Source organism: Pygocentrus nattereri, chromosome 1, assembly GCF_015220715.1.
Source record: "Pygocentrus nattereri isolate fPygNat1 chromosome 1, fPygNat1.pri, whole genome shotgun sequence".
Taxonomy (NCBI): domain Eukaryota; kingdom Metazoa; phylum Chordata; class Actinopteri; order Characiformes; family Serrasalmidae; genus Pygocentrus; species Pygocentrus nattereri.
In genome coordinates this window covers 25933153-26003336 of record NC_051211.1, presented here as the reverse complement: position 1 = coordinate 26003336, position 70184 = coordinate 25933153, and the positions used below count along the sequence as shown (strand labels likewise).

Sequence of the window (70184 nt, the reverse complement as noted above, 5' to 3'; positions counted from 1 at the left end):
TTGAAGGACAGCAATAATTATGTCTTAAATTGCTTACATTTTTTTAGTTTAACATTTATGCACGTTTGCTTTTCCTTCAGTTTGGTGATTACTACTTCTACTTGCTGATTAGGATTTCCACCTGTTGAGTAGGTCTCCCCTTATGGTATAATGCCCTGAGGCCTTCCTCCCCTCAAACTCCCAACTGAGATAATTGTGGCATGACTGGGATTTAAATGCATGAGCACTATGAGGATCAGTCAGTGACAGTTAAAACACCCAGATGCCACACAGTTGCTTAAATTTGTAAATGAAAGTTAAATTAACTTCTAGCAATGTGACCTTGGATAAATAGTGTTTATCCAAGGTCCAAACATTTTGGACTGTTTTTTTACTCAGTCTTTCTGTAATTGTATGGTTCCCAAATGCCCAGTCATCAGAAGATCATGAATTTTAATCCCAGTGATGCCTCTGGCCTCTGTCTTGTCATTTTAAATCGAACTGTCTTTAATTTCTTACAGCATGGACGGCATTTAAAGGTCATGAAACAGCATCTTACTCATCCAAGCTTATGTTCAAAAGTACAACATTCAAGTTCTATTTTTGTGGACACTTTAGCTGAACCTTTCAATCTTTTTTTCATTACCTCTATGGTAAAGACGCAGCATGGTAAGATTTCTAAATATGTTTTAGAGCTAAATGAGCTCATTCTGAATGAGAGCCTGAAAGTTGAGGAAATGGAAATTTATCTAATGTTCTACTATTTGATTTGTTACTATTTATGTGAAGATTATTGGGTGAAAAGAAAGAATAAAGTAAGAGTAAAAGGAAAATGCATCATTGAAGAAATTATGCCTTCTTATGAAGTCTCACAATTCCATTTGGAAAGAAGGAAAACCAATCCGTTTTATTTAATTTAGAACACACGATGATTTTAAAGAATATGGGATAAAAAACATAATAATGGAGAAGTAGGAGAGTTCATAAAATGGAAGGCAGCATTGTCTCAGTAAATAAACAACCAGTTTCACCTTAAAAACTGTAGAACAGATGCAGTTGGAGATACAGTGCTGCTAGTGGAGTTTCAGTAGGGGAAATAGTACTGATAGTGGGCCTGCAAAGAGGGGAGAAATAATGCTGCTAGCAGGGCTGCAGTGGGAGAAAAGCATTTATCTGATTGGTTAATTGCATGAACCTATATACTCACCAGCCACTCAATTAGGAGCACCTGAACACCTGCTCACAAATGAAATTAACCATTCAGCCAAACATGTGGCAGCAGCACAAAGCTTAAAATCGACAGACAAGGGTCAAGAGCTTCAGTTAATATTGACATCATCATCAGAATCAGAAAGTCAGAAGTGACTTCCAGCCAGAAGTGGCTGTGGTATAGCTGTTAGTATCAGTTTGAATATTTCAGAAATGGCTGATTTTGATGCAAAAGAAAGAAAATATCCAGGATGTGCTACAACAGCAGACGGCTGGGTTTCACTTCTGTCAGCCGAGAACAAGAGGCCACAGTGGGCACAGGGTCACTCAAACTGTATAGTTGAAGACAAAAAAAGTCATTCAGTCTGATAAATATCATATGATATGCTGATGTTAGGGCCAGAATTTGGCTTAAATCTATGGATCCAACCTGCCTTGAGTCAGCAGTTCTAGCTATTGGTGGTACAATAGTGTTTTCTTGGCACACATAACACCCAATAATACCTAATACCAATCAAGCATTGTTTGGATACCATAGCCTATCTGATTATTGTTGCTGACCATGTGCATCGCTTTATTGCCACAATTTACATGACATTGAGTGGCCTTAACAATCATGGCTTCTTCCAACAGAGCACCTTTGGGATGCAGTAGAATGGAAGATCGGCATCATGAATGTAGCTTTCAAGGTGCACTTTGGATGCTCTATAAAGGTTTTGTCTGCTTGTTTGATTATTTGTGTGTGTGTGTGTGTGTGTGTGTGTGTGTGTGTGTGTGTGTGTGTGTGTGTGTGTGTGTGTGTGTGTGTGTGTGTATACATGCTCTTTAATCTCCACTTCCCAAGCTTCTCTAACAGGCTTTACCTGCACGAATCTCAGCTTGCACCCAACCTCCACAAGAGAGAAGAGAAAAAGACAGGGCAGAATAAAGCTGAACTGCAGTTTTACTGAAATGAAACTTTAATATAAACCAGGTTTAACATGAAGCTAATCAGTTCAAAGTCAGCTTACTGTAATCTCCCTCATTTCAAATTGTATATAGCCAGTGGAGTGTTGATCCAAGCTTTTCATAAATGGTGTTGCACTAAACCTAAACATGCAATATTTATCTGTTGACCATGCATCATCATGATAGGAATTTTCATCACTTCATTGAATGACATTTTTATTTTGTCTACTGTGTTATGACTAACGTGTACTCTGAAATTGGCCATCACATATTTACACGATTGAGCAAAAGTTTATCTTAGAAAATGCTTTAACATTAACACCTAACATTAGCAAAAGAAATACAGCACAAAAGTGATTGTCAACATGTTAGCATAAATCAATAAGAATTGAAAGGCTGTACTTTACAGTGATTTTATCATGGATAAGATGATGTTTGGCATGACAAAATTATTATTAAGTTGCAAATGAACCTTTGTCACATAATCACAAACATATACCCAGTACTAGTTTTAATACATGCCTCATAAATAGCGTTTTCTTTTCGAATCATCACTGCATCCGTGCAATAGTAGTGCTGATTTCCTGTATGGTGTTACCACCAAACTAAGACTGCCATGCATTCCATGCTTTCAGCAGATCTACAAAAACACAGATATTTGTAATCTGTAAGACGAATGTCAGGTGACAGATTCTTTACTTTGTAATTCTGTGGGTCATCGTTCAATATCCTTCAGCAAATCTTAGCTCTGAATATTGCTGCTAGTATGTTAGCTACCTGTTGATCAGCCAAATTCACATTGTCAAGAAAACGTGTTTGATGGGTTTCATTTAGGCTGTATTATGTAGCACAACTATTTCCAAAGATCTACTGGATGATCCCAGTATTCACACTTTCACTGAGCATCTGTTTGAGCTAATCAGCCCTTCAATAACTTAAATTAAGTGTGCTGCTGGTGGAATCAAATACATCCAATGCACACACCCCTAATGCCGAGTTCAATGAGGATCAAAAATCCTTCCCCACTCATATGACAGACATTTTCAGTTTAGCCTTAAAGCACCCCTAGCTTGATGTTTCATTCCAGCAAACTTAAGCTGCAGCTAACATGAAACAGTAATTTAGAGGGATCCTCTTGGACTTGATTGAAAACCCTTAAATGTTTAATTGAGTATTTATGTAAATATAAAATAGGAGTCACAGTACTGTAGAAGTTTCTACAAAGATCTTTCCAATTCACAAGGGTTCATTTGGCTTCTCAAGTCCTTTTCTGATACTTTCCAACAACCAGCTTTGGATTATCTCAGGCACTTGTGGTAATAAACATAGTTTTGTTAAAAATGTAATTTACCTTGTATTCTCCTGTCTGTATGATTGTCCAGTTTTGTCTCTTTAAATACATTACCCTCATAGGTCCAATGCAAAACTAAAGAAGCAATTTCAGACATCAAACATGACTTGGCTGATTAACTACATTTGGGATAATGAAAGAAATTTGACATTTTGCCGAACTTTCTATTTAGAGTGATGTGAAAACTGGGAGCATAACACCGTGAACTACAGACAAGCTCACATGGCTGGGGAATGAAACATATACACACACACTCCTGGAGCTAAAGTGAGCCTAATGAAAATCTGATTTACCTTCTCAGGTAGAGAGAACAGAACCGTATGTGGGTGGTGGTGGGGAGGGGTGGTGTTGGCTGACCTTGGTTGGGAACACGTGATAGGAAAAGAAGGGACGAAGGATGGAGAGATTAGGAGATGGGTATAAAAGACACGAACATCGCTCCACGCACACATACATATACATTGCTGCTCTCCACAAACACGCTGAGACCTCTCAGAGGAAAGCCTCGGACAGGTAAGACCATTCACACCATACCTGAGGTAAACAACTGTAAAGACATTGATGAGAATTTCCCTTTTGTGATTACAAAGTTCTCCCAGATTCAAAGAGGCTTAGCATTTCTTCAGAATCTACTGCATGTAAATGATTATATTATAGTACATTATAATTAAAATGATTATATTATATTCATTATTATAAAGTATTAAGCAGTGTTCTATATGCACGAAATTGGAATTCTGAAATGAATGTTTAGTTATCAGAAAATTGTTCTGTGAAATCGAGTTTGGTGGTAGTTATAAGAATTTCTCTGTTGTGGGACTTATAAAGGATTGTCTTATGCTATCTCAGCTTATCTTATTTCCAACATTTTCAGTCATAATGCATGAATGGCACGAATGTAAAGGGTAGATAGATAACTTTAGATAACTAAAGATTTTCAGATTTTAAAAAGTGGTAAAGTAGAATGTACTATTGTCTATTATCTGTGGAAACACTTAGCAAACATGTATAAACTGCTAAATGGTCTTTAGATAGCACAATAGTGTTCACTACAATACACAGTCTGGCATCCCTGTCTGTTATTACTGAATCCAATGCAGTTTGATGTTGGGCTTTTGAGGAACTGTTTGTCAGTGTGAAAGTGGAATCATTTCACTCATGTGAATGAGAAATACACTGAAGTTATGTGTGTGAACATGTATGTGCTGTAGATCAGACTTGAGGTTAAGTCCAGTAAGATGGCGAGACGGCAAAGTGTGTTAAAGATTACACTTGCGTAACACAGGATGAACTCTGACAGGCCAAAGATGTTAATAAGCTTCAATAAGCTTTAATGAGATTGCAGAGTGGGGTGGGATGGGGTTGGCTGTTAAGCGGATAGAGGGAGCAGAGGGAAGTATATGCGGGGGAAATTGGGAGAGAGAAATTGTGGTCAAATAGATAAATATTGTTGTTGTTGGTGTTGCCTGAATGTAATGGATCCTTGCTCACTTGGTGGCATTGTGCAGTATAGGTGAAACTGGTTTGTTTACTAATTAGTGATAAAACAATTAGTCAATAAATAACTTTTTTATCAGTAATTAGCCATATATACAAACCAATGTCGATCATGTATATCAGCAAAATCAGCTTTGAAGCAGATTCTGGTAAAATTATTGCTGCTATTACTAACACTAGACAAACAGCCATAGATATGCATCTGCTCGTTAGGGACAGAACCTCCAACATGGATGTTGTAGCTAATTTTTGCTATGTTAACCATTAACTTTACCTCATTATGTTAATTTTAAAAGGGATTGCAAAGTGTTTTAGTAAGAATATGGTACCAACTGCTGCTGTGCTCTGTAGTGTTTACTAGATATTAAGAGTACATTGTTGGAAATTGTAGTGTGCTCAAAATCACTCAAAAAAATTGCATTCAAACAGTAAAAGAAGCAATGTATAGTGTCCTAAAATACAAATAGAAATCTATTTCAATGCATTTAGCGTCAGTGCTAGTGTTAATCCCTGAACCCTGATTTCCTCAATCCTGTAAAGCAACATCTGCTGCCTCCTCCAGCCAGCATGGCCTTATTCAACTCTTTATTTAGATCCTATAAAAAGCTTCACAATCTTTGAACCTAAAGTAGAACAATTAATCTGAGTGTCAATTAGCGGGGCTCATCTGCAACATCAGAGATTAGCCTCCTTGCTAATCCAGATTAGTTCCAGGCACAGCCACTGAGGTTAAACTCACATTGACCACTGTGGGGCAGCAGAGAGAGCAACAACCAACTGAAGTCACACATTTTTCTGTTTGTTTTTTTCTCCTGCAGGTGAAGGCAGGTGCAGTCCGAGATGAACTCGGCTCCTCCCGCAGGCAGTGCCCTGGCGGCTCCAGCAAGCGGAGCTGGACCGACCACACCCAAAAAGGGCCCACCCAAATTCAAGCAGAGGCAGACCCGCACATTCAAAAGCAAAGCCCCTAAACCTGGCCAGAAAGGGTGGGTCACATACACAAACATGAAAAAGCACACACGCAAATATGGGTGGATGGGCATTACCATTCCTGTAGTGGTTTAAAATGTACTTTTACACCATTTATAACTCTAAAATGTTCCCAAATGTGGCAAACTGCATGCATATTTGTCTTCCTCTCACTGTCCTGCAATACAATAATTGAAATGCCTCATGAAAAGGTACCAATTAGATATAGCTTTGCACAGATATAAATCAAACCTTATACTCCACAACACAGCTGGGATTGATATACTCTATAGCAAAGAAATGTGTTTTGTTCTATTGGAACAAAGAGAAGTCTCCACCATTTGACTTAATAAACAACCTGTGATTTTTATTTTTATTTTTTATCATCAAAGAGGCCTTAAAATTCATCTCAGGCTTTTCTATAAACTCCTTGTAATACAGAACAAACCCACATATAGCCTGTAACTATAATCTGTAACGTTTGTACTAACCATCTACATATTGCTTGCCTACATTTCTTTTTTAATTTAAAACCATCATGTCATTTACTATGTCTCAGCAATTTTTCTACATTTTTCTTCTTTTTCTTTACTTTTTTATTGCTTAAATAGTAAGAGAACCAATAAATAATAAGAAAAGGAATAATTTTTAAAATTATTTTTGTAGGCTTTTAAGTATTTTAAACATTTTAAACACATTCTAAACACCTAGTAGATTTGATAAAGCTATTAAAGACAATATAATTTAATGATAAACCCCTAAATCCTACAGATTAGGATAAGGTTGTGCCTTAATTACAGTGTCTGTCTCTATAATTAAATTAGCTTCTCGCTACTTCTTTCAGGTTTGGTGATGACATCCCTGGAATGGAGGGCCTTGGCACAGGTGAGTGTTCTCTTATTTGAAGAAGCAGTGAGCCCCTTGTACCCTCCACCCCCACCCCACCTCCCCGCCCCCAAAACTCCTGCCTAAGTGTTAAAATAATAATAGATGTTTCCTTTCTTTCTATTCTTTCAGACTTCACGGTTGTGTGCCCCTGGGAGGCCTTTGGGGACATGGAGCTTAGCGACCTGGCAAAATACGGCATCATTTAAAACTCTGCCTCCTATTCCTCCCCGCCTTCAACTCTGCCCTATCCTCTCAGAGTCCACCCACTCAGCCCTCCACCTGTCGCGCGGTTATGCCACGCTGCGTGTGCCACAGCATGGCCTGATATAAGGGACTGACATAACTGCACACATATAATACATATTTTTATGATTGTTATTATTATTATTATATAATATTTTATACTGACTTCTATCCGTTGCGATAAGATGACCCCTTAATTTCCTCGTCCCCCACCACCACCATCACCACTATTTTTCCTACCTCGACTCCGCTCATTACAGTAACAGTGCTAACTGGTAATCAGCATCGCCCCCTGGGGTGACTCTGCCACTAAATATGCTGTTTTTGATGTGGTGTTTTAGCCTAAATGATGTAGCATAAATATTAAATGTTAATGAGAACATTCTGTCCTGCCGGTCTCCTCTGCACTCTAAAGTTTGTGTTAGTGGTGTTTTGGGCTTCTGCAGTAACTTATCAGTGACCATAAATATGGTGATTTTGGTCCACATTATAATGCAGTAAAAATTAATTCATTACATTCATTTATTAGAACCCTTCCCCACCCCAGATCACCCTCTTCACTCCTTCTTTCCTCTGGTCTCAAAAAAGCCTGTCCTAAAAACACATTTAATTTATTAAATGGAAATGTTCGTTTGTTTGTCGTCTAGAATTCAGTAAACTGTATATTTTCAATAAAATTGTCCTTGTTTTATTATAAAAACTGAAATATCATAAGTACAATAAAGTATAATACAAATATACAAAATAAAAAAAACCTCTAAACAAATCCAGACGTGCTTTTTTTAATGATGCCAAATGAAAACGGTCAGATTTTCAAAGATACTCATTTTCTAGTACCAGGACAAAAGCCTTCCATGCCTGAATGCTTTTATAAGACCACTCACACACTACTAGCACTTGGACTTTCATTTAAAGCAGAAGAATCAACTGTAACTAGCATATAGACTAGCAACATTTTTAACTTCAATACCATTAAACAAAAAAATTCTCAGAAACATGATTCTTATTATATGCACTGATCAAACATTTGCAGGCTTTTGTGACTGTATTCACTGACTGATTATATCATTTTGATTTAAATAATATAATCCACACACCAAAAATTTTAGAACTTAATTCTAAATGATATTTCAGAGAGCTCTGAATCATCTACAGCTCCATCACATATCATTGATGTGTGGGTGAAAACTGGGTGTGGGAAATAGGTCATTCTCAAAAATATATCATCAAAAAAATACACTATGTTCCTTTTCTGAGATAAACATCCTGAGGCTTCCCAAATTTATCTTAATCTCAAAAAGAGACATTTATTTCTTATGAATTAAGTATGAAGTCATAGCAACTGAACTTATGTAAACATTTATAAAGACTTATTCCAATAAGCATTCTCTATCAAGAAGATCACACTTATCACCTCATTCCTCAATACATTTCCACGTAAATTCCTTTACCTGAAAAAATGCTCTAAGCTAAGGCTCCTTGATTGATTCCTAAAGCTCCTTTATGTCTTGGTCTAGCTGCTTAAATGTCTTTGCGCTGTTTGAGTATATTATTTTGCAGTCCTTTTCCTGTAATGAAGTGTTTCTGGAGAGAAAGCTCTGTCGTTAAATCTGATACTACTTCTAAATGAACTGCCCTCTTAACAGCACAAGTGAAGAATGTAATGTAGGCTTTTTTGGCCTGCAACGAGACTTTACATTAAGTAAGCCTTCACATTAAGTTGGCCCACTTTACATTAAGTGCTTGTTGAATTGATCTTTAGCGTCCTGCAGATGTTACACCTTGACATAATCTTTTTATAAGTTGCCTGTCTTGAAAAACCCAATACCTTTCTCTCACTTGTACTAATATATCCCTTACTCCAGAATGCATTATATCCTTATGACATTGCTGGGTCAGCAGCTCTGAGTACCTATTTACCTACACTCTCAGAAAACAAAGTACAACACTATCAATGTGGTGGTACCCTCAGGGTTACATCTCAATACCTTTAGTCAGGGAACATAACTGTATTATAACTGTATTACAATTCAATTCAAGTTGTATTGACTCCACACATCCTGTCTCATCTCCAGGCTTTTATTTTATTGTTCTGTTTTAAAACATTATTTTATCAGAAGATACAAACATCTACTTTTCCACTAAGAACAATTTATTTAAGGTACACAATTGGACCTTATAAAGACCCATATATGCCTCACTGCTGAAGTCTACCCCCAAAACTGAGTAAGTCATGTTCATCAAAAAGGATTTCATTTCCTGTGACTTTAAGTCCTTATTAATGGCTTGTCCTGATTTCAGAAGACTGATATTTTTACTGATGTTTTGCAGCTGTGTGATTCATATTCAGTCTGTTTCAGCTGCAAACAACTCCTCAGCAGTACACTCTCCACTGTTCTTTGTTTTGGTGAGGCATTGGCAATGAACCTCAAAGTCCAGGCTGTTACTCTGAGCACTGTCTTCATCTTGCAGTACTTGTCTAGGTAACACTTTACAATACTGTTCCATAGTTAATAGGTAATTACGTAGGAGCTAATGAATAATGCTGCATTAACACCTACATCACTACTACTAACTACTAACTAAGAAGTACAGGTTAATTACTCAGTAGATAATAATGAACTAATGAGTATGTTTGTTCACTGTTAACTAAACAATATTTACTCAGTCTTACATAGCTCCTGAAGAACTACGTACTAATTATGACTACTTCATCACTGGTCATAACTACATTAGCTCAGCTGAAAACTCTTATGTGCCACATACAGAACTAGTTATTAATCAACCTACCTATCTATTCAATGTCATAAATTATTACAGCAGTGCTAATACAAAAGGCATCCTTGAAGGACACTATAATGTGTACAGTTTTGAGCAGCTACCTTAAATATTTAACCTACAGCATGAGGCAAACAGTACCGAAACATTTGCAAAAATACAATGTCTAGTAGTCTGCTTACCTGCCATTTTTAGAATAGAAAACTTCATTCTTTTCTGTCAGCACATTAGTGCTGTTTATTCATAAACAGTTCTCCTTTGAAGTCCAACCAATGATGTGGTCAAAGAGATGCTTCACAAAAATATATGGCTCACTGTATGTTGTATCCTACCTCTTTATTCTTAAGAAATGTGTGGCCCTCGTTTAAGCATTTAATAAACCCAGTAGCTCGACTACGCCACCTAGGGAATTTCACCCCAGGAAATGTGCTCTATGCAACCCCAAAAGCCCAAAGATTTGTACAGAAATGCATTATGACGTGAGACGCAGTTCAGTGTACAACATTTCCATCCATCCATCCATTTTCTAAGCCGCTTCTCCGTCAGGGTCGCGGGGGGGTGCTGGAGCCTATCCCAGCAGTCTTCAGGCGAAAGGCAGGATACACCCTGGACAGGTTGCCAGTCCATCGCAGGGCAGACAGACAGACACAGACAGTCACTTACACACTCACACACTCACACGTAGGGGCAATTTGGCATGTCCAGTTGGCCTGACTGCATGTCTTTGGACTGTGGGAGGAAACCGGAGAACCCGGAGGAAACCCACGCAGACACGGGGAGAACATGCAAACTCCACACAGAGAAGACCATGATCACCCGGCCGGGGAATCAAACCAAGGCCCTCCTTGCTGTGAGGCGACAGTGCTACCCACCACGCCACCATGCTACCCCTTTACAACCTTTACTTAAACATTTTAATGGCAATACAATACATCATAAAATACATAAGTTATTTTAAAAAACAAACAAAAAGAACAAAACAGAAACAATGTGGGGCATTGCCCCCTCCAACACCTAAGTGATAAAGAAAAAACACAAAGGTTTCTGGCTGTGCAGGTTTCTTAATATGGTATGATCATATCACATCTATAGCCATAACTGGCTTCCGGCACACTTGCACTGGGACCCACACACTGGAGATTACACAAACCACTACCACACATACACACAAATTACCAAACCTCAAGGATAGTGACTTCACACACAACAAGCCAAGTGCAAAAGAAAAGGGGAAAAGAGAAACCTCCAAGAGGGTGACCAGTCAGCCAAATTGACACCACATGCACCAAGTTGCTCTGGGAGAACAGGAAAAGACACAAATGATTAATACCAGGCCAGTCATATACCACTCAAAACCGGCAATTAACCAAATAAATATATACAGCCAATATACCCAATAAAGAAACAAGACAAATAATCTAACCAAAAACAAGAAAAATAACAACTCCCTGGGAAGGGGATAATTCAATAAAAACACTAACTGCTCATTATAACACCAAATACATATAAAGACAAAAACGGGCATAATACCAAAAAAATAAAAAATTAAAATACACGACTTTAATGACAATTAAACAATAAGGCAAAACAAACAAAAATATTTTTTTAAAAAAAGACTTGAACCCACAAAACATCTGTATAGACAAAACAGCAGCGGCTTTATAGAAGGCTCCCACTTGATGCCGCCTAGGCTGGCCCCATGGCGACAGTCCAGGGGAGAACCTAATTAAAAAGAACACACTTTTGAATCAATATTAAAGCCAAATCCTGCATGGGAACTTGGAATGAGGAAAACTTTAGCCCCACCGCTAATCAGCGGATGTACCTGAAAGCTTGTTTTACCAGTAACAAGGGATAACTTGCTCTAACTACGATGCTCTTACTGCCTGGGGTAGTAAGTGCCCAAACTTCATGCCTAAAGCTAAAAAAAAAAATCACAATGTTTAGGCCTCATTCTAAATATTAAACATGCACTGCATACACTCAAGAAAGCAAATGAAGGCAATACCTGACGACACAGATTCCCAAACCCATTCATTATCAGGCACACCAACATGTACACCTAAATGAGACAAATCTGCCATTAATCTCAATTATATGATTAAAATCAGAACACAGTAAGTGTAAAGTAGCACCAAAAGCATACCTTACAGCCAATACTGCCCACAATGACATGAAAGAGCAGCTTTAAGCCCGATATACCGGGTTTATGCTGATGCTAATGGCCATCAGCTAATGGTGTGGTAAATTCGAGGAAGGGAGGGATGGACACCCGTTTTTGGACAGAACCCCTTCAGACAAAGACGTTTTAGCAGTTATCGTATAGGCCCAGCAAACAAGACAGGCAAACGTCTCTACAGAGCGTGCTATGTTTTTATATATATCTGTAATTGGGTCCTGGACTTCCTGACTAACAGGCCGCAGTCTGTGAGGATCCACAACATCTCCTCCTCCACCATCATGTTCAGCACCGGCTCCCCTCAGGGCTGTGTGCTGAGCCCCCTCCTGTTTACACTGCTTACATATGACTGTTCAGCCGTCCATCAGCTGTCATACTGTAAAGTTTGCGGACGATACGACAGTGGTTGGATGCATCACAAATAGTGATGAGTCTGGTTATAGGCAGGAGGTGGAACACCTGGAGAGTTGGTGTAGTGAGAACAATCTCTGCATCAATGTGAAGAAGACAAAGGAGATGATTGTGGATTTCAGAAGGAGCAATACCATCCCCCCACCCCCTACACATTGGAGGTTCTGCAGTGGAAGTGTTCTCTCCAGTTATAGGTATTTGGGCGTACACCTAAGTAACAATCTCACCTGGAGTAATAACACTTCCAGCCTGATCAGGAAGGCACATTAGCGCCTCTATTTCCTCAGAAGGCTGAGGTGTGCTGGACTCGGGAGCTCAGTCCTCACCTCATTTTACTGATGTGTGGTGGAGAGCGTTCTGTGCTCCAGCATCACTGTGTGGCACGGAAGCTGCTCTGTGGCAGAGAGGAAAGCTCTGCAGAGGGTGGTGAAGGCGGCACAGAGGACTGTTGGAGTCAGCCTTCCCACCACCATTTACACCTCTAGATGCAGGAAAAGGGCAACTGGCATCATGAAGGACCCCACTTTTTGTTCTGCTCCCCTCAGGTAGGAGGTTGCGAAGCATTAAGAGCAAAACTACCAGACTGAGGAACAGCTTCTTCCCTGAAGCTGTAAGACTCTCAAATTCCAACTGAATAATCACTGCAATGGCACTTCATGTCCACTTATTTATTGCTGCTGTACTGAATCAATGCCTCCACTATATCATGCCTACACATGTCACTTTACATCTTATCTTATCTTATATATATATACTGTATATATACATATATATGGAGGCTACCCTGTAAGCCTTGGCCTGGACTGAAGGTGTTCTCAACTCGAAGCAAAAGGTGAAGTTCCAGCCGAAAATATCCCTTTGAGCTTGTTCCCCGTTTAAATGAGATATTTGACCTCTTCGACACGTGAACTGCCGGATGGCGTGGATGCATGAATCAGTGTCAAGAACATAGGCTACCTCAAGGTGGACTGCCCTACTTGCTAGACATGTAAATAAAACGCCATAACGCTTCATTCTTCCCTGGCCTTTCTTCACTTCCACTGACCCGAAATAATCCACGCCCACGTTGGTAAAGACGGGCAGATCTGGCACAACCCGTTACTCTGTGAGGTCCGCCATCTTCTGCTGCCCCATGTTTCCCTGGAAGTGTCGGCATTCTGTACACTCTGAAATGACCTTCCTGCAAGCAGAATTTGCATGAGTTATCCAGTATTTCTTTCTGAGAAAGGACAACATATGATTACAACCTGCAAGGCCAAGACACTGGTGTATATGTTTCAGGATGAGTTTGGATACATTTTGATCTTTAGTCAGAATAACAGGATGCTTCTCCTCTTCGGGCACTGCTGCCCTACTGAGCCTACCTCCAACTCTCAGCATTCCATCTTGCAATACTGGGTCGAGCTTGTGGAGATCACTGCTGCACATTACAGGCTTTCCTTCTTCTTTCCTTTGGAAATTTCTCTTGCTGATAGAAGCGAATAATGGCTTCTTCTGCCCTCTGCAGGTCAACTGGTGTCAATGGTTTGCCAGTGACCTTTATTCTTTCCTTCTGCAGCTCAGGTTTAAGAAGCTTTCTCTTTTGTGACAATGTTTGTGACAAAAGCATGCCTCTAAATTTGAGAATCCATGCAACAGATCTCTTTAATCGTTTAAAATCAGAAAAGTAGTTTAAAAACATTTGTATTGCATTCAGTGGTGTCTGTATTACGAGGTCACTCACCAGTGGTTCCCTTTTCACTTCAGGGTCATCAACAAAGACCAGAGGCTGATCCGGGATGGTAGTAGGCCACTCCTCTTCTTCATTCAAGAGAAATTGGGGTCCCTTCAGCTACCTCTCACAGGCCAGGAACTCTTCAGCGCTCAGCCCTCTGGATGCCTCATCTGCCGGGTTCAGCTTTGTGCCAACGTATCTCCACTGTGCAACACTGGTCAATTCTCTAATGACTGCTACCCTATTGGCTACAAATGTATGAAACCTTCTGGTCTCATTGGTAATGTACTTTAAAACAGTGGTGGTGTCTGTCCAGAACACTGATGGCTGCAAGTCAAGCTGCAATTCCCTTCTCAGCATCTTGTCAAGGCGGGCAGCTAGGACAGCAGCAGTCATTTCAAGACGGGGAATGGTTGTTTGCTTTAAAGGGGCTACTCTGGCTTTTCCCAAGATGAAGGCAAGACTCACTTGATTCTTCTTGTTCTCCATTCTGAGGTAAGTAGCAGTCCCATAGCCGTACTCACTGGCATCTGAGAAGTGGTGTAGCTGCATGCAGGTAGTTTCCCCAAAGTTGTCGGGTTTCATGCAGCGGTTCACTTTGAGCTCAGCCACATGATGCAGATTTGTAAGCCAGTTGGACCACTGCTGAGAGAAGACCTGGGGTATTTGGACATCCCATCCGATGTTCAGCCTGCACATCTCCTTCAGCATTCTCTTCACTGGCAGTGTGAATGGTGCAAGAAACCCTAATGGGTCAAACAGAGAGGACACAACAGACAATATGCTACGTCGTGTGTGGGGCGCTCTTCTAAGGCTAACCTGAAAGTCAGGACCTCAGTATCAATGCACCAGTGCAGGCCAAGAGCAGTTTCAACAGCTTTTGCCCTTTGATCTAGGTCAAGCCCCCTGGTGGCCTTTGATCTCTGGGCATCCGGAATGCTGGCCTAGACTTCACTGCTATTGCTTGTCCACTTCAACAGGCGGAACCCCCCTTTAGCGCATGCTGCGGTCAGCTCGCTGTCACGGTTGGCCCCTCCCAGTCCTGTCCATGTGTTTCTGTTTTGGTTTTGTAACTCCGCCCCTGATTGTTTTCACCTGTCTCTCATTGTCCCGTGTATTTAAGCCCTGTGTTTGCCCCTTGTGTTTGCCAGTCTTTGTATCATTTTATCTTTGTATCTGGTCTTTGTTTGATGTGTTGGTTCTGGTCTTTGTCATGTCATACCCTCAATCTGTACGTATCGGCTCATTGACCCTGGACTGTTTTGACCACGGCCCTGGATTTGCCCATAATAAATCTCGCTTATCTCAGCGTGTGCATCCGCCTCCTCGCTCCCCCTTACAGAAAGACTGGCCACCACAGGACGCAGCAGGTAAGCGAGACGCCGGCATGTGGTTGTTCTGTTGGGACGAAACTCCGGCTGTTTCAAAGCAGCCCGAGTTCGACGTGTCCCAATGCCACCAAGCCGGAGACAGCAAATCCCCTGGCGCTGAGGGAACACGAGCGTCTCGTCGGTCCCGCATCGTCGGGCGATGAGAGCTCAGGTAAGCGCCTTGGGTCTGCCCGTCTTGAGCGCCACTGCAGGGAGGAGCGACCTGCAGTGCAAGACGGGGTCAGACGGATGGAGCAGTCAGATAACCCGTGCTATGGTATTCGGCTCGCTTTCAAGCACCACTGCGAGCAGCCAATTGCTCGAGTGAGCCTTGGGAGCAGCCGAGTGGGTCCTGTGTCTGTCTGTTCCTCCAGGTTGGAGCAGGGGTCCCCAGCCCGAAAGCCTGATCCCGTGGCCGCACCCCGCGGCACTTCTGATCTCGTGGCCGCACCCGGCGGCACTTCTGATCCCGTGGCCGCACCCCGCGGCAAGCCCTCCGCCGCGCCTCCGGACCCGCCTTTCATGCATCAGAGCAGTCTCACACTACAAGAGACTCTCCTCCTGATGCGTAGATTTCGTTTTGTTTTGTCTGTTCCTGTGTCTGATGTGTCTCCATCTGTGTCTGTTCCTGTTTCCTGTTCTGCCTCTCGTGTTTCTGCCTCTCGTGTTTCTGCCTCTGTGCCCGTTTCTGCTTCTGCGCCCGTTTCTGCCTCTGTACCCGTTTCTGCCTCTGCTCTGGCTTTGGTGTCTGTGCCTGTCCTTGTCTAGTCTGGTTTTGTCTTTTTCTGGGTTTTGCTTTCTTGTTGGTTTGTTTTCGGTTCTGTGTGGCACGCCTCGGTGTGCGTGCCTTTGGGGGGGGGGTACTGTCAAGGTTGGCCCCTCCCAGTCCTGTCCAGGTGTTCCTGTTTTCACCTGTCTCTCATTGTCCCGTGTATTTAAGCCCTGTGTTTGCCCCTTGTGTTTGCCAGTCTTTGTATCTTTGTATCTGGTCTTTGTTTGATGTGTTGGTTCTGGTCTTTGTCATGTCATACCCTCAATCTGTACGTATCGGCTCATTAGAGTCAAAGTCAAAGACCACCCTAAGAGTTTTCTTTTTAGGATGGTATACCACATGATGAGGTAAAAACCAAAGCCTGCCATCGGACCTATTCAGCTGTTGACATGGCACAGGCTCAGCATAACCATTCGCAATGACTTCAGACATGAACTCAGTGTATTCTTGATGGAATTCTTTGTTCCTTTTGAACTTTCCTTGGAGACTAAAAAGACACTGCTCTACGACACAACGATTGTCTGGAAGCATGACCTCAGCAGCCTTGAAGGGCAAGTCGTAGTAACAGCAGTAGTGACCCTCATCCTGATGGATGGATGACTCAACAATTTGCATAAACCTATGATCTTCCCTGGACATAGAGGAATCATCTGCTGTGGCTTCATTGAAATCCTGATCGTATTGGGCAATCAACAGATCTTGTAGCTTAGTGACTGAGATCCTGTTGGCAGTAACAGCTGGACAGTCATACCTGCCCTTATCTTCCCTGCCTCTCAATGGACCACTCACGACCCACCCCAACAGGGTCCTGATTGCATATGCCCCCTCCCCATGGCTATTGATCACTTCCCAGGGTTCCATAAGCTTCTGTGCATTGGTACCTATAAGCAATTCAACATCTGCCTCCAAACTGGGAATGTTAATGTCCTTGAGATAAGCCCACTCTTCCAGATCTTCTTGAATAAGAATGTTATTTCTGCTTACCGGCATGGTTTTTTAAGTGAACACTTCAGGCAAATCCAGGAATGTTTCTTCGGTCAGGCCAGAAATCTGGAGGCCTTTGAATGAAAAGGTGCTGACTGTTCTTTCTTGGCCTAGGGTGCGAAGCAGAATGTTAGTTTTAGCACCTGCAAGATTCAGCTTCCTCATGAGTGTCTCAGTGCAGAAAGAGGCTGAGCTCCCAGGGTCAAGGAAGGCATCGGTGTTGATGATGTGACTGCCAGACTTTGCCTTCACCTGCACAGGCACAATGGAAAGGACACATTCATCTTTCCCGGCCCATGTATGGGTGCATGTCTGCAATGACACAAGAGCATTACTAACTGAAACATCTGGTGTTTTAGATTCAACATGTAAAATAGTCGGATGGCTCTTCGCACACACAGCACAGGTTATAGGCTTATCGCATGCCTTACTCATGTGACCTGGCATGAGGCAGCGAAAGCAGAGTCGATTTTCTTTTACAGCATCAAGTTTTTCTCTATGTGTCATTTGCTCAAGAGCAGAACATTTTAGCACTGAATGTTGGCCTTTACACACAAAGCATGCTCCCTGGTCTTACCTCTGTACAGGTGGACCCTTACACTGATGTCGAGGTGCAGAGGAATTTGATGGTCGGACAGCATCGACAGCAGCAACTGTAACATGCCCTCTTCCTGAAGGCCTGGCCTTGGACTTAAAGGAGGGGTGGTGTGATGGTGTGCCCTGCAAATCTCCAAAGAGAGGGTCAGACATAATTTTCACCTGGCGCTCAATGAAGATCAAAAAATCAGCAAACATGGCCCTTGTGCCACGCCTCTCCTGAAGTTCACATGCAACATCCCTCTATCTCTCCCTCATCTTGTACGGCAACTTCAGCATCACCCAGCGCAGATTGGATGGCATGTTCATCTCCTCCAGGTACTGCAGATCTTCCATTACATTACAGCAGTCTCTTAGGAAGACAGAAAAAGACTGCAAGGCATTAACATCATCAGGTTTCACCATAGGCCATTGCACAGCCCTGTCAATATAAGCTGCCGCGATCTTCATTTCATTACCAAAGTACTTCTTTAATAAATATTTCGCTCTGGCATAGCCTTGACCAGGTGCCATGTTAAAGCAGCTCCTAACGAGCTCTCTTGGCTGCCCTCTTGTGTACTGATCAAGGTAGTACAGACACTCTTCTTTGTCAGAAGTTTTCTTTTCAATTGCCTGTTCGAAAGCTCTGATAAAGGCAGCATACTTCAGTGGGTGTCCATCAAACTCTGTAATAACTCTAGGTGGATGGGAGGCTAGAGCTTGATTATTAACCAGCTTAGCCGTGATGTTATTCTGACGCTGCATAAGATCTTACACTGTGGGTAGATGGTTATGGGGGGGCTGATGGTTACCGGAAGACACAGCATAGCTTGCCTGTGTCTGGGTAGATGGATTCCTACGTGCAGGTGGCGGTAGCTGATGCTGCATCGGAGCTGGATTGTTGCTCCTGGGTCCACAGTTATCGCTCGGTGCGGGTACGTGATGGTATCTGCACTGAGGGTAGAGGGTTATTGGGCCCATGTGAAATGCATTTGTCTTTAGGCCTCACCACCAGTGGAGCTGCATTATCCTGGTGGAGCACAACAGGCTTGGGGTGAGAAACAGAAACATTAGATAACTGTAACTGTGCATGAAGATAGGCGTTCATAGCATTCCCTCCCTCCCCCTCATCTTCATCATCATCAGCAGCACCACCACCACCATCATCATCACCACAACCACCACCTCCATCATTTTCTAGGACATACAACTTGGCCGTGTTAGCTTCCAACTTTGCCTCCATTTCCAACCGTTCCTTTTTCCTCCTCAGTCTTGCCCTTTCAATTTGCAGAGCTTCTTCCTCTGCGTCCAAATCATGCACCTTTTTTAAGACGGCAGCAGACTTTAACAGAGCAGCCCTTTCAGCCTTTGTTTTTATACGCTTTGAAGAGATGCTGGAGGATTTTGAACATGCAGACAGTTGGCTTTTGTGTCTGGAGCCTTTACTTGAAACATTTGAAATGCTGTCCTCTGGCCTTACTTCTGACTCTACATTGCCATTCTCCGTTTCAGTCACAGGAACTGCATCGCTGCATTGACACATCGCTTTCAAATTTTTCAATTTCCTTAGTTTTTTCTATTAGCCAGCTTCGTTGTGTTTCGTATTCAGAGTCAGGCATTGGCATTTCCAACAGAGTGGTCTGTGTTTCTATAGCTTCCTTGCACAGAGCAGTAAATTCACTCAAATATTTCTTGACCTGGCTGATTGTGTGAGAAGTAACCTTTACCGAAAGCAGCTCATTTATCTTTCGTTTTGTTTTGCCTGCTTGCATAAGCTTTAATTTCCGATTCTTCTGTAGGTTTTCGCCACCATTAAAATTATAACCCTTTGTAGTTAACGTTCTCACACGTTTTTCTGGTTCTTCTTCTGCTGAACTATTTGGTGCGTCGGCGCGCTCTGATATGAGAGCAGCGGCCTCCGCCTCGCCAGACTTTTCTGCCATGTTGCGCAAAGCGCACGCCAAGCACCAAAAACCTAAAAAATAAAAAATAAATAAAATAATAATAATAATAATGCAGCGCGGCAGCCAGTAGTACGGGCAGTCTTATACCCTTTTTTTTAAACCTTTCAGACCTTTGTTTTAAGGTGGCACACACAATAGTTAAGGTCTATACAGCACAGCACTTTTACGCAACAGCACGATGAATAAAATGAAATATGACAATGCCGCTACGCTTTTTCTCTTAGCAAAGTCCACATCGAACATCCTCAGATAAAAAGGATAAAGTTTCACCCACTGGACTAAAGGGAGAGGCTTCGTCTTTCATAGACATGAGTCTATGAAACAGCAGTCATGAGTCACTCACAGCAGTTCATCAACGCCTGTAGGCACCGCAACAAGCAAGTAATCCTGGCTTCCTATCAGGGTTACAAACTTCCAATTCATGCGGGCGTAGGTCTTGGCAGATCCTCAACTTTTCCAATAGATGTGAATTCGTTTAATGAGCCACAGCGGTTCTTACGGTATGGAGGCTACCCTGTAAGCCTCGGCCTGGACTGAAGGTGTTCTCAACTCGAAGCAAAAGGTGAAGTTCCAGCCGAAAATATCCCTTTGAGGTTGTTCCCCGTTTATTGCAAAAAATGAAGTTTAATACAAAGGCTAGGTCACCTCGGTGCTGTTCAGTGCGTTAAGATGTGCTGTCTTGGCTGGTTCCACGCGGCTACGGTAAGAACCGTAATCACAGGCACCTGCATTTATACCTGTGACCTACGTGACCTAAGCTAAAGTGAAGTGCTCCCCCAAATGGCTCCTACAATATATATATATATATATATATATATATATATATATATATATATATATATATATATATATACCCAAGCTAATTGGCTAACAACCAGCAAGACAGAGAGGGGAGAGGAGGTGCTGCTTCTCTGAACTTTAGTGGCTGCCCAAGCCCACAAATAACAGACAGTGCTGTGACAGCTCTGCCTGTTACAAATGTTTCCAAATGAATAAGTAATTTTTGTTAGACAATGAATGAGGTGTTACTGTGTTCTCCTTTGGGAGTTAAGAGTGACACATGGTAAATGTTTACTAATGAACAAAGAGTAACTGTGTTCTTCATCAGTAATTAATGATGATCAGGAATATTATTATAAAGTGAAACATATTGTACCTCATTAATAATGAACTAGGAGTTAATGATGATCTGGATCAGTATAATAAAGCAAAATACATGGTAACTCATTAATAATGAACTATGAGTACATGATGATCTGGATCAGTATTATAAATTAAAATGCATGGTACCTCATTAATAATGAACTAGGAGTTAATGATGGCCTAGAACAGTATTATAAAGTTAAACACATGGTAACTCAACATTAAAGACTAAAAAATAATCAATTATGATGTAACAGAAATCCCATTAAACATTAAACATTTATTTGACTTACTAGGTTTTAACGTTTTGGTTAAGTTGTCTACTTCACCTGTACAATCAAAAGAAACAATTTATTTCAGTTAATGTTAACAGCAATTAAAACTTTGCATAACCCTTGTACGTAGTCACATTTTTAATTCAACAGCTTAAATAAACCTGAACCTGTAGCAGTAATTTCTTCATTAACATAATCACCAACATTAACAACAGCCAAACAAATATATTAACACTTCACAGTGATAATTTACAGTGTGCCACCACTGGTACAATCTGACCTACAACTGAGGCATAAGAATCTTCCTCACATACAGACTTACACACGCACAGCATCACACACAGTCAGATAACTTAGCTACACTAAGAAAAAGAGCCTAAAAAGTAAGATAAATAAATCAACAAAAATTTCAATATTTAATTTTTTCATCCAGCAGTTTCAAAATGACCCAAAATGTTTTCTTTCAAGATTATCCACACAAGAACACAAGAGCACATGCTTTTTATATGAATTCTCAGAATATTCTGAATAAATTGAAAATGGAAACTGAAAACCACTTAGGAAAATAAAAAGACTGGACATTATGAACACTCTGGAAAAATTCCAAATCAATGTTTCCACAACTTAAAATAAACTTTAGCAGAATGTTCTCAGAATTTTTTCTCTCAGAAACATTTTTTGGCTGGAGCAAGTATACCTCAACCTTTGTTGGTGTTCTTATCACATAAAATATTTTATACTACAACCCCGATTCCAATGAATTTGGGACATTGTGTAAAACATAAATAAAAACAGAACACGATGATTTGCAAATCCTTTTCAACCTATACTTAATTGAATACACTACATAGACAAGATATTTAATGTTCAAACAGATAAACTTTATTGTTTTTTGCAAATATTCACTCATTTTGAATTTGATGCCTGCAACACATTCCAAAGAAGTTGGGACAGGGGCATGTTTACCACTGTGTTACATCACCTTTCCTTTTAACAACACTCAATAAGCATTTGGGAACTGAGGACACTAATTGTTGAAGCTTTGTAGGTGGAATTCTTTCCCATTCTTGCTTGATGTACAACTTCAGTAGCTCAACAGTCCGGGGTCTCCGTTGTCGTATTTTGCGCTTCATAATATGCCACACATTTTCAATGGAAGACAGGTCTGGACTGCAGGCAGGCCAGTCTAGTACCCGCACTCTTTTACTACGAAGCCACGCTGTTGTAACACGTGCAGAATGTGGCTTGGCATTGTCTTGCTGAAATAAGCAGGACGTCCCTGAAAAAGACGTTGCTTGGGTGGCAGCATATGTTGCTCCAAAACCTGTATGTACCTTTCAGCATTAATGGTGCCTTCACAGATGTGCAAGTTACCCATGCCATGGGCACTAACACACCCCCACACCATCAGAGATGCTGGCTTTTGAACTTTGCACTGATAAAAATCCGGACAGTCCTTTTCCTCTTTGGCCCGGAGAACACGACCTCCATGATTTCCAAAAACAATTTGAAATGTGGACTCGTCAGACCACAGGATACTTTTCCACTTTGCGTCAGTCCATCTCAGATGAGCTCGGGCCCAGAGAAGTAGGCAGCATTTCTGGGTGTTGTTGATACATGGCTTTTGCTTTGCATGGCAGAGTTTTAACATGTAGATGGAGCAATGAACTGTGTTCACTGACAGTGGTTTTCTGAAGTGTTCCTGAGCCCATGTGGTAAAATCCGTTACAGAATGATGTTGGTTTTTAATGCAGTGCCACCTGAAGGATCGAAGGTCACGGGCATTCAATGTTGGTTTTCTGCCTTGACGCTTACTTGCAGAGATTTCTCCAGATTCTCTGAATCTTTTGATCATATTATGGACTGTATATGATGAAATCCCTAAATTCCTTGCAATTGCACGTTGAGATACGTTGTTCTTAAACTGTTGGACTAGTTGCTCACGTAGTTGTACACAAAGTGATAAACCTTGCCCCATCCTTGCTTGTGAATGACTGAGCCTTTCAGGGATGCTCCCTGAATGTTTCCAATTAACCTGTTCACCTGTGGAATGTTCCAAAGAGGTGTTTTTTTGAGCATTCCACAACTTTCCCAGTCTTTTGTTGCCCCTGTCCCAACTTCTTTGGAACATGTTGCAGGCATCAAATTCAAAATGAGTGAATATTTGCAAAAAACAATAAAGTTTATCTGTTTGAACATTGAATATCTTGTCCTTGTAGTGTATTCAATTGAATATAGGTTGAAAAGGATTTGCAAATCATCATATTCTATTTTTATTTATGTTTTACACATGTTTTTATTTATGTCCCAACTTAATTGGAATTGGGGTTGTAATATTGTGAGAGTAAGCCCATGTTAAAATGTTACATTAATGTTACTTAGAGAATGTGCTCTTAACATTTAGAGGACCTTTAAAAAGCACTTTGATGCTAACTTTAAAGTTCTTTCTGAACTGATTTCTGTGATTACAATCTGTAGTACATTAGAAGACAGACACAAAGCGAATATATGAATGTTAGATTTTTTTTTTTGGCTATTGTTATAATGCTTTTGTTATTCTTATAGTGCTAGCAATAGGGAAAGCAGCACCTGGACGAAGCACTCAGGCACACATCAGTGGTAACTGCGTAATTTGAATTATGATAACTTGGTATTGGTGGTTATAAGTTGTTTTTCCCATTTATTTGCATAACATAGCTAGTTCACTAACTGGATAACGTAGCTAGCGTTAACTTATCTAGTTAGCTAACCTAAGTTACCTAGCTAACTAAATTAACTAGCTAGTTAGCTATGTTTGCAAAATATTTCATGTTAGCCAGAACAACAGCCTATGTTTTCTTCATATTAGCTAGCTACAGGTTTCCTAACGCTACTTACCAGTAGAGTTTTCATCGATGGCTTTTCATTTCCGTTCGTCAATTCTTTTGCTTTTTCGCTCGCCCTCCATGCTACACTCTCCTTCAGACTCCAGAGGAAAACTGCACAGGACAACAGCCACCTACATAGGCTTGTTTACAGGCTCAGTCACTTCTAAAAAGTGTGCTTAATTTGTATTAAGAATGTTATCGAATGTTACCACAGAGGCCAAGATGGGAGCTACTCCAATCAACTGTACATCTCAAAGCACTTATGTTTTGGTTTCTCTCTCAAGCGATGAAGCCTTTCTGTCTCTGGTAGATGTGTTCTACCTAATTCCATGGGTTCAGCTTCAGGGGTCATGGCTGGGGCGACTGGAGTGGTTATAGATGGTCGTTGCAGGTTGCTCCTCTAACGCACCTACCCATCTAAAGCAATTAAGGTTTGAATAAAGTGATCTAGAATCAGTTGCTTGCCTCGATAGACCATTTCAGCCTTGAGATCCTTCCTCAAACCTCTCTTGTAGACTCTGAGCAGGGCGACCTCACTCCAGCCACTACACGCTGCCAAGGTCTAGAACTCCAATGCATATTCTGCTGCAGAGCGTTTTCCCTGACGAATGTCACACAGGGAATTTCCCACATCGCGTAAGTCAAAGGGTGATTAAAAACCACCTTAAAAACAGTCCAAAAAGCATGCCTCTATTTTGGGTCCAGAGACACATGCCTTAGCTTTCCCAGTTAGCAAGGAGATTACAAAATTAATCTTGTCGATCTCCGTCAGAAAGTATTCGGAGTGATGTTCAATGAACATACTGCACTGCATTAAGAAACCTTGACAGAGATCGGGAGAGCCATCATACCTTTCCAGGAGGGCAATGGAGACAGGAGGACGCTGAGGGTTAGAAATCCAGAAAAGCAAGCCACAAATAACAAACAAATCCAAAGAGGGCAAATCCAAAAGAGTAGTCAAGGACAAACCAAGTAAAAGGTCAAAATACGAGTAAAACCTAATCAGAAATACAAAGGCTCAGAATTGCAGGTAGACTGAACAAGACTTTACAAAGACTATGTGCAAACACAGGGTGTGTGTGTGTATATTTATATATATATATATATCCATCCATCCATCCATCCATCATCTTCCGCTTCTCCGGGGTTCGGGTCGCGGGGGCAGCATCCTGAGCAATGAAGCCCAGACCTCCCTTTCCCCAGCCACTTCCACTAGCTCCCTGGGAGGGATTCCGAGGCGCTCCCAGGCCAGCTGGGCAATATAGTCACGCCAGCGTGTCCTGGGTCTTCCCCGGGGTCTCCTCCCCGGTGGACTTGCCTGTGACCCCTCCCAAGGGAGGCGTCCAGGAGGCATCCTAACAAGATGCCCGAACCACCTCAGCTGGCTCCTCTCGACGTGAAGAAGCAGCGGCTCTACTCCGAGTCCCTCCCGGATGACCGAACTTCTCACCCTATCTCTAAGGGAGAGTCCAGCCACCCTGCGGAGGAAACTCATTTCGGCCGCTTGTATTCGTGATCTCGTTCTTTCGGTCATTACCCAAAGCTCATGACCATAGGTGAGGGTGGGAACGTAGATCGACCAGTAAATCGAGAGCCTTGCATTATGGCTCAGCTCTTTCTTTACCACAACAGACCGGTAAAGAGCCCGCATCACTGCTGACCCAGCACCAATCCGCCTGTCAATCTCCCGCTCCCTTGTACCATCACTCGTGAACAAGACCCCGAGATACTTAAACTCCTCCACTCCCCGACCCAGAGAGGGCTCTCCACCCTTTCCCGCGTGAGAACCATGGCCTCGGATTTGGAGGTACTGATCCTCATCCCGGCCGCTTCACACTTGGCTGCAAACCGATCCAGTGAAAGCTGAAGTTCACGGCCTGATGTCCCCAATGAGGTCACCAAACCGGACACCCTCCATCCCCTGACTGCGCCTAGAAATTCTATCCATAAAAATTATGAATAGAATCGATGACAAAGGGCAGCCCTGACGGAGTCCAACTCTCACTGGGAAAAAGTCTGACTTACTGCCTGCCATGCGAACCAAACTCCTGCTTTGTTTGTACAGGGCCTGAATGGCTCGTAGCAAAGAGCCATGTACCCCATACTCCCGAAGCACCTCCCACAGAATACCCCGGGGAACACAGTCGAATGCCTTCTCCAAATCCACAAAGCACATGTGGACTGGTTGGGCAAACTCCCATGAACCCTCCAGAATCCTGGAGAGGGTAAAGAGTTGGTCCAGTGTTCCACGACCAGGGCGGAACCCGCACTGCTCCTCCTGAATCCGAGGTTCGACTATAAGCCGGACTCTCTTCTCCAGTACCCTTGCATAGACCTTACCAGGAAGGCTGAGGAGTGTGATTCCCCTGTAGTTGGAACACACCCTCCGGTCCCCCTTTTTAAAAAGAGGCACCACCACCCCAGTCTGCCAATCCAGTGGCACCACCCCCGATGTCCACGCAATGTTGAAAAGGCGTGTCAGCCAAGACAGCCCCACAACATCCAGAGCCTTGAGGAACTCGGGACGGATCTCATCCACCCCTGCAGCCCTGCCGCCAAGGAGCTTTTTAACTACCTTAGCGACTTCGGCCTCAGTAATGGACAAGCCTATTCCCGTGTCCCCAGACTCTGCCTCCTCACTGGAGAACGTGTTGGTGGGATTGAGAAGGTCCTCAAAGTATTCCTTCCACCGCCCAATGACGTCTTCAGTCGAAGTCAGCAGCACACCATCTCCACTATATACAGTGCTAGTGGCACACTGCTTTCCCCTTCTGAGTCGCCTGACGGTTTGCCAGAATCTTTTCGGAGCCGACTTAAAGTCACTTTCAAAGGCCTCACCGAACTCTTCCCACACCCGGGTTTTTGCCTTGGCAACGACTGAAGCCGCAAATCGCTTGGCCTGTCGATACCTGCCAGCTGCCTCTGGTGTCCTACAGGCCAACCATGTCCGGTAGGACTCCTTCTTCAGCTTGACGGCATCTCTCACCTGGGGTGTCCACCATCGGGTTCGAGGATTACCGCCCTGACAGGCACCAACTACCTTGCGACCACAGCTACAGTCAGCCGCTTCAACAATGGAGGAGCGGAACATGGCCCATTCTGAGTCAATGTCCCCTACCTCCCCCGATATCTGGTCGAAATTCTGACGGAGGTGTGAGTTGAAGATCAATCTGACAGGTTCTTCTGCCAGACGTTCCCAGCAAACCCTCACTATACGTTTGGGTTTGCCTGGTCTGACCAGGATCTTCCCCCACCACCTGATCCAACTCACCACCAGGTGGTGATCAGTTGACAGCTCAGCTCCTCTCTTTACCCAAGTGTCCAGTACACATGGCCGCAAGTCCGCTGACACGACAACAAAGTCAATCATTGAACTGCGGCCTAGGGTGTCCTGGTGCCATGTGCACTTATGGACATCCTTGTGTTCAAACATGGTGTTCGTTATGGACAAACTGTGGTTTGCACAGAAGTCCAAAAACTGAACACCACTCGGGTTCAGATCAGAGAGGCCATTCCTCCCAATCACACCCCTCCAGGTCTTACTGTCATTGCCCACGTGAGCGTTGAAGTCCCCCAGTAGGACAATCGAGTCTCCAGGAGGAGCACTTTCAAGCACCCCTTCCAAGGACTCTATGAAGGCTGGGTACTCTGAACTGCTGTTCGGTGCATAAGCACAGACAACAGTCAGGACCCGTTCCCCAACCCGAAGGCGTAGGGAAGCTACCCTCTCGTCCACCGGGGAAAACCCCAACATACAGGCGCCATGAGTGAATGCCCGGCCACCAGACGCTCACTGGTGAGCCCCTCCCCCAGGCCTGGCTCCAGGGTGGGGCCCCGGTAACCCTGATCCGGGCAGGGTACACAAGTCCTGCTTTGTTGTCCTCATAGGGGTGGTTATAGATCACACTTTGTCTGGCCTGTCACCTAGGACCAGTTTGCCATGGGAGACCCTACCAGGAGCTTTTGCTATACAAAAGCTATACAAAAGATGGCAGAAAATAAGAAAATAAAGTCAAAAGGTCAAGAGACCATCTAAAATTCCGGTGACAGCGACCTCCAGTGGCGGGGAGGAGAATTTTGGTTTGTATTTTTGGTTGTCCTGATTGATACAGTTTTTATTTATTCTTTTTTTTGTACGTTACTTTGGGTTTGGTTATAAACCAGCCATTAGGGGTGCACTTTGTGTACTTCTGGTGCCGGTCCCAAGCCCGGATAAATGGTGAGGGTTGCGTCAGGAAGGGCATCATAAAACTTGTGCCAATACTATCATGCGGATCACAAATATGATTGCCATACCGGATCGGTCGAGGCCCGGGTTAACAACAACTGCCTCCGGTGCTGTTGACCAGCAGGGTGCCGGTGGAAATTGGACTACTGTAGGTCGAAGACCATCAAAGAGGAGAGGAGGAAGGCGGGTTAGAAGGCAGCGAGAGAGAAGGAAAGGCAGGAGTGTGGAGGTTAGAGTAGAGACTCTAAACATAGGGACAATGGCTGGTAAAGGCAGAGAGCTTGCAGACATGATGGAGAGAAGGAAGGTAGATATTCTGTGTGTCCAGGAGACCAGATGGAAAGGAAACAAGGCCAGGAACATTGGAGGTGGATGCAAACTGTTTTATCATGGTGTAGAGAGGAAGAGAAATGGAGAAGGGATAATCCTAAAGGAACAGCTTGTGAAAAGTGTTCTGGATGTAAAGAGAGTGTCAGACAGGATCATGAGCCTGAAGTTGGAGGTTGATGGTGTAATTTTGAATGTGGTCAGTTCATATGCACCACAGGTTAGTTGTCAGTTAGAGGAGAAAAAGGAATTTTGGAGTAAGATGTGTGGACGAAACCAGTCCTGCGTGTTCGTTGATGCAAAAAAAAATGAGACAAGTATATCAGACTGAAGTGAAACAAACAAAGTTTTATTACAGAATTCTGGAGAGGTTACAAACAGAGAACATGCATCATGTATCTCCCAAGTAAGCTCTGACCTCCCAATGTGTTCTGACTCCTTTTATACCCTGAAGTTGAATATGTGTGTGCGTATAAGCTAAACCTAAATATGTACATGTTCCTGTTTAGGGGGTGCAATGGACATATGGTTTACCATATATGGATGTGAAAACCTCATGTTCTAATGAAAACCTCACGTTTTAACGGTTAAGCGCAGACCTACCTCAGTTTGTGGCCTTGGCCAGTGTCCTGTTGCGTACATGTTTGTCACATACTGCCTGTTGTAGCCTGCCCTGCCATGTGAATATCATAACTCTTTAACACTAAGCGCGAGTTAATGCCTTCTGATATTAATGCCTAAATGTATGCTACTACAAACATTAATGCTTAAATGTATACTACTACAAATATTAATGCTCAAAAGTATACTACTAAAGATGTAAAAATCCACAGATGGATGAAGTGGTAGATGGTGTCCCTAGAGAGGAGAGATTAGTGATTGGTGCAGACTTCAATGGACATGTTGGGGAAGGGAACAGAGGGGATGAAGAGGTGCTGGGTATGTATGGTGTGAAAGACAGAAATGCGGAAGGTCAGATGGTTGTAGATTTTGCAAAGAAAATGGAAATGGCTGTGGTGAACACATATTTTCAGAAGAGGGAAGAACACAGGGTGACATACAAGAGTGGAGGGAGGTGCACACAGGTGGATTATTTCCTTAGCAGGAGATGCCACCTAAAGGAGATTGGAGATTGTAAAGTGGTACCAGGGTACCAAGTGTAGCAAGGCAGCATAGGGTGGTTGTCTGTAGAATGAGATTAGAAACAAAGAAGAGGAACAGAGTGAAGACCAAAGATTAGTTGGTGGAAGCTGAAGGAGGAGGATGGTTGCAGGCAGTTCAGGGAAAAATTGCAACAGGCCCTTGGGGGCAGTGAGGAGCTACCTGAGGACTGGGAAACTACAGCTAAGGTGGTGAGAGAAACTGGCAAAAATGTGTTGGGTGTTTCGTCTGGTCAGAGGAAAGAAGACAAGGAAAGTTGGAGGTGGAATGAGGAAGTCCAGGAGAGTATTCAGAAGAAGAAGGCAGCGAAGAAAAAGTGGGATAACCAGAGAGATGAAAGAAGTAGGCAGGGGTACTGTGAGGCTAGTCGCATAGCGAAAAGAATGGTGGCAAAGGCAAAGGTTCAGGCCTATGATGAGCTGTATGAGAGGCTGGACAGTAAAGAAGGAGTAAAGGACTTGTATCGTTTGGCTAAACAGAGAGATAGAGCTGGAAAGGATGTACAGCAGGCTGATAAAGGATAGAGAGGGAAATGTACTAGTGAGCGAACAGAGAGTGTTGAGTAGATGGAAGGAATACTTTGAAGAACTAATGAATGAGGAAAACGAAAGAGAGAGGAGGACAATGGGGGGAGAGATAGTGGATCAGGAAGTGCAGAGAATTAGTAAAGTGGAACTGAGGGCAACTTTAAAAAGGATGAAGAATGGAAAGGCAGTTGGTACAGATGACATACCTGTGGAAGTATGGAGATGTTTAGGAGAAAAGGCAGTGGACTTTTTAACCAGGTTGTTTAACAAAATCCTGGAGAGTGAGAGGATGCCTGATGAGTGGAGAAGCAGTGTACTGGTCCCCATTTTTAAGAACAAGGGTGATGTGCAGAGCTGCAGTAACTACAGAGGTATAAAGTTGATGAGCCACACCATGAAGGTATGGGAAAGAGTTGTTGAAGCAAGGCTAAGGCGAGAGGTTCAGATCAGTGAGCAGCAGTTTGGTTTCATGCCCAGAAAGAGTACCACAGATGCAATTTTTGCATTGAGAGTGTTGGTAGAGAAGTACAGAGAAGGTCAGAAGGAGCTACATTGTGTCTTTATGGATCTAGAGAAGGCATATGTTAGGGTGCCAAGAGAGGAACTGTGGTACTGTATGAGGAAGTCAGGTCTAGCTGAAAAGTATGTTAGGGTGGTGCAGGACATGTATGAGGATAGTGAGACAGTGGTGAGGTGTGCAGTTGGAGTGACAAATGGTTTCAAGGTGAAGGTAGGGTTACATCAGGGATCAGCTTTGAGCCTCTTCTTGTTTGCAATGGTGATGGAAAGGTTGACAGATGAGGTCAGGCAGGAGGCTCCATGGACCATGATGTTTGCAGATGACATTGTAATTTGTGGTGAGAGTAGAGAGCAGGTGGAAGAGAATCTGGAGAGGTGGAGGTTTGCACTGGAGAGGAGAGGAATGAAGGTCAGTAGAGACAAGACGGAATACATGTGTGTGAATGAGAGGGAGGCAGGTGGAAAGGTGAAGATGCAAGGAGTAGAGGTCGTAAAGGTGGATGACTTCAAATATCTTGGGTCAACCATCCAGAGCAATGGACAGTGTAGAAAAGAGGTGAAGAAGAGGGTGCAGGCAGGATGGAGTGGGTGGAGACAGGTGTCAGGGCTGATGTGTGACAGAAGGATAGCAGCAAGAGTGAAAGGGAAGGTTTACAAGGCAGTAGTGCGTCCTGCTATGATGTATGGTTTGGAGACTGTGGCTCTGTCTAAAAGACAGGAGGCTGAGCTGGAGGTGGCGGAGATGAAGATGCTGAGATTTTTGTTGGGAGTGACAAGGCTGGACAAGATTAGAAATGAGCAGATCAGAGAGACAGTGAAGGTGGAGCAGTTTGGAGATAAAGCCAGAGAGGCCAGGTTGAGATGGTTTGGACATGTGTTGAGGAGGAATAGTGGATATATTGGTCAAAGAATGTTGGAGATGGAGCTGCCGGTTAGAAGGAGAAGAGGTAGACCTCAGAGAAGGCAATGGATAGGGCAAGATGGAGGCAGATGATCCGCTGTGGCGACCCCTAAAGGGAGCAGCCGAAAGAAGAAGAAGAAGTTCAACGTGTATGTATAGCACAGTGGTGCTCTCCTTTAGTCCTGCAATCTGCCTTGCATAGAAAAATAAATAAATAAATAAATAAAAATAACAGAAAAAAAATTCTGAAGGCCTTCAAAAAAATTGTTACCTGCAGGTAAAAAAATTGAAGTATATATTTTTTTTCCTTACACTTGCACAGACAACTTGCCAGTTTTTTTATTTTTTCTTATAATATGCCTTTTGCAGAGTGGCTCTGAAGAACACCGGTAACACTTAACCTTACCCTTCCATCTCAGCAAGAATCGGTACATGAAGAGAAGATAACACAATCCTTTATTAGTCCCACAACAGGCAGATTCTCACCCTACCCCTAGGCATGACTGGACAAAATGGAGTGGTAGGGGCAAGGGGTGAAACGGGACTGGGCCTTAGTATTTCTGGACTCCAGGACAAGAAGGTGCACATGTCACCAGAACCAGTTTATGAGTTCTCTGATGTCACTATGTTATGCTTGATACCAGAGCACTGAATCAGTGTCGACACATCAGTGACGTGCTGCGAATTGTATCGATACAATAACGAAGCTTCGTTTTATCACTAAAGCCAATTCAAACATGCCGGGCTTCTCCCATCGGGTTAAGCTCCAAACGGTTTCTATTGTTTTGAGTAGTTATATTTCTAATATTTTATACCTTGTTCCTGCATTGTTTGATCCATACACTGATCCATAAATAAAAAATACATCTATAATTAGCTTTGCCTATTTTTATGCCTGAACCCATTCATGTCCACTTACACAGAGAAAGTTCAAAAGCATGTGAAGTCACTGATGTGTCGACTCTGATTCATGGAAGGTTCATGGAAGGTAGCTAGCCGAAATAAAGTTTTATGATATATGATATGTGACCAAAAGCTGTCATACACAAATAACACTTCTTCAATGCTTGTTGACATCATCATAATTATTTACATTACCACAAATATTGCAATTTGACTCTTCATTCCTTGGGAAGTTTATGATGTATGCATGATAAGAAAATAATTATTTTAACTTAATTATTACATTTTTTTTTCTTAATACGAAAATCAGATGTCAGAGGAAATTATTTAACGTTCAAATAATCAAATTAACATATATGTGTTGTAAATAAAGTTTATTTGTGCAAATAATCTGAATTGAACTAGACAGTAGACAGTTCAAATGTGCTCATGCTTTGAAAATCTTCGAAAGGCCATTGCTACATGTCACAGTAGTACTGAATAGTTTCTTTGACAGGCTGTCAAAGTGAATCATTTTTTCAACAGGGAAATACGCTCATCGGCCACTTTATTAGGTACAATTCAATTACTTGTTAGTACAAATAGCTAATCAGCCAATCACATGGCTGCAACTCAATGCATTTAGGCATGTAGAGGTGGTCAAGACAACTTGCTGAAGTGCAAACCGAGCATCAGAATGGGGAAGAAGGGTGATTTAAGTGACTTTGAACATGGCATGGTTGGTGGTGCCAGACAGGCTGGTCTGAGTATTTCAGAAACTGCTGATCTACTTGGATTTTCACGCACAACCATCTCTAGGGTTTACAGAGAACGGACCGAAAAAGAGAAAATATCCAGTGAGCGGCAGTTGTGTGGACGAAAATGCCTTGTTGATGTGAGAGGTCCGAGGAGAATGGGCAGACTGGTTTCAGATGATAGAAAGGCAACAGGAACTCAAATAACGAACCAAAATCTCTGAGGAACATTTCCAACACCTTGTTTAAAGTATGTCATGAAGAATTAAGGCAGTTCTGAAGGCAAAAAAAAACTTTACCTAATAAAGTGACCAGTGAGTGTTTATCACAATCTGAGTGACATTTCCATTTTAACGTTTCATTTATGTAGAAATTTGGGAAAAAAATAGTGGAATTCCCCTTCTACAGGAATTCTCCTGACCTTCTCTGGACAGACTGGTTAACGATGATGATGATGATGATGATAGCGCTCCTGACTGCAACCTTCTCTGGACTGATCGCTTAATGGTGATAATGATGATTATGATGATGATGATGATGATGATGATGATGGTAGCACTCCTGACCGTGACCTTCTCTGGTCTGATCGGTTAACGGCGACGATGATGATGGTGATAGCACTCCTGACCGCGACCTTCTCTGGTCTGATCGGTTAATGATGATGATGATGATGATGATTATGACAATGATGATGATGATTATTATTATGATGATGATAATGATGATAGCGCTCCTGACTGCAACCTTCTCTGGACTGATCGCTTAATGGTGATGATGATGATTATGATGATGATGATGATGGTAGCACTCCTGACCGTGACCTTCTCTGGTCTGATCGGTTGACGATGATGATGATGATGATGATGATAGCACTCCTGACCGCGGAGCCTCCTGCCTGACCTCATCTGTCAACCTTTCCATCACCATTGCAAACAAGAAGGGGCTCAAAGCTGATCCCTGATGTAACCCTACCTTCACCTTGAAACCATTTGTCACTCCAACTGCACACCTCACCACTGTCTCACTATCCTCATACATGTCCTGCACCACCCTAACATAATTTTCAGCTGACTTCCTCATACAGTACCACAGTTCCTTTCTTGGCACCCTATCATATGCCTTCTCTAGATCCACAAAGACACAATGTAGCTCCTTCTGACCTTCTCTGTACTTCTCTACCAACACTCTCAATGCAAAAATTGCATCTGTGGTACTCTTTCTGGGCATGAAACCAAACTGTTGCTCACTGATCTGAACCTCTCGCCTTAGCCTTGCTTCAACAACTCTTTCCCATACCTTCATGGTGTGGCTCATCAACTTTATACCTCTGTAGTTACTGCAGCTCTGCACATCACCCTTGTTCTTAAAAATGGGGACGAATACACTATTTCTCCACTCATTAGGCATCCTGTCACTCTCCAGGATTTTGTTAAACAACCCGGTTAAAAAGTCCACTGCCTTCTCTCCTAAACATCTCCATACATCCACAGGTATGTCATCTGTACCAACTGCCTTTCCATTCTTCATCCTTTTTAAAGCTGCCCTCACTTCCACCTTACTAATTCTCTGCACTTCCTGATCCACTATCTCTCCCCCGTTGTCCTCCTCTCTCTCTCGTTTTCCTCATTCATTAGTTCTTCAAAGTATTCCTTCCATCTACTCAACACTCTCTGTTCACTCACTAGAATATTTCCCTCTCTATCCTTTATCAGCCTGCTGTACATCCTTTCCAGCTCTATCTCTCTGTTTAGCCAAACGATACAAGTCCTTTACTCCTTCTTTACTGTCCAGCCTCTCATACAGCTCATCATAGGCCTGAGCCTTTGCCTTTGCCACCATTCTTTTCGCTATGCGACTAGCCTCACAGAACTCCTGCCTACTTCCTTCATCTCTCTGGTTATCCCACTTTTTCTTAGCTGCCTTCTTCTTCTGAATACTCTCCTGGACTTCCTCATTCCACCTCCAACTTTCCTTTTCTTCTTTCCTCTGACCAGACAAAACATCCAACACATTCTTGCCAGTTTCTTTCACCACCTTAGCTGTAGTTTCCCAGTCCTCAGGTAGCTCCTCACTGCCCCCAAGGGCCTGTTGCAATTTTTCCCTGAACTGCCTGCAACCATCCTCCTCCTTCAGCTTCCACCATCTAATCTTTGGCTCTGTCTTCACTCTCTTCCTCTTCTTTGTTTCTAATCTCATTGTACAGACAACCACCCTATGCTGCCTTGCTACTCTTTCCCCTGGCACCACTTTACAATCTCCAATCTCCTTTAGGTGGCATCTCCTGCTAAGGATATAATCCACCTGTGTGCACCTCCCTCCATTCTTGTATGTCACCCTGTGTTCTTCCCTCTTCTGAAAATACGTGCTCACCACAGCCATTTCCATTTTCTTTGTAAAATCTACAACCATCTGACCTTCCGCATTTCTGTCTTTCACACCATACATACCCAGCACAACTACTAACCTGTGGTGCATATGAACTGACCACATTCAAAATTACACCATCAACCTCCAACTTCAGGCTCATGATCCTGTCTGACACTCTCTTTACATCCAGAACACTTTCCCCAAGCTGTTCCTTTAGGATTATCCCTTCTCCATTTCTCTTCCTCTCTACACCGTGATAGAACAGTTTGAATCCACCTCCAATGTTCCTGGCCTTGCTTCCTTTCCATCTGGTCTCCTGAACACACAGAATATCTACCTTCCTTCTCTCCATCATGTCTGCAAGCTCTCTGCCTTTACCAGCCATTGTCCCTATGTTCAGAGTCCCAACTCTAACCTCCAAACTCCTGCCTTTCCTTCTCTCTCGCTGCCTTCTAACCCGCCTTCCTCTTCTCCTCTTTGATGGTCTTTGACCTACAGTAGTCCAATTTCCACCGGCACCCTGCTGGTCAACAGCACCGGAGGCAGTTGTTGTTAATCCGGGCCTCGACCGATCCGGTATGGCAATCATATTTGTGATCCGCATGATAGTTTTGGCACAGGTTTTACGCCGGATGCCCTTCCTGACGCAACCCTCACCATTTATCTGGGCTTCTGATCGATGATGATGATGGTGATGATGATGACAGCGCTTCTGACCACGACCTTCTCTGGACTGATCGGTTAACGATGATGATGATGATGATAGCACTCCTGATCGCGACCTTCTCTAGTCTGATCGGTTAACGATGATGATGATGATAGCACTCCTGACTGCGACCTTCTCTGGACTGATCGGTTAACGATGATGATCATGATGATGATGATGATGACAGCGCTCCTGACCACGACCTTCTCTGGTCTAATCGGTTAACGATGATGATGATGATGAGGATGATGAAGATGATGAAGATGATGATGATGATGATGATGACAGCACTCCTGACCGCGACCTTCTCTGGTCTAATCGGTTAACGATGATGAAGATGATGAAGATGATGATGATGATGACAGCGCTCCTGACCGCGACCTCTGGTCTAATCGGTTAACGATGATGATGATGAGGATGATGATGATGATGAAGATGATGATGATGACAGCCCTCCCGCTGTGGCTCGGCTGAGGGCGCTGCGGGTGAAATGTGTGGCCACGCCTCTTCACCGTAGAAGAAGGTAGCGGGAACTGAAGATGGCGGCCAGTGCACAGCGCGGTGATGCTAGAGCTAAAGCTAACACTAACGATTGAACCAAATTCAGTTTAACACAATTCTAGATTAAAGAAATATCCACAAGAAATAAAACCACAGGCTGCAGAGGGAGAGGAGCTGATCACAGCGGTGTTGGCGCTTTACGGATTTACGGACCGAGCGGCTAACGGTAGCTAACAATACCGACTAACGCCGTTTATGTAGCTGATTATTAACTGTTAGCGATATTATGGGTGTGTTGTAGTGACTGTTGTGGATATTAGAAATGTTTGATGTTACAGTTCGCGCTTTAAACAGAACGAGGAGCCGCTTTAACACGGATTGGTGGAGTTAGTTCACTTATGGGATCCTACTCAAAGCAGCTAACTAGCTAGCGTTAGCTGCATCACTGAGGAGTTCGCGCTGTTTATAACGTTAGTTATTACTGTTATCACTGTTATTACTGTTGAATTGAGCTGTTACTGTTTTCTGGATCAGGTATAAAACTAGATACAGTTAGAGTTATTGCAGTTACACGTTTCCAGAGCCCCTTAGTAGCTGTGATGAACGAACAGGAACCCGCTTTCTTTCACTGTAGTGTGTCCGAGTTAGTTAAACTAGTTTTAGTTACTACAGTCTGTTAGAAAGTCTCGCAGCCAAGCGAACTGCATACCCTGATGCTTAGCGGCCGTTTTTTGATGTGTTTTGTTTGTTCACTTAATGGAGAAACAACACGTGTGACAGATATTCCAGCAGGACAGTATAAGATGCCAGTTTATTAAAGGGCCCAGTTCAAAAAGCAGTTCGGTCTGAGACTCAGGTCAACTTTGACTTCAGTGTGAAAGGATGGGATTAAGCTGCGATGGACTGAATACACTGATATATGCATGTTGTTTTTCAAAACATCATGGAAATAATAAAATCAAACCAGCCTGCAGCTTAGGTTCCATATGTATGTAGTGTTCCTACTGTATGGATTTGGGATTGAATGGTATGTGACTTTAACCGAGTTTATGCACTACTTCAATCTCAACTCAATTTTTCAGTTGTCTGTTACTTGCCCTTTAATGAACTGTGCAGCATTTTGCAGTGTCTTGTAGAAATGTCTGTGATTTGTTGTGGTTTTCCTCCTGTAAAGCAAACAAGCAGGATAAACAGCTGCTAAACATCAGATTGTTAGTTGCATTAATGTGAATGAGCAGTTATTCTTGCCATAGTGGTTCTGGATGGGATATTGAAGGTTAGTTATTTGTTATTGTGTGTGTGTATATAGCCATAATTCTTCAGTAGTTACCCTGAATAGATGGTTTCCTAGTAGATGAGCTGTCAGTTTTTAAAAAGAAATCTTTTTAATACACAGATGAATTAAACCAAAGCCATGCCATGTGATGTTTAATATGTCCATCATCAAATGCAGTGAGACCTCTTGTGCTCAGTAAAAAGCATTGTCTGCTTCATTTACTCCTAGAAATTGAGCACAACCACTAGCTCAAAGGTAAAGTGTTTGGTGAATCAAGTTTTCTTCTGACAGCTGCTCTAGGTTTCATACTTTCTTTTTTTTTTTTTTTGGCAGAGCAACGTGAGCAACCATGGGTCGCAGATCCACCTCCTCCACCAAGAGTGGGAAGTTTATGAATCCTACAGATCAAGCTCGTAAGTTTCCCACACACTTGCGCTCGGTTCAACCTATTCCAGGGTTTTATTACTGCTAATGATGATTTCCTATCTCACAATGCTTAAACCCTATTTTCTTTGGGCTCCATGTTGAGTAATGCCAGGATTACTTCTAATTTTGTAATGTGAGTTGGTTACTTTTAAGAATTACAAAAACCTTTTTGCACTGTGTGTGCGCAGGGAAGGAGGCCAGGAAAAGGGAGCTAAAAAAGGTAAAGGAAAACAAAGAAACAAATACATATATGTTTGTGGAATGTGGAAATGTATCATGGGTATGTCTCTATGTGTGTGATAGAACAAGAAGCAGAGGATGATGGTAAGAGCTGCTGTATTGAAGATGAAGGACCCCAGACAGATCATCAGAGACATGGAGAAACTAGATGAAATGGGTAAGAGCTATTTTGGTGTGTAAAAGGGCTACTGCAAATTAGAAAAGAGGAGGAGTGGGGATTGCTGTGCAGTGTTGTTGTTGCAAACCCTAAATTGCCACTGCAGAATCACGTCTGTTTTCGATGCAGTGCTGCCTGAGAGCCCAGAGATCATGGCCAGCCAGTGTTGCTTTTCAGCCTGGATATGGACTTTTTTTTTTTTTTTTTTTTTCTTCAGATTCTCAGAATCCTTTGTTGATATTTTGTACTGTATGTGATGAACTTCCCGATTTCTTTGCTGTTTTAATGTTATTCTGGAATTGTTGCACTATTTGCCATCACAGTCTTTCACAGTGTGAGGAACCCTTCCCCACCTTTACGTTTGGGATGCTCTTTTTATAAACAATCATGTTACTTCCTGTTTCCATTTAAATACCAGATGTTTTTGTTTTTTTAATCGTTGCACATCTTTACCAGCCTTTTGTTGCCCATCCCAACTTTTTTGAAATGTGTTGCTTTCATCAAATTCAAAGTGGGCATATTTTTTTTAAAAAGTATACAGTTTCTCAGTTTCAACATTTGATATGTTGTCTTTGTATCATGTGTGGTATGTAGGGGAGCAGGGACTGGTGGTAATTTGGTGACAAAAAGCTACTTATAAAGCATACGTTTTTGCATTAAACAGTGCTATATGTTTATTATAGTACAACAAAAAGTTCTTGAAAGGACCTTAAAAAAATAATGATCAGCGTCAGAATTATGAAAAAAAATTAGTTACATGTGGCTTGATGCTTAATTATATGTCTATGGAAAATATTCTTTTTACTGTTGCATAGGAAGAATATGGTTGTATATGTTCACTCAGACCTTTCCAGCTCCTGAAAAGAACAAAAACTTTCTCCAAGGCCAAATAAACTTGAAATCTGGTGTCAAGGCTGAATACACTATGACCAGTGTCCAGGCCAAATACATCATTATACAGCAAAAAAAACTTGAATGCTGTCCAAAGCTATGACCTGGGTAAGCGGATGGTGATCGTGTCAGAGAAAAAATTTCATAGAGGAGAAACCACTTGCTTTAAGTGAGCATAAAATTTATGATGTAATTTTACAAGTGCTCAAAGTTACTTCCTCCAGCTGTAAGACATCAACGCGATCAATTGTCAAATTCATCCCATACTCGATTGAGCATGTCCGGTGTTACTGTACTCCTCCAGTGTTGTGGAACCAGCGATGAATGCTCTGAGCTGTTGGAGCTTCACTGCAGACAAAAATCACGTTGCAGAGTTATGACATTCACTTTTATTGTAGTGGAGAATGCAATGCAACGCGCTTTCTGCTCAGTGTTCGCCATGTCCTTGCAGACTGAAGGGAGCCATCTTCTGGTGACAGAAACTCTATGACCCCCTCTTTCATTTGGTGTGTGATTTGTTTCCAAGGCACCTCACGGTTATAAAAATTTGGCGCTTTAAAACGAATGAATCTGTTTAAATCGCCCTGTATTTTCCAAAACAGACCTACTTTAATAGTAAAAGGCTTTGTTTACATTGTGACTCAGTCCAGTGTCCCCTCATAAATGCATGTGATCTCGCTACTTTGAAAAGCACTGAATGCAATGAATAGGCGATTTACTTAGTTTTCATATCATCATTGTGATCATCTGGACTAATTTGACAATTCTCTCTCTCTCTCTCTCTCTCTCTCTCGCTCTCACTTTCTATTTCAGAGTTTAATCCGGTGCAGCAGCCTTTGCTGAATGATAAGGTGCTGCGTGATAAGCGGAAGAAGCTACGAGAGACGTTTGAGCGAATTGTGCGACTTTACGAACGAGAAAATCCTGACACCTATAAAGAACTGCGCAAACTGGAACTGGATTACGAGACTAAACGTGGACAACTCTCTCTGTACTTTGATTCTGTCAAGGTGGCTGTGCATGAAGCTCTCACCGCTTTGGGTTATGCTATTAAGTGTTTTTGTTGTCATTAGTAGCTTTATAACATTTTTCTCTGTGTTTTTCAATTCAGAATGCTGAGTCTGTAGAGGTGGACAGTATCCCACTACCAGAGATGCCCCACGCTCCGTCTAGCGTTCTAATCCAGGACATACCTCTGCCTGGAGCCCAGCCACCATCCATCCTCAAGAAAAGCTCAGCTTTTGGGTAAATATCCCTAAACCACCTCTAAAATCTATAAAATGTAACCCATGTCTACAGTAACTCTAAATGAGAACTTTAAACATTGACCAACAAAAATTACTACACGTAAGTACAGAACCCTGTATTGGATTAGAATTTTGGGACAATCACTGCCTTCTTTACTAAATTACCACAAGTTCAACAGATCAGGCATTATTATCAGGCCGTAGTCTAGATTAACCACGTTCTGACTCCTTGCCTAGTTAAAAACGGTTTAGAAGTAACGGCTCAAAAAAAAAACTCAAAAAAGAAAAGGTGTGTCTGCAACTTGCCATTATTTATATAAATGAGTAATCTACAGGCCATTATTCGATTAATCAGCTAATATGATCTGCCTTTTTCTGTGTTGTCTGTATGATCAGTTTTAGTTTTTGTACTCCAATTTTTCTGCCCAGTTTGGTCATTTCCAGTTCCACCCCCTAGTTAGTTCTGCCAGTGCTGCTGCATCAGCTAACAGACACATGTGAACTCATGATCTCCCTCATTTATCTGATTCTGTCGTTCCCTAAAATCCCTAATAGCTTTGGTAATCGAGCATTCTTGCAATTTGCTCCTTGCAAGTTTGGCAATCTAATTATTTCCCCATATTTAAATTTAACCTGAAAACATACCTTATTTCGCTCATCTACAACCTTTCCCAAACCTAAACTACTCTTCCGTCCAATCAAAGCAACTGAGATGTTTAAAGAGTAAACAAAAAGTGAAGATGATAAAGGCTGGTGTTTGTGTCTCAGTAAAGGGACAACATTGTCATCAGCAGCAGTAGCTGGTGTTCCTCGGTTACCACCTGGACGCAAACCCCCTGGACCCCCACCAGGACCCCCCCCACCTCATATACTGCAGCTCTATGGCAACCGAAGAGCAGGTAAACACCCATGCCTCTAATGCATCAGCTTTGTGGGTAAAATGAACTAACCTGCAATCTGTCAGGCCTGCATTCATTATACTCGTACTACAGCAATGTTAAGGACATCATTTCCTTCCACGTGTCTGTTTAGAAGCAGAGGCTGAATTTGAGCTGATGGACACTGTGGAGCATGAGAGCGAGAGCGGCTCAGATGGAGAAGAAGAAGAGAGTGACACGGAGAGCAAGGGAGAAAGGGATGATCCTCTCGATAAAAGAAACCCAGGAGAATGGCTTGAAGAACGAGAGAGAGATGAGGAGAGAGAGAGAGGTAGGGAGCCACTAACTGAGAGAGAGGTTAAGAAAAAAAACAACGAGTGACAGATACTCAAAATATTTATTTGATGAGGGTATTTTATGATTTCTATTCCTATGAAGTTGTAATCCAGAAAGTCTTCCAAGCTTAAGGCTTCAATGTGGACAACAGCAAAGACATTTGCATGGATCAAAAGTATTGTTGTTTATAAGCATGGTTAAGACAGATATGCCACTTTGTAAAATGAATCAATGTCAATGTCTATCGGGTTGATATCAGTAGAATATGTATTGGATATTAAAGGGGGGAAAAATAATTTGATCCAATCCTGTAACAAAGCTAACCTGTAACAGCACAGACACACATTGTTAGGTCTGTATTTCGGTGTGGTAGTAAAGTGACTCATTTCAGCTAGGAATGTGCATTCTGACCAATATTGGTGGCAAAAAAAATGTAGGCTTACCTTTTTAGGTCTCAGCACTGGTGCTGTCCAGATATGGAGCAGGACACAGAGAAAATATCTGAAGGAAATTAGAATATTTCTGTGTTGAATGTTGAAGTGATTGCCCTTCAGATGAGCTAACAGTACCGCTAACCAGTAAAATATAATTCTAAAACCTCTAATGTGAATGGCCATAACCTGTGTTGTGTTTTTTTTTTTTTTTTGTTTTTTTTTTGTTTGTTTTTTTTTTTCCAATTGTTGTTGCTAGGCCGGACTGTACGTTTTGCTGATATGCCTCAGCCAGTGAAAAAGAAGAAGACGAGAGTTGTGAAAAAGACGAAGGCCATTACTCCTCTACAGGCCATGATGCTCCGGATGGCAGGTAAACACATGCTTGAACTTTGCAGTTGTTGTGCTGTAATACGAATACATACCATGTATTGTTCATCATGTCTCTAAAACATTGAACATTGAAATCTTGAAGTCCTGGCACAGTTGGTTTTTAATTTCTGTATTTTCATGAAAGCCTCTTAAGACATCTTGACCATAATTAGTCCAGCTCTTATGATTCCATAGAGCGCACCAATTCACAACATAAACAAAGTGTAAATCCTTCAAATATGTGCTGAAAGCACATATAAGAACATATCTAATGAGTAAAGGCAGTTGGGCTGAAACTACAAATCTATAAATACGTGTGATTCCAGTTAGCCTATGCAAAGTAAAAAATGGGAAAAGAAGAAACCTCCGATTTGCCCTGCTGACATCCAAATACCAACTATTACATTGATTAGATGTGCTCATTCCGTAATAAATGCATCAGGAACGTATGAACATTGGATCAATCTACTATAGATCTTTGTATTTACTTACTTGCTGCAAACAAGGATTTCAACAAGCATAACAACTGTAGGTAAATTAAGTTATTATTATTATTATTATTATTATTATTATTATTATGTTTCTATTAGAGGAAGCATTTGACATGTCCCTATACTTGTTTACTTATTTACATAGGCTAGAGATAAACCTGTCCTTGCTTGTGCTGGATGCCACATTTAAAGGTGCAGGAGGAATTCTCAACAGCACAATAAATACACCTCTCCCTCCAAATCCATGGACTCACACTGCCAAGTCCAACAACTTAGTTATTTAATTATTTATTTACCTACTTACTTGAGATCTTTATGGCTGTAAAACCTTTTGCAAATGTTGTACAGTCAAATGCCACGATATAACCTTAGAGCGAACAGCAACACAGCAAGAAATTTAACTGACACCAGCTAGGTTGTGGGCTAGCAAACTACAATTGTAATTAAGAAACTAACCACAAGCATTTGCAAACAGAACAAAACAGTACTGACCTATTGATTCTGTGTTCAGCTTTTTTGCCAGCTTCTTGTTAGAATTTTCCTGTTTTACCTTAAATTGTGCAGCAGCTACATTCTAGCGCCTTAGGCCAGCATAACCAATGAAATAAGTCATGCCTGCCAAAGGCATAGGTCATGAAGCTAGTGCGGTATAAGCTTAGTGCTTGAATGCTAACAGACAATGTCCTAACAGAAACTAATTCTCAAAGCTTTGACAAAAAATGTGTTCATTTAGTGAGATTACAGCAAAATAGCCAATTATGTAATATATTTTTTTCATTATTCAAAGGAATATGACGAGGCTGAAGTTGGCTTCCTATTTGCCAGCTTCTTGTTAGGATTTTCCTATTACACCATAAATGGTGCAGCAGTTTCATTCTGGCACCAATGGCGAAATATGGCTCATATCTTGTAAGTCACTGATAAGCTGTCCGAATCGGCTACATTTGCTAAATTTCAGTTGCATATTTGAGATAATAATTACCGATGCTGATGTGTAGCCACTAGGGTCTTCCATTTCTAAAACAGGCTAGCTTTGTATTTTGCAGTGGCATCAGTCATTTCCAAGCAGTGGCCTGTTGTTGCTCAATAAGTATAGTAAAACCTGCTGAGTAAATATGGTGTGTGTGTGTGTGTGTGTGTGTGTGTGTGTAGGGCAGTCTGTGCCAGAGGAAGAGGAAGAAGAGGAGGAAGAGGAATATACAGACAGTGAGCAGTCTGACAGTGAAGATGCTGGCCCCCCTGGGGACACTCAGGCTTCACACATTCTTACCAGACCACCCCCACCATCTGCTCCAATCGGAGCACAACAGCCACACCCTCACATGCAAGCTCCACCAATCACAGGTCCTCCTCCTTTAGGACCACCACCAGCTCCTCCAATGAGGCCACCAGGACCTCCCTCAGGACCACCCCCAGGACCACCTCCTGGTGAGTCACTCGAATAGGTTAAAGAAAATACACTATATTGCCAAAAGTATTCGCTCGTCTGCGTTCACACGCATGTGTGAGATCCCATTCTTAATCCATAGGAATCCATTAATCTAGTTAGTATGATGTTGGCCCACCTTTCGCAGCTATAACAGCTTCAACTCTTGGGAGAGGGCTTTCCACAAGGGCTATGAGTTTGTTTAAGGGGATTTCTGACCATTCTTCCAGGAGCGTGCATTTGTGAGATCAGACACTGATGTTGGATGTGAAGGCCTGGCTCACAGTTGCCACTCTAATTCGTCCCACTGTGGTCTTTCAGATTGAGGTCAGGGCTCTGTCCAGGCCAGTCAAATTCTTCCACACCAAACGTGCTCATCCCTGTCTTTATGGACCTTGCTTTGTGCACTGGTGCACAGTCATGTTGGAACAGAAAGGGGCCGTCCCCAAACTGTTTAAACAAAGTTGGGAACATGAAATTATCCAAAATCTCTTGGTCTGCTGAAGCATTAAGAGTTCTTTTCACTGGAATTCACGCTGGAATTCTCCTGAGAGCGACCCATTCTTTCATAAATGTTTGCAGAAGCAGTCTGCAGGCCTAAGTGGTTTTATACACCTGTGGCCATGGAAGTGATTTGGAACACCTGAATTCAGTGAATTAAGCTGAGAAAGTAAGATAAAAGAACAATGTAGAGTGTTAGAACTTTAATGAGAGGTATGTTTTCTCAGGTGCTCCTCCATTCCTGAGGCCACCTGGCATTCCAGGTGCTCTAAGAGGGCCGATACCCCGGATGCTGCCACCTGGCCCCCCACCTGGCCGTCCCCCTGGCCCTCCACCTGGCCCCCCACCTGGCATGCCCCCAGGACCACCACCAAGAGGACCACCGCCCAGACTGCCACCCCCTGCACCACCAGGTATATATGTTTATATATATATATATTGTTATTTGTTATATATTAGCAAAATTTCCTTCAGGATCAAAAAAGTATCTATCCATCTATCCATCTATCACATTGGTAAGGTACACAAGTGCTCACATATGTAGTAAAAGGTAAAGAAACTGATATTTTTTCTTCCATTTAGAGTTACAGTGGATATAAAAAGACTACACACCCCTGTTAAATGCCAGATTTTTGTCATGTAAAAAATCATTTCAGATTTATTTTCACCTTCAATGAGACCCATAATCTGTACAATTCTATTGAAACTGACATCTTTTAAGATAGAAAAATAAAGAACTAAAATAATGTGGTTGCATGAATATGCACACCCTTTAAGCACACCACTTAATACTTTGTTGAAGTACCTTTTGACTTTATGCCAGCATTCTGTCTTTTTGGGTAGGGTTCTTATCAGCATGGCACCTCTTGATTTGGCAATCTTTGAGAATTCGTCCTTGTAAAAAGCGCTCCAAATCTGTCAGATTGTGAGGGCATCTCCTGTGTTCAGCCCTCTTCAGGTCTACCCCCAAATTTTCTATGGGATTCAGGTCTGGGCTCTGGCTGGGCCATTCCAAAACTTCAAAATTTTCTTCCGGTGAAGCCATTTTTTGTTGATTTTGGATGTATGTTTTGGGTCATTGTCATGCTGAAAGGTGAAATTCGTCTTCAGGTTGAAAAATACAAGACGTGCTTCTGAAAATGTTGAAGATGAGTCCTGGTAATGGAACAATACAAACACATCTTACTTGGTATTCCAAGAGAGACTGGTTTTCTGTATTTTACCTTTAATGCTAAAGCAAAAATAAATAGCTTCTGTTTGGTAGACATCATCATGTAATGACATTTTACAGATCACACCCTAACAGTCTTGTCATAGAGGTCATAAAGCTGCTCATCACACAGAAAATGGCAATAACCAATGTGTGTGATGTCTGCATTTTTAAATATATTAGCAATTACCAGTTCAGACCAAAGGTTTCAGAATGGAGCTCAATATTTCAGACCGCATTGCTTAATTTGTCTGCAGAACTAAAACCATCTTTCTCATTGACCTTGAAGTTCGTTCATAGTCTTTTTTTTGGTTCGTGCAAAGCCCTGCCGTGTCCCACTCTCTGTATTTCTCTGTTTCAGTCTCATAATGTAAATTCATTCACATTTTAGTGCAGAAGCCCAACATTGCTTAAACATTCTTGCACATAAATGCAATAAATATCAAGTACCATTTTTAAATATTCAAATAAATCCATCTGTCCAAAGCCATACCAATATGATTCTGATAACATCTTGCAACAGTAGTTAAAGTTCATGGACTAGAAGAATTTATGGGTGAGTTTTAAAGGAAAAACCTGTGAACATTGGCTTATAAGTGAAGGATTTTGAAAACCAGCACCAAAATTGTCATTTCTCCCCAGATGTGTATTCTTGTTACAAGATCTGGCCTTTAGTATTACTTGTGCTTTTCTGTTGTAGGTATTCCTCCCCCTCCTCCACGGTCTGTTCCACCTCGAATGGCTCCTCCCCTCACTCTGTTCCCACCCCCTCTGAACCCCAGTGTGCTCAGCGCACCACCAAGCATCGTTCCCCGTCAGAAGCCACCCCCCTCTTCCTCTTCCTCCACGGAGACCACTCAAACTGCTCCTTCAATTACTCCCTCCATCCTGCCTCCTCCCTCTCTTCCTATGTCTATCCGCCCCTCTGCCCTGGTACCTCCTCCTCCAGGCACTGGCCCAACACCCCCCAACCCCTCAGGGCATGCCCACACCATAGAGAAACGAGCCAACATCACCAATGTCTCCACCCACTCTGGAGTGGCCGGCCAGTCAGGCACTGCCACCATTTCTGCAAAACCACAGATAATCACCCCAAAAGCAGAGGTCACACGCTTCGTCCCCACAGCGCTGAGGGTCCGCAGAGACCGTGTAAGCCAGCAGGGGGCAGCACCCGACAGAGGAGGCAAGAGGGAAGAGGAGAGGGTGGGACAGGGGCAGAAAGTATCTGTCTCAGTAACACCTGCCCAGCCTGGAGCAAACCCTGCCCCACCCAGCATGAAGACCAAGGACCAGGTGTACGAGGCTTTCATGAGAGAAATGGAGGGGCTGCTGTAAGATGGAGGGAAAAAGGTGAAAGATGACTGAAGAGGAGAGGTTAAGGCTGCAGTTTGAGCTTTTGGGTGAAAAATTTAGTAATAGTAATTCTTACAATGAGATCTAAAAATTTTATTTAATTTCTGTGATCACTCCAGTTGCTTAAATCATTTTATTTGCCATAAGTCCTACAAAGGTATCAAACGTTTTTATATAACAGGTTTGTTTGATTGTTTTATGTAAGTAGATGTTTTGGGGGAAGCCGTGTGATAAATTTGTTTGTGTCTGATCTCTGAATAAACAGTCTTTGTGGCTTATTCCTTGTTTAATTCTGGGATTTTTTTTAATGGTGGATCAATACATTTAAAAGACAAAAGATGTCAGTGTTGTTTTAGAAAGCTTCATTCAGCAAACATTGTTTGTGAGTAGGCTTTAAATCTATGGACGAATCTGTGGCAAATTATAGTCACAGTATAGTAGGTATAAAGATTTTACTCGGTCGTTGACATGCTTTGTGCAATGGTGCGCAGTCATGTTGGAACAGGAAGGGGTCGTCCCCAAACTGTTAACACAAAGTGGGAAAAAGACCAAATTCTGTGCTGAAGCATTAAAAGTTCCTTTCACTGAAACTAAGGGGCTGAGCCCAACTCCTGAAAAACAACTTCCACTTTATGATACCACTGACAGTTGACTGTGGAATTTAGTAGTGAGGAAATTTCACGACTGGACTTGTTGCACAGGTGGTGTCTGATCACAGTACCACACTGGAATTCACTGAGCTCCTGAGAGCGACCCATTCTTTCACTAATGTCTGTAGAAGCAGTCTGCAGGCCTAGGGGCTCGGCTTTATACACCTGTGGCCATGGAAGTGATTGGAACACCTGAATTCAATGATTTGGATGGGGGCGTGAATACTTGTGGAAATGTGGTGTAACTTTAGGTTAATCTGAGGTAAAGAAAATGGGGCATCCTAATGCACACTACTGTTATCAAGTTGACAAGTCAGTTTCAGCGTAATCAGGACACTTGCAACTTGAATAGAATAGAATAGAATTCAACTTTATTGTCATTGCGTATGTCGCAGGTACAAAGCAACGAAATGCAGTAACCTGCATGTAGCATGAAGAAATTGTTTTATCTTCATTATTAAAATTTATGTTAAAAGACAGGTTATCTATAATTGTGTTAAATTTTGCAATGTTAAATTCTAAAACGAGAAATTTACAGAATAGAGTACGTTTTATAGTAAAAAAAAACTTTTCAAAGCTAGCTAATTACACTGAAAATTAATGAATTAATTACGTTTATAAAATAATTAGTTCAAGGTAGTGGGATGTTTACACAAACATTGTGGGTTATTTAATCAGTTATTTTCACCGTTTTAGATTTAAATATTAAAACCAACTTGGTGGACATGGTGTGTTCAAGCTGGTTAAATGTGCTATTGAGGTTTAAACCTGTAGAACATGGTTGAACTGATGTAGCTTGATGACTGTAAAGCTGTTTGAATAAATCTACATTCCATTGATTCCTTAAAACTTCTCGAACCTTAACTGTTGTTACAGTGCTTGCAAATCATTATTATGGTTATATTGTTATTCAGTAATCAATAACTCAAGAACTGCTTTTGTCCCGCTCAACTATCGATCTATTGATTCTACCTCTTTTCTACCCTGTGTAAACTATATTTTACAGCGAGACTGTAAGCAATCGGATTGTTACTGACCAGTCAGTATGCGGTCTGTAGCCAGATGTTCTTTGCACACTGCTCTTATTTTATGATCGTACGGCACATACCAGTCAGTACATACTGTGTAGCCAAAAGTTTTTGGACACTGCCCCTATATCACAGGCACCAGCCTGTTAACACACTGTAGCCAAAGGTTTTTGTACCATGAGCATTCGCCACACAATAGTCAGCAAACACTAGCCAAAAGTTTTTGGACACTCATATTCGTACATCACAATGAGTATACACTCTGTAGCCCATAGTTTTTAGACTCTTGTATCATGATCATACAGTACAGTCAATATTCACAATGTGGCCAAACGTTTTTGGACACTGCTCAACAGCCTTGCAACACCTTAGCAGCCACCTTTATCTGAATAAAATATCTTTCTAATTTTTAGCCTTTTCTTTTATTATTTTATGTATTTAGTGCTTGCAAAGCAAAAAATAATGTTTCCTTCAGGAAATGCATATCTAGTTTTTTGTTATTGCTGTGCATTAGAGTTAATGTGTGTGAATTTGTGTGAATTCTCTAAACTTTCTTCCGTTCAATTCCTATGGCAAATATTTAATCTTTGAACAAACACTGTATGAAGTCTTAAATCCACCGGAACCTCAAAGCCATTAACACCTTAAGTCCTCTGGTCCCTTATATCCACTGGTACCTTATGTCTCTGGTAGCATATACCCTGCTCAAAAAAATAAAGGGAACACTTAAACAACACAATATAACGCCAAGTAAATCAAACTTCTGTGTCAAACTGTCCACTTAGGAAGCAACACTGATTGACAATCAATTTCTCATGCTGTTGTGCAAATGGAATAGACAACAGGTGGAAATTATTGGCAATTAGCAAGACACACTCAATAAAGGAGTGGTTCTGCAGGTGGGACCACAGACCACTTCTCAGTACCTTTCTGCTTTCTGGCTGATGTTTTGGTCACTTTTGAATGTTGGTGGTGCTTTCACACTCGTGGTAGCATGAGACGGACTCTACAACCCACACAAGTGGCTCAGGTAGTGCAGCTCATCCAGGATGGCACATCAATGCGAGCTGTGGCAAGAAGGTTTGCTGTGTCTGTCAGCGTACTGTCCAGAGGCTGGAGGCGCTACCAAGAGACAGGCCAGTACACCAGGAGACGTGGAGGAGGCCGTAGGAGGGCAACAATCCAGCAGCAGGACCGCTACCTCCGCCTTTGTGCAAGGTGGAACAGGAGGAGCACTGCCAGAGCCCTGCAAAATGACCTCCAGCAGGCCACAAATGTGCATGTGTCTGCACAAACGGTTAGAAACCGACTCCATGAGGATGGTATGAGGGCCCGACATCCACAGATGGGGGTTGTGCTCACAGCCCAACACTGTGCAGGACGCTTGGCATTTGCCAGAGAACACCAGGATTGGCAAATTCGCCACTGGCGCCCTGTGCTCTTCACAGATGAAAGCAGGTTCACATCTGTGACAGACGTGACAGAGTCTGGAGATGCCATGGAGAGCGTTCTGCTGCCTGCAACATCCTTCAGCATGACCGGTTTGGCAGTGGGTCAGTAATGGTGTGGGGTGGCATTTCTTTGGAGGGCCGCACAGCCCTCCATGTGCTCACCAGAGGTAGCCTGACTGCCATTAGGTACCGAGATGAGATCCTCAGACCCCTTGTGAGACCATATGCGGTTGGCCCTGGGTTCCTCCTAATGCAGGACAATGCTAGACCTCATGTGACTGGAGTGTGTCAGCAGTTCCTGCAAGATGAAGGCATTGAAGCTATGGACTGGCCTGCCCGTTCCCCAGACCTGAATCCGATTGAGCACTTCTGGGACATCATGTCTTGCTCCATCCACCAACGCCACGTTGCACCACAGACTCTCCAGGAGTTGGCGGATGCTTTAGTCCAGGTCTGGGAGGAGATCCCTCAGGAGACCATCTGCCACCTCATCAGGAGCATGCCCAGGCATTGTAGGGAGGTCATACAGGCACGTGGAGGCCACACACAACACTGAGCCTCATTTTGACTTGTTTTAAGGACATCACATCAAAGTTGGATCAGCCTGTAGTGTTTTTCCACTTTAATTTTGTGTGTGACTCCAAATCCAGGCCTCCATTGGTTAATAAATTTGATTTCCATTGATGATTTTTGTGTGATTTTGTTGTCAGCACATTCAACTTTGTACAGAACAAAGTATTCAATGAGAATATTTCATTCATTCAGATCTAGGATGTGTTATTTGAGTATTCCCCACTTTAAAACCACTGAAATCTTAAATGCACTGGTATCTTAAATCAAATTAAACCTTACATACACTTGTACCTTAAATCCACTGATACCAAAAATTCATTGTTTTGCTATTAATGCTGTGCGTTAGTGTTTGTGTGTGTATTGTTTAATTAGTTTCTATGCGAGATTGCATTGCGAGATAATTTGTGGTAGAATTCTCTGAACATTCCGTCATTCATTTCCTACAGGAAAAGTGTTGTCTCTGAATGAATGCTGCACAAGAACTATTGTTGTAATTCCCCCTCAAATTCATCAAATCCCCAAATTCAGGTCCTTTGCCATGCACATTCATTGAACATAAATCTACACCAAGTAACACTGGAACTGTGTTCACCCTAAACAGTACAAAAACTTTGTCGCATGGTGTGAGCGGAACCACCTGCAGCTCAATATGATAAAGACAAAGGAACTGGTGGTGGACCTGAGGAGGGGCAAGGCATCAGTGACCCCTGTGTCCATCAGGGGGGTCAGTGTGGACACGGTGGAGGATTACAAATATCTGGGTGTGTATATGTTGACAATAAACTGGACTGGGCTAAGAACACTGACGCCCTCAATAGGAAGGGCCAAAGTCGTCTCTATTTTCTGAGGCACCTGAGGTCCTTCAACATCTGCAGGACTATGCTCACGATCTTCTATGAGCCTGTGGTGGCAAGTGCTATCCTCTGTGCTGTTGCATGCTGGGGAAGCAGGCTGAGGGTGGCAGATGCCAACAGACTCAGCAAACTGATCCGCAGGGCTGGTGATGTTGTGGGTGAAGAGCTGGACTCGCTGACGGCCGTGTCAGAGAGGAGGACGCTGTCTAAGCTGAAGGCCTTTATGAACAATGGCTCCCACCCACTCTACAACACAGTGATGAGACACAAGAGCTCATTCAGCTCAAGACTCATCGTACCAAAATGCACCAGAGCGCCACAGGAAGTCATTCTTACCTGTGGCCATCAAACTCTATAACTCCTCCCTCAGTGTGTGATTCAAACTCAATACCAAACTGTTCATATGTGCAATAATAACAACTGTGTGTGCAATAACTCAGAGGGACACTAACTTCATTTAAATAATTTTAATAATTGTAACTGCTTTATTCCTGATGTTTCATATTACTATCCCAATCACTGCTACCTTACTATATTCATAAGTACTTAAATCTTGTGTACATACTGTAAATTTCTCTATATTGTCTTAAATTATTAGTAACGTGTTTATTTTTACACAAATGGCTGCAACTGTAACAACTGCAATTTCCCCCTGGGATCAATAAAGGAATCTGAATCTGAAAGAATTGTTTACTCAAATAATGTATTTGACAAAATCTCAGTTTAGGCTTTCAATCTTTGTACTGCATGACACGTAAAATAAATAAACAAAAATTCAGTGATAATTTTCTGATTAAGAATGACAACACTTTCTATGAATGTTATGTCTATAAGAACCTGTGAACACGTACATAGTACATACATAATAATGCATTCATTAGGCATCATAAACAGGCTATAAATAATTATAAAAATGCATTACATGTTATAGCCATTCTTATTATGCATTATGAATTGTTAACATAATGCATTATAAGTAGTGTTTATAACAAATCACAAGAGCTCTTAAGAAGCAGCTAAAAATGTATCTCTTTAACTTGGCATTTAACTAAAACTGCATCTTGTGCCATTTATCTTCTAAATTGATGTTTCATTTTCTGATTCTAAATAAATGCTAATGCTTTCTTATACAATTGTTTTAACAACCGTCTGTAAAGCACTTTGAGCTTGCCTCTGGCATGAAATAAAAATGCTTATTATTATTAAATGCCACAGCATAAATACGAATTTACTCTCTTCAAGCTGGGACTTCTTTGGCCATATAACATGTTATTAACACTACTTATAATGCTTTATGTTAACAGTTCATAATGTATATTAAGCATGGCTATAAAGTGTAATTCAGTGTGATTCATTTTTAGAAATATTTACAACTATGTTAATAATGTCGTATGAATGCATTATAACATGTTATTAATGTGTTTATAGATGTTTAAAAAGTGACAAGTGTTACGAGAATGACTACGCTCATAATACACATTCCTTTATGACTGACAAAAACATATTATAAATGGATCTGTTGTTGTTGATGTAATGCAGACTGAAAGGATGTGCTATATATTTATCCAGATACAGTAACTGGGTTGAGAGAAAAACACTTTTATCCATCAAAAATGTCCAGATCTGTTTCTTCTCCCAAACTACAGCTAAATGCTAGTGTATTAAGTGTGGGCAAAAATATATCATGATACCTCAAGGGGGCGTGCGCACGCCATAGTATTTTATCCACATAGAAGGCCATAACGGTAAAATATTGTCATGTTGGCGACCCCTACTGTGTATCATAGATGAGTATGACTACATATTTCATCCACTTATTGCCTTTTGCATCCACTATTGAGCTTCTCTTCGCTGTATTTGCCAGGTATCTGTATAGGCTTTTTCATCTGGGGGATGTTTCTCCTAAAAACTGTTTTAACAACAGATCCAGTAATAATATGTCTATGTTATTCAGTAAAGCAGTATTTCTTATAAACATTGCCATTCCTCATGACAGCGCTCAGAAGCTATCGTGCTACTTTATTTAACCATTTTGCATGTCACATAATGTTGAGATCGACATGTTATTTCAGAGAAAACAGTAAACAATTGTGTACTGAATAATTTGTACTATTTGGTGCCGGTAGGGTGAATAACATTGCTGTACAATCGTTTCTGAATCGTTGTGCTTTCCATAGTTCCAGTATCACTTGGCATTGATTTCTGTTCAGTGAACACTTTGGAATTGAATGCAACACCATATGTCTAATTGGTACAAGCACCTACTAGAAAACTGTGGGATATACTGCTTATATTTTGTGTTGTCAATAAAAAAGACGCAGGAAACATCACACTTAATGCTATTTTATTAAACAGGCAGCAAGATAAAACAACCAATGAGAGATCTGAATGGCAGGGATAGCTGGCTGCTCTTTATCAAGATCCTCCCCACATGGCCGCTCTGCATGGTCCCACACTCCCATGGCTGAGCAAGTTGTATGTGTTTTGTGTAAAAAGTTTCAAATAAGATAAAATGTACAAGCAAAATTTAATGTATTAGAATTTTCAAAATATGTTGCAGATACAAATACTGAGAGTTAAACTTTTTACATTTAAATTTTTTTTACATTTAGATTTTTGCTTCTGAATTTTTTTTTTTTTTGCTTATGACTTGGCACTTTTTAGCAAGGAGTGGGTCTTAGCAGAGGGTGTTCACCTGCACTCTTTAACTGATTTGGAGTGATGAATCTTCTGAACACGCAACCACGTGTACTCTGAGAGGATTGCGCAGACGTCCAACATTGCGAGCAAAGTTTGTCATATTTTTAATGCAACACATGCTCAGGATCTTGTGTCAACCTGTGTAAAATACAAGTTTCGAAAAAATTCGAGTATATTAGGAAAACTGCTGAAATGAAGTTGCACAATCTTTGAAGTTTTCAGGTGCTGATGCTAGCTAACAAGCCTAGCAGCGTCCTCTAAAGGGCTAACTGGATGAGCTTTGCAGTTATTTAAAGCTGTCTCAGACACCAGTTTATAAAATGCAGCTGTCTCGACATTACTACATCTCCACGTTACTACATCTCCACATTACTACATCTCCACGTTACTACATCTCCACATTACTACATCTCCACGTTACTACATCTCCACATTACTACATCTCCACATTACTACATCTCCACGTTACTACATCTCCACATTACTACATCTCCACGTTACTACATCTCCACATTACTACATCTTCACATTACTACATCTCCATGTTACTACATCTCCACATTACTACATCTTCACATTACTACATCTCCACGTTACTACATCTCCACGTTACTACATCTCCACATTACTACATCTCCACGTTACTACATCTCCACGTTACTACATCTTCACATTACTACATCTCCACATTACTACATCTCCACGTTACTACATCTCCACATTACTACATCTCCACGTTACTACATCTTCACATTACTACATCTTCACATTACTACATCTTCACATTACTACATCTCCATGTTACTACATCTCCACATTACTACATCTTCACATTACTACATCTCCACATTACTACATCTTCACATTACTACATCTTCACATTACTACATCTTCACATTACTACATCTCCATGTTACTACATCTCCACGTTACTACATCTTCACATTACTACATCTCCACATTACTACATCTCCACATTACTACATCTCCACATTACTACATCTTCACATTACTACATCTCCATGTTACTACATCTCCACATTACTACATCTTCACATTACTACATCTCCACATTACTACATCTCCACATTACTACATCTCCACATTATTACATCTTTACATTACTACATCTCCACATTACTACATCTCCACATTATTACATCTTTACATTACTACATCTCCACATTACTACATCTTCACATTACTACATCTCCACATTACTACATCTTCACATTACTACATCTCCACATTACTACATCTCCACATTACTACATCTTCACATTACTACATCTCCACATTACTACATCTTCACATTACTACATCTCCACATTACTACATCTTCACATTACTACATCTCCACATTATTACATCTTTACATTACTACATCTCCACATTACTACATCTCCACATTATTACATCTTTACATTACTACATCTCCACATTACTACATCTTCACATTACTACATCTTCACATTACTACATCTCCACATTACTACATCTTCACATTACTACATCTCCACATTACTACATCTCCACATTACTACATCTTCACATTACTATATCTTCACATTACTACATCTCCACATTACTACATCTTCACATTACTACATCTCCACATTACTACATCTCCACATTACTACATCTTTACATTACTACATCTCCACATTACTACATCTTCACATTACTACATCTCCACGTTACTACATCTCCACGTTACTACATCTCCACATTACTACATCTTCACATTACTACATCTCCACATTACTACATCTCCACATTACTACATCTTCACATTACTACATCTCCACATTACTACATCTCCACATTACTACATCTTCACATTACTACATCTCCACATTATTACATCTTTACATTACTACATCTCCACATTACTACATCTTCACATTACTACATCTCCACATTACTACATCTCCACATTACTACATCTCCACATTACTACATCTTTACATTACTACATCTCCACATTACTACATCTCCACATTACTACATCTCCACATTACTACATCTTCACATTTCTACATCTTCATATTACTACATCTCCACATTACCAGGATGGCTTGCCTAGTTAGACATAAAGGATGCTGCTAGGCTAGCTAGCCGAAAGGCTTTTTTCATTCATAGCTCAATTTGTTCTTCAGCGCTCAAAATAAGAGTTATATTACTAAATACAGGTCGACACGGGACCTATAAACATGCAGTTCATTGATCATTTAAAACGAATATGACAAACATTGATCATAATGTCAGACATGCCAGTCCAGCGCTGTACCCAATATGACACGTTCTGCCCTGTTGAGCTGATTCATGCCAAGTGTTTGTGTTCAGAAGACCTGTTTAAAATCAGTTGACCAATAGAGAGTGCAGGCGAACGTCCTCTTCTAAGACCTACCCCCTGTTGAAAAGTGACAAAAGTCAGAAGCAGAGGCCGGAGAACTGAGTAATACATTTATACCAGCATGAAAGAAAACAAGGAGTGATATTTTTGGAAAATAAAGTTTGATTTAACTCTCATTATTTGTATTTGCAACCTGTTTTGGACATTTTGATACCCAGTATTTTGCTTGTGTAATTTAATATTTGATTAAAACTTTTGGCGCAACATCCACAGAGCCAGACAGGCCGCAGAGCGCTGCAGTAGTGATAAGACTAAGACTACGGAACACAGCAGGCTGTCTTTCAGGAGCCACAGTACAAAATAGTGCAGACCTGTTCATTACAGTCACACCAGGACTGTGATTGTGAACCGCTTGTGCGCGCCGGGCGTCACATTTTGTGAACTTCATTTCCCAGAAGCCATTGCGAAGATTTCCGCTTCTACGCAGAACACGCTGTAGAAAACATGGCGGAGGAGCACGAGATAAACGAGACAGAAATAAACGCTATAAATGAAGAAAAAGCAGAAAACAGCAATGAAGAGGAAACAGAAGGAAACACGAGCTTCAAAGAGTTGGTAAAAAGATTTAAAGATGAAAAAATGGAAACGCTACTGCTGTTTATATAACTCGAGTACATAGTTAACCCAGCTAGTCTGTGAGTGTTTTCTCCTAAACTGAGCTTATTAGTTTATTTACAGAAGCTTATTTATCGCTGTTGTCTGAAGAAAACCTCGTATCTTCAAAATGGTAACTTTACAGGAGAAGGAAAAAACCTACTTTACTTTTAATGGAAGTCAATGGAACCAGACGTCTTTCCACGTCTTTTTGGGCCGTTTCTTTTGGTCCATTCAGCGTGGAATTTACACACAGTGTGAAGAGCAGCAGGCTTTTTCAAATTACGCCAAAAACTGGGAAACGACAGCAATGGAGATACGAGGTTTTGTTCCGACAACAGCGATATATGAGTATGTAGTAAGTTTTAGTAATGTCGTTTGATCCCAGGGTGTTTGTTAGCTGACTCATATGTTTCACATTGTGATGTCTGGGTTATCTTCTCCTCTCTCTGCCAAGTCCCCCATGTCTCCGTGTTAATGTAACAACAGGTTTCATGTATATTGCAGTGTTGTTGTAACATTCAGTGAACCCCCTGCTGCGTCTCTTCTCCTGCGGTGAGTGTCTGTGGGGTGAGACGCTGTCCTCCTTAGGCGTTATTGTAACGAGCAGTGTGTGTTGTAGGGAGTTACAGGAGTGCTGTGTGAAGCGTGTGACCTGCTGGGCTGGAAGCGGCCGACTAAGATCCAGGTAGAGGCCATTCCTGTGGCTCTGGAAGGTGAGTCCTGCTGCTGTAGGTCTTAAATGAATGAAAACAGACGGTTTCCGGCACTTTTATTCTAATACGGTAGCGAAATTTGTCAGGAAGAAAGTGGCTCAAATCCATTTCTTCCTTAATGTGATGTAAATCCGATGTGTCCAGAACTGTGTGGACGCACAAATCTAATCTTTTCCTGTCAGATCTGAGCCGATATCATGTGTGATCCTAAATAGATATAACGTAACTCTTATTGCCAAGTTTTTATGCCCACTGCACGTGCATGAGTTCCTGTCATCATCCCACATTAGCAGCATGGAAGAAGTAGCAACTTCTAGCAACAACACAAACTTTAAGGCTTATGCTGCTTGCTTGTTGATTTATTTGTTTTTGTTGGATCAGTCAGGTGGCACTATTGTGTGCATGTGGGCTGTTTCAGGTCACAGGTTGATTCACAGTACAGACAGATAGGAGTCATTTACACTTACAAATGTGAATTATCGAGGCAGTAAGATCTGATCTGAGCAAAACATATATATATATAAAATGTGAATGCAGTCTTTGTTGCTAATATTTAATCTTCAGTTTGTGTTTGTTTCTTTGTTTCTCTCTCTCTCTCTCTCTCTCTCTCTCTCTCTCTCTCTCTCTCTCTCTCTCTCTCTCTCTCTGCCTCTCTCTGCCTCTGCTGCACTTAGGACGTGATGTGATTGGATTGGCTGAGACAGGTTCAGGTAAAACAGGAGCATTTGCGTTGCCAATACTACAGTCCCTGCTGTCCCACCCGCAGCGTCTCCATACACTTGTTCTTACGCCTACACGTGAGCTTGCCTTCCAGATAGGAGAACAGTTTGAGGCTTTGGGTTCCACCATCGGAGTCAAAACGGGTACGCGCACAGCCTCTTTTCTCATGCTGCTTTGATAGACATTTGCACTCACTTGGTTAACATCTTCAAATCCAGTCCTGCAGAACCAGTGACCAGCGGTTTGGTGACTTCCTTACTCAAACGAGCCTGATTCAACTTTTGTTAACTGCCAAGTTTAAGAGGTGTTTCTTAAATAGAGGGTTAACACCACGTATTGCCCTGTATTCTGTATGTAGTCTGTATTGTTTTATATGCTGTCAGTATTGTTTTAGATATGATCTGTAGTATGTGTGTGTGTGTGGGCCATTATTGCCTCCTTATATTGAAGTTCTTGTGGTTGTGTGCTGTATCCAGCTTGGAAAAATCTTTGGTCTGAACCCAAACAAATTTTCTGACTGAGGCTGTAGAAACACCAGATGTGACCCAGGCCCCACAAAATTTTGAACTGAACCGGCAGTTTTACTTTCATTTCCACACACACTTGTGGATTATTGGAGAACGGTGATGTGAATATTGACTCATTGAATATTGGATCACTGCCTTTTCTCTGTGTGTACAAACACATGCCTCGTGGACATATTACTTCAGCACAGCAGAAAAATAGCTGAAGCTGTACTGGATCCCAAATATAGGAGAAATTATGTGTGTGAATGATATGAATAGTTGGGGTCTGTTAGGTTCATTTAAGTACTCATAGACTGCTCATAATTTCACAGTTTGTTCTATCACCATAACTTCTTCATACATTACCTTCTAAAGAAAAACCTCTTAACCTTGGCAGGTAACAAATTAGTTCAATCAGGTTTGTTTGAACAAGGAAACCAGATTCTCAGTTTGGCCTAGTCTATGCTGGATGACTTTAGCTTACAGATTTTAGGGGCTGGAGTCGACAATTGGGAGAGAAAAAGTAAATACAACGAATAGATAGAATTTAAGAGAAGACACTCTATGTAGTGAAGATGAATATATTGAGATTAAGGCACAAACACAGTCAAGTGCTTTTACATCAGAAACTCTAAAACTACTCTACTGGCAGTATCTTTATATCCACAAATCTCTATAAAAAGACTTTAAAAGTTGTGTATTGTACACAAGGCTTTACTGAATGGATTTTAATTCGGTAGATATTTTGTTTGATCTGTTAAGGGGGCAGTTAGGGAACTGGCCCTCTGACTGGAAGGTTGCCCAGCGCTGACAGTCCTTGACTGAGGTGTCCTTGAGCAAGACACCTAACCCCCAACTGCTCCCCCAGGCGCCATGGATAGGGAAGCCCACCGCTCCGGACAAGTGTGCTCACTGCCCCCTAGTGTGTGTGTATTCACTAGTGTGTATGTGGTGTTTCACTTAACGGATGGGTTAAATGCGGAGGTGGAATTTCCCTGTTTGTGGGATTAAAAAAGTATCACTTAACTTAGAGTACGTTACAATGTCTTATGCAATCTGTTGTGCTGTGTAGTTGTTAAACCTGTTTTTAAATGGAAATGTATGAAGTGGGAATTTTATGTGTGTTTTCTTACAGCTGTCATTGTGGGTGGAATTGACATGATGTCACAGGCTCTGGTGCTGGCAAAGAAACCTCACGTAGTGATTGGTGAGTTTGAGTAGTCCCATCTCTCTCTGGATGTAATGGGATACTTAATTTTAGTAGAAAAGTACAAAATCTCTCGCTCTCTCGCTCTCGCTCTCTCAGCAACGCCTGGTAGGTTGGTAGACCACCTGGAGAACACCAAAGGATTTAATCTGCGAGCGCTGAAGTTCTTGGTCATGGACGAAGCTGACAGAATCCTCAACATGGACTTTGAGTCAGAGGTAAAATCTCTGAAAAAGAACTCTGACCAGATGCTTTTCTTGCTGCAGTCAGTAATATAAATAAATAAATAAATAATGCATCTAAAAGTTGCTTTAGTGTAACCTGTTTGTACAAATCTGAAAGTTTCCAAATTGAAATGTTTGCTGTTCTGTTTCTGTGCGCTGTGGTAGTGTGTGTGTGTCTGAGAAACACACGGAAGCCTCCAATAACACTGAATTTTGATCTTAATGTGTCTCTGTCAGGTGGATAAGATTTTGAAGGTTATTCCCAGAGACCGACGCACATTCCTTTTTTCTGCCACAATGACTAAAAAGGTATGAGTATTCCCAAATGCAAACATACACTGCCTCATTTGTAACTGAAATGTTTTTTTTTGGAAATTAAGCTAAGATGTCACATTGCTGAATTCTGCTGAACTCCACAACACAGTGTAATTCTCAGGGTTTGTACACATTTGAACAACCTGCAGAAGTTATGTAATATAAAAATTGGGTTTTCCAGGCCTAATAATGGCTGGAAAAATCATGGAATTTCCTGGACTTACCCTCATGAGGTTTGTCATCTCATCCCACCACTACCATGACTAGCCTTTTTCACTGTGAGGAAAACAGGGTTTATACTTGGTTTATACAACTGTAAATGCAGTAGCATAGTAAATACTTTACCCCCTGGACCAAACTTTTTAAAGTACACAATCAGATCTTTAAACCACTGTTATATCTTTGAAGGTACATTTACAGTGTTTGTTACCATGATTGAAACAATGTACCTTCACAGAAGTTTTTCTTTCTAAGTGTGTACATTTTTTTCAGGCAGGTAAAAACTGAATACGATGATTTGCAAATCCTTTTCAACCTATATTCAATTGAATACACTACAAAGACACGATATTTAGTGTTCAAACGAACTTTATTGTTCTTTGCAAATATTCACTCATTTTGAATTTGATGCCTGCAACACGTTCCAAAGAAGTTGGGACAGGGGCGTGTTTACCACTGTGTTACATCACCTTTCCTTTTAACAACACTCAATAAGCGTTTGAGAACTGAGGACACTAATTGTTGAAGCTTTGGAGGTGGAATTCTTTTCCATTCTTGCTTGATGTACAATTTCAGTTGCTCAACAGTCCGGGGTCTCCGTTGTCGTATTTTGCGCATCATAACGCACCACACATTTTCAATGGGAGACAGGCCTGGACTGCAGGCAGGCCAGTCTAGTACCCACACTCTTTTACTATGAAGCCACGCTGTTGTAACACGTGCAGAATGTGGCTTGGCATTGTCTTGCTGAAATAAACAGGAATGTCCCTGAAAAAGACGCTGCTTGGATGGCAGCATATGTTGCTCCAAAACCTGTATGTACCTTTCAGCATTAATGGTGCTTTCACAGTGGCAAGTTACCCATGCCATGGGCACTAACACACCCACCCACACCATCAGAGATGCTGGCTTTTGAACTCTGCGCTGATAACAATCCGGAGAGTCCTTTTCCTTTTTGGCCCGAAGGACACGACGTCCATGATTTCCAAAAACAATTTGAAATGTGGACTCGTCAGACCACAGGACACTTTTCCACTTTGCGTCAGTCCTTCTCAGATGATGTCGTTTTTTAATGCAGTGCTGCCTGAGGGATCGAAGGTCACGGGCATTCACTGTTGGTTTCCAGATTCTCTGAATTTTTTCATGATATTATGGACTGTAGATGATGAAATCCCTAAATTCCTTGCAGTTGCACGTTGAGAATCGTTCTTAAACTGTTGGACTATTTGCTCACGCGTGACAAAGTTCACAAAGTGGTGAACCTCGCCCCGTCCTTGCTTGTGAACGACTGAGCCGTAGGGTTTACACAGTAGGGTTTTACACAACTGTGGCCTTTTAAAGGCCCAGTTATAGCGTAGTGTTTTAACAGTAAAAGAGAACAAAACACTTTATTATTATTATTATTATTATTATTATTATTATTATTAAATTTAAATTAAATAAATTATTATTTATTATTTACCCTTTTCTGTTCCTGTTGTCTGGCCGTAGACAGGGATCAGAAGACCTTTCTTTTCAGGTTAGAGCTAGCCGCTATAGGCCAGGGGTCAGCAACCCAAATGTTAAGAAAAGCCATTTTGTCTTTTCAACAAAAATCTAACCACCTCGGAGCCACAACATTTTATGTCCATTACACCATCTTGGCTGTAAATGTGTGTCAGTATGTGCTATTGTGTTTATATAAGCTTAAAAATATAAACAAAACCATGGACTTAATTTGCTTTAAGGTTTAGCTCAGCTGTAGCCAATTATCTCACATCTCCATCAACTTCCCAAAAAATGGAAGTTTCCTGAAAAAAGTCTCAACATTTGTCTTTTTACAAAGTTGAATTCAGTTTCTCATTTGCCAGCTTCTTGTTCAATTTTTTTTCCTTTCCACCTTAAATACTGCCTGAAGTGCCAGAATGTAACTTCTGCACCATTTAAGATAAAACAGGAAAATTCGAACAAGAACCTGACTTCAGCTTAGCGACTTTTTAGTGTTGAAAGTTTGTTGTTGCTGATTAAATGCAATAGGGAATCAGCTGGAGTGCTCAAATGCAAATAAGTCAGATTGTCTCTATATTATCAATGTTCATCTTTAAATCTCTCTCTGCCATTTTGTTAGCTACCAGCTAGCCAAGATTATTGTTGTTATTGTGGAGAACGGCAGTCTGTGTGCCAACCTTCAGGATTATAGGGTGAATTCGTAGTTATACATTAACTCCAGTGTTTAAGATCATTTATTGTTAAAATTTTGTTAGAACGATCAGCAGAGCTTTATTGTAGTGCAAAGGAGGATCATTTTAGCTTGGTTGTATTACTGCAGTGAGTGACTTTGGAATTAGTTGGTTCTAAAGCAGCATTTCTCAACCTGTGTTCTGTGACATGCTGTAGTTGTCCATGGGTCTTAATTCCAGGGAGGTGGTAGTTTGTAGTGGGCTGGTAACATCACTTTAAGTCATAAAAACCTAAGTGGGGTAAAAAGATCAATTGAATAATTATGAATTGAAGAAGCAATCATTTTCAAATTATAACCAATATACATGCAAACAAAAACATTGCACATCATAAGTTTGAGTGCAGCTGGGCACACAGGTCTCGGTCTGCTTTAACCGAACCCTGGTTCAGTTCACTACTGATGGGAATGCGGTCTATGATGATATAAACTCGTCAACAAAACTGTCTTCTTATCAGCATGTCAGCACTGTACCATTAGCATAATTTGCCTATTTTGATATTTCACTCTTGACAGACCCTCATTTGCTCTCGTTTCTACAGCATGAGCTGCTGTAAAATAAAATAATAGTGAAGATCCGCATGTAATTTTGGTTCATGGATAGGAGTGTTTTTTGGCAGAGCATCAGCAGCACAAGTGGAATCCTGAAGAGCAGATATATAGTAAGGTTGATCATTGCTGTTGAGTTTTCCTGTGGGCTGCTACGTACTTATAAGCAGGTGAGCCTTGGTTTAGGAAACATTGAGAACCCCTGTTCCAAAGCACGTCTGCATTTAATTCTGGTTCCATTTGCTTAAGTTAAACTTGATGCAAGTAAAATAACTAGATGAGAATGAGAGTTGGTGTGGTAAAGCTAGCATTACAGTGCGTAGCAGAGAGAACGAACAGACAGCTTCCCAACAAATATCTCCCTCTCTACTCTCTCTTTCTCCTCTCTCTCACAAACAGAAAGGTTGCATCCTAATGTCTGTATCTCAGGTTTGGCTGGACGGGCTGTGTAGCCTGTTATTGTAGAGGAAACAGATCAATAATGCAGACTAGCCTTGAGCTTCTCTTTGTGTCTGTGTGTGTGTTTGTGTTTGTGGTCTTTAGGTTCAAAAGTTGCAGAGAGCAGCTTTAAAAGACCCAGTGAAATGTGCTGTTTCCACCAAATATGCCACAGTGGACAAACTACAGCAGTATTACATATTCATCCCAGCAAAATACAAGGTTAGACACACACCTGCCAAAGCTTTATTACAGGTTCATATTGAAGTTAATTTTATTTCAGGCTTGTATTTCTTATAATATGCTGTCTTTCTCTCACAGGACTGTTATCTTGTGTCCATCCTGAATGAGCTGGCAGGAAACTCCTTTATAGTTTTCTGCGGTACGTGTAATAATGCCCAGCGTGTGGCACTGTTACTCAGAAACCTGGGCATCACTGCCGTCCCACTCCATGGGCAGATGAGTCAGGTAACTCTCTAATGTAACTGTCATAATGAATTTGTTGTGGTGAAACATTGAAAAATTTGCTGTGTAACAGGTTAAAAGTAAAATCTTTTTAAGTGTAGTTATTTATTTATTTATTTTTGCATTCAAGACAGCATTCAGTACAACATCCACAAATGAAAATATTTGGTGACTACATTTGTAATACAGCCAGGAACTTGAGTGTGCAAGATAACCAACTGTACATCTCTATAATGCAGTACTATTTGCTTAGTTCAGTAATATGGTGTAAGCATTGTTTGTGTGTGTGTGTGTGTGTGTTGTAGAGTAAACGTCTGGGAGCTTTAAACAAGTTTAAGTCAAAATCCCGCTCTGTGCTGCTGGCCACTGATGTGGCATCCCGTGGGCTGGACATTCCTCATGTGGACTGTGTTATTAACTTTGATATTCCTACACACTCAAAGGTAAAATTACATGAACACTGTCTGTCTTTGTTTCTTTCTTAAAGGTAAGGTTACACACAGTAGAAACAGTAGAAACACTAGAAACCTGCACTTATTGCACTTCTTATTGGGGGAGAGAGATGACAAAATTCAGCATCTTAGCTTATGTGAATGTGAATTGAACACCACAATCAGCAAGTAAAATGACAAGCTAAAATGCTGAGAGGTACTGGTCGTCTGCTGCTTAAAGTATTTTAGCAAACGTGAATGATTGCAGTGTAGAGGATGACATATTTTGGAGTGTGTCTGTAGAAAATTTGGCACATTCATCCAGAAGAGCATTTGTGAAGTCTGGCTCTGGGCCTGGCTCGCAATCTCCATTCTGGTTCATTCCAAAGGTGTGTCGTGGGGTTGCAGTCAGGGATCTGTGCGGGGCAGTCAATTTCCACATGTGTCTGTGGACCTTCCAGCCATGTCTTTATGGATCTTGCTTTGTGGGGCAGTCCTGCTGGGACAGGAAAAGGCCTTCCCCAAATTCCCACATGGTTGGAAGCATACAAATGTCCAAGGTCTTGGTATGCTGAAGCATTAAGATTTCCTTTCACTGAGCCCTTCAGTGAGTTTGTAAAACCGGAGTGCATGGCTTGGTGCTTCATTTTTATACATCTGTGGTAGTGACTGTGAAAACACCTGAATTCAATGATTAAGAGGTGTGTCCCAATACTTTTGTCTATGTAGTGCATCTTTGAATTGAAGATTCAGTTGAGTTGGTTGTAATGGTGTATTTATATGTGGAAATGTCAAATGTGTTAATTGTAATATTCTTGTTTGTCTCAGGACTACATCCATCGTGTGGGCAGAACAGCAAGAGCTGGACGATCAGGGAAATCAATCACCTTTGTAACACAGTTAGTCATACTTCACTTACTTTTCAGATTCTGTCACCATACCATGTATCCCTTCCTGTTCAAATCAGCCAGCTTAATTTCCTGTTCATATCCAACATCTTTCTGTTGAAGTCTGTCACCTTTGCACACAGACACACACACACATTTCCTAAGCCTCTTACTCCTTCAGGGTGGTGGTGGTGGCGGGGGGTGTTGGCTGTTTGGTGTTGGAGCCTTGTCTTAAAGGCATTGTCTTAAAATTATTTTAGCCCATTTTTAAGGCTGATTTTGTCAGAGCCAGTTGACTTTCAGGATCAGGCCAGATTTTAGCTTCATCCACAAAGAGAAGTGACTATTAACTGCCCATCTGAGCCTCGATTGAGCAGTTGGATGATCAGATGGATTTCTTGTCGCTTATCTCACAGTTTGAGCACTCTCATGAACCGATTTACCCAAAACTCCATAGTCACACCCACTGCTTCTACACTGATTAACACACAGAGCTGTCTATAGGGGCTGCTTTTCACATGCAGCATGAGCACTCATATGTCTTGTCATGTCAGTCGGACTGAACCTTTTAATACGCATATAAATCATGGTGAGCGTTCCAGAGATGCAGTGCGAGTTGTCACCAAAGAACAAGATATCTAAAATCTCACAGTCTGTGCCTGGCTTTAGCCATGCAATTTTTTTTTTTTAAATTATATGAAGCTGCACAGACTGGTTATAGAAGAGTGGCAAAATACTGACTGAAAAAAACAAAATACTTTTTGTTGTACAGAGAGAAATTGTGAGTAAGTACTGCAAGTCTTAATGTAAATTGTCTCACCGTAGACCTTTTTTATGAAACGGAACATGATAGCATTTTATGGTTTAAGCACTGAACAGCATTTATACTGACTGCACTTTATGCCTTGCCTAGGTATGATGTGGAGCTTTTTCAGCGTATTGAGGCTCTAATTGGGAAGAAACTTCCTGCCTTCCCAACCCAGGAAGAGGAAGTGATGATGCTGGTGGAGCGAGTGAACGAAGCTCAAAGATTTGCTCGTATTGTATGTGCACTTTTCAGGCTTCACACTTTCAAATTTCACATTTTTACACTTCATGCTTGTGAGCTCTGAGACAATAGTTTTAGTTGGGCTGGATGATTTGCCTAAAAAGTACCATGATATACAGTGCTGTGCAAAAGTGTTTGGCACATAAGCAAATAGTTTGAAACCATTTATCTGAACAGTAACCATTTGTGTGCTGATAAAAGCACCATTTAACAATATAATAAATGCAGTTAAACATTAATACACTTAAAAAGTAAATAGAATTTGCTCAGTCAATATTGATAATCATTTATTGTGCATTTCATAAGGCTCAGTTTAATAAATAAATCTGGATAATGTTTAAGCTCTGGAGTCTCTGTAATGCTTTGCATTACGACTCAGTTTGGAATAACTGGACTAACCAGTTCCAAAAAACTGGTTTCTCCTCAGGTTTGCAGTCTTTGTTCCACTCCGCTTTATTTAAAAACTGAAAATCGCTAGAACTCTGCTTATTGCTGCTGTTGTTGAGAGAACAGCTGGACTTATTTTCTCTCCCCAGGTAGCAAATAAAAGGTGCCTGTTACCACTTACTGTATTAAGCAACTAGGAATAATTTTAAGTTTAAGCATTTGCTTCTAATTCCGGTTTATGGAACAGAACAGCAAAGGTTTATCAAAAATAGCTCATTGTGCACCTACAGTGTTTGACTTAGAATTATCCTTATTGTTTTATCTCCCAGACAGCTTCAACTCTAAAGATTTGCAAGTTGCAGTTTGCCACCAGTTTAGTGTGGCCGCTGGTCACTTTCAGCTTAAAAAAAGAGTATTGTGTATTTACGGACTGTTCTATCTGGGTTATGTTTTCAGACACTTTTTGGTGATTGTTGGTGTCTTTTCTTTCTGCAGGAAATGAAGGAGCAGGGGGAGAAAAGGAAAAGACCAAGAGGAGGAGAGGATGATGGTGATGATGCCGAACAGTCCAGCGGTGTGAGGAAGAAAGTGAAAGGAGGAAGGTTCAGAGGAGGGAAAGGCGGTGGGTTTAGGAGAGGGCGGTAGAGCTACCTTTTATTGGAGTGCTTTGTACATAAAATTTCAGCTGTTATTTTCTGTGTGTTATGTGGAATAAATGTTGCCTTTACCCACCTTGCTGCCTCTAATGTGGTCATTTGGAGTAGCGTGACCACTCCAGGCTCTGAAAATGAACATCTATTTGTCCGATCTCTGTGGATTCCATCTGAGTGAGAGATTTTCTGTGTCGTCAGTCTTACCTAGGAGTTAGGGTTAGCCACAGGGGTACACAGAGCGTCTCATGTTTATAGTACAAGAAGCTGGACACAATTACGAGGATTCGTAGCAACTCTCCAGACACCTTTGCGCACACACCCTCATGCACTGCTTTTTAGGAAGTGGAGACCCATTAGTTTGCTTGACAGTGTTTATAAAAACTGTTTGATATTGCATTTGCCAAAAAGTTTGAGTCATAGATTTAGCTAATGAAAATATGAATGTAGAAACAACAGGCGTCTAACAAGATTGGTGCCTGATTTTATTGACTACACTGATCTTGCGTCAAGTGATGTTTTATATTTTTAGATTTACACCCTTTAATTTTTTTGTTTATTGTAATGGGATCCGAACACTGCATGTAGAAGTCATGCTGTCACTTCCGAGGTTTCATTTGCAAAGAGACGAGAGGCAAGGTTGCCCAATTTCAGTTTACTTTTTACTTGTTATACAGTACTTGCAGTAAGAACACTAGCTGTCAGAATTGCT

The 70184-nt window shown here is 41.6% G+C and overlaps 3 protein-coding genes across 3 annotated transcripts; all 3 read left to right on the top strand.

Moving 5' to 3' along the window:
• The first annotated feature begins 3920 nt into the window (after positions 1 to 3920).
• Positions 3921 to 7761, top strand: LOC108433720 (retinal cone rhodopsin-sensitive cGMP 3',5'-cyclic phosphodiesterase subunit gamma). The gene is made up of 4 exons (XM_017708457.1): positions 3921 to 4000; positions 5803 to 5970; positions 6798 to 6838; positions 6971 to 7761. The coding sequence occupies exons 2-4, from the start codon at positions 5825 to 5827 to the stop codon at positions 7045 to 7047; spliced, it is 264 nt and encodes an 87-aa protein (XP_017563946.1). The 5' UTR covers positions 3921 to 4000; positions 5803 to 5824; the 3' UTR covers positions 7048 to 7761.
• A 29230-nt stretch (positions 7762 to 36991) lies between these two features.
• LOC108433721 (WW domain-binding protein 11) lies at positions 36992 to 48504 on the top strand. The gene is made up of 12 exons (XM_017708458.2): positions 36992 to 37217; positions 38601 to 38680; positions 38882 to 38913; positions 38997 to 39090; positions 40795 to 40991; positions 41093 to 41226; positions 41997 to 42127; positions 42261 to 42437; positions 43133 to 43246; positions 44889 to 45164; positions 45891 to 46076; positions 47574 to 48504. Exons 2-12 carry the CDS (start codon positions 38617 to 38619, stop codon positions 48206 to 48208), a joined length of 2040 nt encoding a protein of 679 aa, XP_017563947.1. The 5' UTR covers positions 36992 to 37217; positions 38601 to 38616; the 3' UTR covers positions 48209 to 48504.
• Positions 48505 to 58257: 9753 nt separating this feature from the next.
• ddx47 (DEAD (Asp-Glu-Ala-Asp) box polypeptide 47) lies at positions 58258 to 69554 on the top strand. Its single transcript, XM_017708459.2, has 12 exons — positions 58258 to 58453; positions 59115 to 59208; positions 59883 to 60071; positions 61570 to 61641; positions 61741 to 61859; positions 62103 to 62174; positions 65710 to 65826; positions 65926 to 66072; positions 66375 to 66512; positions 67329 to 67399; positions 68301 to 68430; positions 69318 to 69554. The coding sequence occupies exons 1-12, from the start codon at positions 58343 to 58345 to the stop codon at positions 69465 to 69467; spliced, it is 1410 nt and encodes a 469-aa protein (XP_017563948.1). The 5' UTR covers positions 58258 to 58342; the 3' UTR covers positions 69468 to 69554.
• The last annotated feature ends 630 nt before the right edge of the window (positions 69555 to 70184 follow it).

Bases quoted from the DNA above. Each gene is read 5' to 3' on its own strand.
- LOC108433721 (XM_017708458.2), top strand. From the start codon at position 38,617: ATGGGTCGCAGATCCACCTCCTCCACCAAGAGTGGGAAGTTTATGAAT. The intron at 39,091-40,794 runs GTAAGAGCTATT...TTTCTATTTCAG, and splicing joins GGAGAAACTAGATGAAATGG to AGTTTAATCCGGTGCAGCAG. The intron at 46,077-47,573 runs GTATATATGTTT...TTTCTGTTGTAG, and splicing joins GCCACCCCCTGCACCACCAG to GTATTCCTCCCCCTCCTCCA.
- LOC108433720 (XM_017708457.1), top strand. From the start codon at position 5,825: ATGAACTCGGCTCCTCCCGCAGGCAGTGCCCTGGCGGCTCCAGCAAGC. The intron at 5,971-6,797 runs GTGGGTCACATA...TACTTCTTTCAG, and splicing joins CCTAAACCTGGCCAGAAAGG to GTTTGGTGATGACATCCCTG. The intron at 6,839-6,970 runs GTGAGTGTTCTC...CTATTCTTTCAG, and splicing joins AATGGAGGGCCTTGGCACAG to ACTTCACGGTTGTGTGCCCC.
- ddx47 (XM_017708459.2), top strand. From the start codon at position 58,343: ATGGCGGAGGAGCACGAGATAAACGAGACAGAAATAAACGCTATAAAT. The intron at 60,072-61,569 runs GTACGCGCACAG...GTTTTCTTACAG, and splicing joins CACCATCGGAGTCAAAACGG to CTGTCATTGTGGGTGGAATT. The intron at 68,431-69,317 runs GTATGTGCACTT...TTCTTTCTGCAG, and splicing joins CTCAAAGATTTGCTCGTATT to GAAATGAAGGAGCAGGGGGA.